Source organism: Phacochoerus africanus, chromosome 7, assembly GCF_016906955.1.
Source record: "Phacochoerus africanus isolate WHEZ1 chromosome 7, ROS_Pafr_v1, whole genome shotgun sequence".
NCBI classification, from domain to species: domain Eukaryota; kingdom Metazoa; phylum Chordata; class Mammalia; order Artiodactyla; family Suidae; genus Phacochoerus; species Phacochoerus africanus.
The window spans coordinates 7,420,096-7,492,184 of NC_062550.1; the positions used below are offsets into that span (position 1 = coordinate 7,420,096).

At 46.6% G+C, this 72,089-nt stretch overlaps 1 protein-coding gene across 1 annotated transcript; it reads right to left on the bottom strand.

Annotated features, from left to right (window-relative positions):
• Positions 1 to 39,721: 39,721 nt before the first annotated feature.
• On the bottom strand, positions 39,722 to 56,031 carry RBX1 (ring-box 1). The gene is made up of 5 exons (XM_047786166.1): positions 55,878 to 56,031; positions 53,858 to 53,936; positions 47,707 to 47,777; positions 44,790 to 44,875; positions 39,722 to 40,703 (listed from the first exon to the last, which is right to left on the bottom strand). The coding sequence occupies exons 1-5, from the start codon at positions 55,953 to 55,955 to the stop codon at positions 40,691 to 40,693; spliced, it is 327 nt and encodes a 108-aa protein (XP_047642122.1). The 5' UTR covers positions 55,956 to 56,031; the 3' UTR covers positions 39,722 to 40,690.
• Between the last annotated feature and the right edge of the window lie 16,058 nt (positions 56,032 to 72,089).

Here is a 72,089-nt window from a genome sequence, read left to right on the forward strand (position 1 = left end):
GGAATTCCCATAAAGGTCTTTTTTTCACCTGTGAAGTGAGAATACAAAATTGTGCGACCTCACAAGTTAGTTGTGGGAATTGAGTTTATGCTCCTATAACACAGTAATCACTCAGAGGTGTTGGGCGTTATTACTGTTCTTAAATGATTTGGGAAACCTTTGGCCGCGTAGACTCTGCAATCGTAGCAGTGGTTGGTAGCCCCGACATTATAAACAAGGCAATACTCACATGGGCTTGTAATTATAAGTTATGATAAATGCAAAGCAGAAAAGTGGACCTGAGGACAAGTGTGGGAGTCAAGGGGCGGGTGCAAGCTTTGGGGCCCCGGGTATTCAGTTCTCGGGAATTAAGGAAAATGAGACTTCACGCTGGAGGGAGAAAGGTTACTAAAAAGAGGCTGAGAAACAAAATTATTGGGTGGAGTCTTTGCTTCTTCAGAAACGAGCAAATGGAATATTCCCCCAAACACAAGCTGCATCGTGTACTTTCTTTTCTCTTTTTCTTTTTCGGGCCGCACCTGTGGCATATGGAGGTTCCCAGGCTAGGGGTCGAATCAGAGCTACAGCTGCTGGCCTATGCCACAGCCACAGCAATGAAGGGTCAGCAATGCGACCGACGTCACAGCTCATGGCAACGCCGGATTCTTAACCCACTGAGCATACCAGGGATCGAACCTGAATCCTCACGGGTGCTAGTCGGATTCGTTTCCACTGAGCCACAATAGGAACTCCCCGCGTAGTGTCCTTTCTAGGCTTAAAATGCCTTGGCGGCTCTCTGCCCTGGGGATAAAGATGAAATTCTACAACCAAATCAGACCTCACATCCGTCCTCTACGTCTCTGATGTCTGGCCTTGGCTGCCTTGCCTTTCCCACCCAAGAGTGGTCCAGGAATATTCCTTTGGCCCAGAAAGCTTGTCCTCAGTTGTTTTATTTTGTTTGCCCCTCCCCCCCGCGTCCCCCCCACCAGCCCCAGTGTCTCCAGGGCCTGGCACATAAGAGACCCTGGACAGACACCTGCTAGGGCTCCACGTCCCAGCCACCTGGACCATCCGGAGTGCCCCTTGAGTGACCTGCTCCCTCTCACCTGTTTCCTAAAAGCCTTTCTCCCTGACACGCCTCCATTCACCTCTCTACTACCTGAATAACCTTTGGCTCCAGATCTAGAGGCTGCCTCTTCCGAGAAGCCCTCCCTGACCAGCCCTGTGGGCTTTCACAAGGTGTTATTACTGGTCCCCTCCTGTTGTCACACTGCAGTACTTCTGCTTCCCCTGGAGCTTAGGTTCCGGTGGAAGAAGACAGAAAATTAAAAAAAACAAATAGGAAAAAATATGTAGTGCTGTGGGGAGAAGGAAGCAGGCAGTGTGGGAGGAGAGGAGGCAGTTTGCGTTAGGGTGGTGGCAGAAGTTCTGCTAAGACCTGCAGGAGGAAAGGGACTGGGGAGCCCAGGGGACATCTGGGGAAGAAGAGTCCAGGCAAGTGCAGAGTGAGAGGAAAAGAGGGCAGGGAGGGACTAGGGGACCCAGAAAAGGCAGGCTCAGAATTTTTTTTTTTTGTTTTGCTTTTTAGGGCCACACTCATGGTATATGGAGGTTCCCAGGCTAGGGGTCAAATTGGAGCTACAGCTTCTGGCCTACAGCACAGCCACAGCAACGCAGGATCTGAGCCGAGTCTGTGACCTATACCACAGGTCATGACAACTCCAGATCCTTAACCCACTGAGCGAGGCCAGGGATCGAACCCACAACCTCATGGTTCCTAGTTGGATTTGTTTCCACTGCGCCATGACGGGAACTCCGCAGACTCAGACATTTTTAAGCCTTGGGCTTTTACTCTGAGTGAGATGGAGAACGTTGCAGAGCTTGTAGGCTGAGGAGGGGCAGGATCTGACGTAAAGGAGCCCACATTCCCTGCACCTGCCCTGGCCAGGCTGAGTCCTGAAGACAGAGATAAATAGCCCCCCAGGGCAGTGGGGTACCCCCCCAAATCATGTCTGCATTGTAGAAAAGCCCCTCCCACCAGCACATGGGTAGATTGGACCACTTTGCCTGACTGTGGTGTGTTCTGAGAAAGATTGATTAAATATAAATGAATAAGACAAGTTCTCCATCAATTTCCTCTCCCTTTCTTTCTCCTTCTCTGCTTGCCTTGCTTTCTTCCAGAAACATTTAGTCAAAGCCTATTATACTAGCAGCAGTATGGGTTATACCCCATAGAAAAAAATATCCACAAATCTGTAGTGATATAAAGGAATGAATGAATAAATAAATAAGTAAACGCGGAGGAGGAAAAAACAGATTGCTTGCTTTCCTTTTCTTTTTAGGGCCACACCTGTGGCATATGGAGGTTCCCAGGCTCAGGGCTGAATCACAGCTGCAGCTGCCAGCCTATGCCACAGCCATAGCAATGCGAGATCCGAGCCCCATCTGCGACCTACACCACAAATCATGGCGACGCCAGGTCCTTAACCCACTGAGTGAGGCCAGGGATCGAACCTGCAACCTCGTGGATACTTAGTCGGATTTGTTACTGCTGAGCCACAAGAGGAACTCCTGGGAGACACCATCTTAACCCAGTGATTAAAGCTGCATGTGTCAGGAATTAGTCCTGTCAACATCACAGACCCCCTGATGTATTAGAAAGAGGGTGACTTCTGTGTCATGCTTCCCCAGAAGGTATAACATTCCTCAGATGATGAGAAAATGTGAGACAAATCCAAGGGAAGGACATTCTACCAGACACCTGACTAGTACCCTTCAAAATGTCAAGGTCATGAGAGATGCGGAGGAAAGACCGAAGGAGTGCTGGGGACGAGGGGAGACCAAGGTTATAGGTGAATAGGTTCAGTGTGGGCTCCTGCATGGGATCCTGGAGACGGGGTGGGGTGGGGGAACATTGGTAGGAACTGTGGTGAATTCTGGGTTGCATCTGTCCTTTAATTCATAGCATTGTGCCATGGGTATTTGCTTGGTTTGCGTCGTGGTACTGTGGTTATGTAAGATGCTAACCTGAGAGGAAGCTGGGTAAGAGGATATACGGCAACTCTCTGTGCTATTTTTGCAACTTTTCTGTAAGTCTAAAATTCTTTCTTTTTTTCCTTTGGCCGTGTCCACAGCATCCAGAAGTTCCTGGGCCAGGGATTAAACCTGGCCACTGTCCAGGCAGGGACCCAAGCCACAGCAGTGATAACACCGGATCCTTAACCTGCTGTGCCGAAAGGGAACTTCTCAAATTATTTCAAAATAAAAAGTAGAAAGAGAGGAAAAATTAAGAAGTCAGTCATAACCCTAGCACCCAGATTATGATCTCTAAATACCATTGTGGGAGTTCCCTGGTGGCCTAGGGGTTAAGGATTTGGCATTGTCACTGCTGTGGCTCAGGTCACTGCTGTGGCGTGGGTTCGATCCCTGGCCAGGGAACTTCTGCATGCCGTGGGTGCAAACAAACAAACAAACACCACCACTGCCCTCTAAAGGAACCAGGGCTCCTTCGAGAATGGCTGATTCTAGTCTGAGGCCAAACATAAGAGGAGTCTGGAAGGTTTGAAAAGTCAGCCGGCAAGGGGGTTACCGAGGCTTACAGGGTGTGTCCAAAGGAGCTGAGTTGAAGAGATTTCCACAGACCTTTGGGGGGTGCTGGAGAACAAACTCATTATTTTGAAAACAGATTAATAAAGGGTGAGAAAGAAGCATTTTTCTTCCCCTTCCTTTAAGATCCGTACCTCAGATGAATCTAATGGATGACGAGGCAAAGATTCTCTTCACAGAGGGATGCTGGCTGATAGTAGATGAGAGAATGATCCGATTAGATGGTTTCTCATCTTGCAACCTCATCAATTTGGGGATCTAAACACTGAGCACCAAGAGCACTTATCTCACATGAAAAAAAAGAACCAGACGTTATTTTGCCTCCTAATGAAATCAAACAACACCTCCCCTGAATTAGTCTTGTCAAAAACTCTCATCTGAATCGAATCAGGCTCTCGGTGAAACTGTCCATTCACGATAAATACAAGAGACAGAGAAACTGGTTAAATTATCCCACAGGGATGCAATCAGCAAAGTGTGGGCTATGGTAGGATAAATGATGTGTCTGCAAACAAGATAAAAAAAGAGGGAGGTGGGAGGGACTGGGAATTTGGGGTTAATAGATACAAACTATTGCCTTTGGAATGGAGAAGCAATGAGATCCTGCTGTGTAGCACTGGGAACTATATCTAGTCACTTATAATGGAACATGATAATGTGAGAAAAAAGAATGCATACATGTATGTGTGACTGGGTCACCTTGCTGTACAGTAGAAAATTGACAGTACACTGCAAACCAGCTATAATAGAAAAAATAAAAATCATTATAAAATTTAAAAAAAAGAGGGAGGGGGAAACTGTGGATATAAGATGCCAAAGGGAATATCAACTAATTACACAACATGGTCCTTATTTTTATCCTGATTTTGTTTTAAAGCAACTGTGAAATGGAAACACCTATACCTATGTGAGACTGCTGGAAATTTGAACACAGACTAGCCATTTGATAATATTAAGATATAATTGTATGCTTTCTTAGGTGTAATAGCATCGTAGTTACCTAGTCTATGCATTTTTTTTTTCAAGACTTTATTTGGAGAGACACACAGTGAAATATTTGGAGGAGAAATCGTCTGATTTGGAGGAGCTACTGCCATGGAAAACATTGCAGAAGGGCAGGGGGGCCATGATCAGGCAGGGATGCTGGGTTCCTGTACTGACTGAGGGTCACCAGCTTACTCTGCTTTTCGGTATATGTCCAATATTCTGCATAACGAAAAAAAATTTTTTTTTCTTTTTAGGGCTGCACCCACAGCCTATGGAGGTTCCCAGGCTAGGGGTTGAATTGGAGCTACAGCTGCCGGCCCACACCACAGTCACAGCCATTTGGGAATCCCAGCCGTGTCTTCAACCCTACACCACAGCTCACAGCAACACTGGACCTTTTTTTTTTTTTTTTTGTCTTTTTGCTATTTCTTGGGCAGCTCCCGCGGCACATGGAGGTTCCCAGGCTAGGGGTCGAATCGGAGCTGTAGCTACCTGCCTATGCCATAGACACAGCAACGTGGGATCCGAGCCGTGTCTGCAACCTACACTGCAAGCAGCTCACAGCAACGCGGGATCATTAACCCACTGAGCAAGGTCAGGGACCGAACCCGCAACCTCATGGCTCCTAGTCGGATTCGTTAACCACTGCGCCACGAAGGGAACTCCAACACCAGATCTTTAACCCACTGAGTGAGGTCAGGGATCAAACCTACAACCTCATGGTTCCTAGCTGGATTCATTTCTGCTGCACCCTGGTGGGAACTTGAACAAAAAGAATTTTAACAACTCCTGCAAGAGTTCTTGGCGTGACTCAGCGTTAACGAATCCCAATAGTATCATTAAGGATGCGGGTTCAATATCTGGCCTCACTCAGCGGGTTAAGGATCTGGCGTTGCCATGAGCTGAGGTGTAGGTGGAAGACGCAGCTCAGATCCCTTGTTGCTCTGGGTGTGGCATAGGCCGGCAGCTGTAGCTCCAGTTCGACCCCTAGCCTGGGAACCTCCATATGATACAGGTGCTGCCCTAAAAAAAAATCAGTAAATAAATAAAAAATAAAAAATAAAAACACCTGCAATCAGAGTTCCTTTGTGGCACAAGGGGTTAAGGATCTGGCATCGTCACTTCCACATGCTGCAGGTATGGCCAAAAAAGGAAAACAACAATACTACCTGAAAACTGCAACTTAGAGACAACAACTATTAGCATTTCTACCAGTGTCAAATTAAAAATTGTGTACGTGCCTGTGTGTTATTTTTTTTAGGGCCACACCCATGCCATATGGAAGTTCCCAGGCTAGGGGTCAAATCGGAGCTGCAGCTGCTGGCCTACACCACAGCCACAGCAACACAGGATCTGAGCTGCATTTGTGACCTGCACCACAGCTCATGGCAACACTGGATCCCTGACCCACTGAGCAAGGCCAGGGATCAAACCCACATCCTCATGGATACTAGTCAGGTTCGTTTCAACTGTGCCACTACAGGAACTCCCTATTTTATAAAATGCGGATCATACCACAAATATCCTTTGGGCAACCTGTTTCCGTACTGTATTGCCCTAACAGAAAATATCCTCCCAGCGGATAATTTTTAAGTTGTGTTATGCCCTGGGTGCTGCAGATGCAGAGTTAAGCCTGATTTCCTACCTCCAAGGCAGCCTGTGATCTAAGGGAGTGAGCAAACTCACCACTGTGACTCAGTGTGCCCCTCTCTATAATGGGAGTGCCCTGGCTACCTCTTAGCTATACAGTTTCAAGGACTGAATATTTCCCTGTGCTGCCCAGGCTGCCCTTCCACGGGAGACCTGGACTTGACTCTGGGCAGGAACAACTACCTGGCTCCATGCCAGGGGCCTCCAGGCGTCTGAAGGACAGTGCCCTGTGCATTAGGCACTTGAATGACACTCAGAGCTCACTTCACAGCCTGGGGCCTTATCTGGTTCTTCCTGTATTCCTCTGGGCAGGGTCCTGCCTTCCAGGCTGTGTTGGGGACTTCCCAGGGGCCCCAAAGCCACCCCCTCCTGCTTATGGGGTTTGCCATGTGGTTTGCAGTTGCCTTTCTAGCTTCTCAGGCAGGCCCTGAGCTCCTCAGGCCCCTGGTGCCAGGCCAAGGGTCTAGCACAGAGCAATTGTACATGAATGGGCAGCAAATAAATTAAACATGAAAGAAAATCCATCAGCGGGCATGACCAAGTGTGTGTGTGTTTTCGTGTTTACTCAAAGCCCAATACCAACTCCTTAGTGACTCTTTACAAAATAAAGTGCCAAGGAAGTTGAGGATTAGTTGGCTGAATTGCTTTCCCCTTTCCTGGGGAGGCCCGGGAGGAAGGCTAAGGGGCTGAGCTGCAGCAGGGCAGCCGCAGCCAGGAGCAGGGAGGGGTGCAGGTGGTGGGGCAGGAGCAGGAGCAGGAGCAAGAAGAAGGGCTCCTTGGTCCTCCACCACTGTGCTCGATGAGCCCCAGGGGTTGAGAAAAGGGGGAGGAAGCCCCGGGAGGGTGTCTGGGGCTGGCGTCTTCCCCGTGTGGCAATCGTGATTGCTCCAGACCCAGCACTCCGCCTCGCCCACACTTCCTCCCAATCTTCCCGCCTCTCAGCCTGCGGAGAGGTTGCCCTGAGCTGCACTCCCGCCCCTTGGGACTTGTTTACCTGGGGAGGTGCAGGGAGCTGTGGGCTGTGCTCCGAGGGCCTCCCTCAATCGGGGGACCAGGGATATACCAGGCGAGGCTGTTTGTTTCTGTTGTAAATGAGGGACATGGGTTCAGACAGACTGTTTCGTGGAGCTAAGGAGATGCTGGGGAGAGGGAGCCCCTTCGTTCAGTTTCCAAAGCCCTGAGGACCTGAGATCCTCCCTGCTGCCAGCAGGACCCAGACCCATGGATGGGATGGTCCCCAGACTGCAGTCAGGGCCTGGCCTGTCAGTGGGGGAGAAGTGGAGGAGACTTGGGAAATATTTACTGAATGAATGAGTGAGTAAACCAGGTTAAATATAGCTGCGGGGACCTCAGGGCCAAGCAGAAAAGAGCAAGAATTCCAGTGTAACTTGGGGCAGGTTGCTTAAAAAGTTCTGAGCCCCGGGTTCCTCAACTGTAAAATGGAAGCAAAAAATTCTGCCTTGTTTATGAGATTTATGTGGGTTCTTTGTAGAGTTTGTGGCACATAATAGGCGAATAAACGGTCACTGTTGTTGTTAGTGCTGTTTACTGATTCAGCAAATACGCATCAAGCACCGACTATGTGCTAGGTACTTTCTAGGTATTTGGACGAGACAACTGAACAAAACACACCAAGCTCCCTCTCCTCACAGGGTTTACATTCTCAGGCAGAGGAGAGAGAGAGAGAAACAATAAGCCAGTAAATGAAATCACATGTTGGAAAGTGATGAAATCCAAGCGGAAAAAAAAAGCAGAAAAGTTTGGGGAATGAGGAGTGCAGGCAGTGGGGCTGGATTGTCATTTTACTTAATTATTTACTATTATTATTATTTTGCTTTTAGGGCGACACCCAGGGCATATGGAGGTTCCCAGGCTAGGGGTCTAATTGGAGCTGTAGCTGCTGGCCTACACCAGAACCACAGCAACAGAGGATCTGAGCCATGTCTGCAAACTACATCACAGCTCAGGGCAATGCCAGATCCTTAACCCACTGAGCGAGGCCAGGGATTGAACCCGAAACCTTGTTGTTCTTAGATTTGTTTCTGCTGCACCACAACAGGAACTCCTATATTTTTTTTGGGGGGGGGGGGTCTTTTTGCCATTTCTTGGGCCGATCCCACGGCATATGGAGGCTCCCAGGCTAGGGGTTGAATCGGAGCTGTAGCCGCCGGCCTATGCCACAGCCGCAGCAACGCGGGATCTGAGCCGCATCTGCAACCTACACCACAGCTCACGGCAATGCCAGATCCTTAACCCACTGAGCAAGGCCAAGGATCGAACCCGCAACCTCATTGTTCCTAGTCGGATTCGTTAACCGCTGAGCCACGACGGGAACTCTGAGGGACTCCTATTATTTTTAATGGCTGCACTTATGGCATATGGAAGTTCTCAGGCTAGGGGTCGAATCGGATCCAGAGCCACCAGCCATAGCAACTCGGGATCCAAGTCATATCTGTGACCTACACCACAGCTCATGGCAATGCTGGATCCTAAACTCACTAGGCAAGGCCAGGGATCAAACCCACATCTTCATGGTTATTAGTTGGGTTTGTTACCACTGAACCACCACAGAAACTCCAAGGATTGTCATTTTAAATAGGGTGGCAGAGTAGTTCTCTTTGAGAAGGTGGCATTCGAGCAAAGACTGGAGGTGAGGGAGACAGACGTGCCAGTATCTCGAGGGAGAGGATTTGCACAGAAGGCACAAGCTGGGGGCTGTGTAGTGAGTGGGGGAGATGATATCAGAGGTTAGGCGGACGGACTGCATGGGGCAGTGCCGGCCATGGTGAGCTTGGCTTTTCCAGCAGGTGGAGAGGAGCCACTGCAGGGTTTTGAGCAGAAGAATTGCATGATCTAACTTACATTTAAAAGGATAACCTGGGAGTTCCCACTGTGGCTCAGGGGTTAACGAATCTGACTAGGAGCCATGAGGTTGAGGGTTCAATCCCCGGCCTTGCTCAGTGGGTTAAGATCCGGTGTTGCTGTGAGCTGTGGTGTAGGTTGCAGACGTGGCTCGGATCCGGAGTTGCTGTGGCTCTGGCGTAGGCCGGTGGCTACAGCTCTGATTGGACCCCTAGCCTGGGAACCTCCATATGCCACAGGAACGGCCCAAGAAATGGCAAAAAGACAGAAAAAAAAAAGGATAACCTTGGCAGCCAGGTTGCACACAGACTGTATAGGGTGTATTTTCCAGATGGAGCCAGCTTGGTTTCCTAAAGGTTTAGATCTGGAGTGTGAAAAAAGTGGATTCCAGGATGAGAGCAGGGCACTGACCCTGAACAAGCAGAAGGAACAGATTGTCACCAACTGAACTGGTTGAGGCTGCAGGTGAACCAAGTTTTGGGAAATCAAGACTTTGATTTGGGTGTATTAAGATCTATGTGTCAGTCAGACACATGCACAAAGCTATCTAACGGGAGGCGGATGCAAAATTGGCAGTTTCCTCCATTTTCACAGTTGACCCTCGCACCAGCCGGTGAGAAAAGCAGGCCAGGGATTACTCCCCCAGCTCGACAGAATGGAAATTCTACAGACTCTACACCCAAAAGAATTGAGAAGAGGTATTTAAACAAATACTGGGGCATGGTTGTTCATGCAGCACTATTCAAAATAGTCAAAAATAGTGATAACTCCCATGTCCATCGATGGTTGAATCAGTGTCTAAAATGTGGGCTACCCACACAATGGAATATTACTCAGTCATAAAAAGGAATAGATTGGAGTTCCTGTCGTGGTGCAGCGGAAACGAATCTGACTAGCATCCATGAGGATGCAGGTTCGATCCCTGGCCTCGCTCAGTTGGTTAAGGATCTGGTGTTGCCATGACCTGTGGTGTGGGTCACAGACACGGCTGGGATCCTGCATGGCCATGTCTGTGGCGTAGGCCGGCAGCTGTAGCTCCAATTGGACCCCTAGCCTGGGAACCTCCCTATGCCGTGAGTGTGACCCTCAAAAGCAATAAAATAAAATAAAATGATTACCTTTATGTTACGTTAATTTTATCTCAAGGAAAAGAACAAAGCAAAACCCTCTCTCTATAAGGGACCTCAGTGCCAGGCTTGTGGCATTTTGCACCACGTGGTAACTCCCACGGCAACCTTCCCCAAAGCCTGTGAAGGACGAGCACGGGTTTTCCATTCCTCTCTGAGCAGAGCAGCCCAGAGAAGCAAAGGGTTGTGTCCCCTGAACGGTTAGATGAAGGCAGCTGGATTTCCCCAGCCCCAAACCAGGAAATCTGGTCTGACAAGCATGGGATTCACATCTGATGTCAGCCCTGCCCTGAGAACCTGTGGCTGGGGGTTGCTGGTGTCCCAGAAACCGGTGCTTCCAGGTGTGCTCTGCTTGGGAAGGAAGGAGAAGGAGCAGCCAACCTGGCTTCTCAGAGCTGCCATCCTTAACCTCAGGGTCCAAGGCTCCTGGGCTGGAAGGGAATTTGCAGATCATCTATGAGGAAGTGGAAGCTCCAAAGAGATAAATATCTTCTCCCAACCCCACAGCTGAGCTGGGACGAGGAGGAAGGGAGCCCACACGGATACACACCTACTCTTTGTCCAGGAGCCTCCCAGATATTATCTCCTTTTTTTCTTTTTTTTTTTTTTTTTTTAATGTTTTTGTTGGTTTGTTTGTTTTTACTTTTTAAGGCCACAGGTGCGGCATGTGGACGTTCCCAAGCTAGGGCTGGAATGGGAGCTGCAGCTGCAGGCCTACGCCACAGCCACAGCAATTCAGGATCTGAGCAGCATCTGTGACCTACACCGCAGCTCATGACAACACTGGATTCCCCCACCCACTGAGCGAGGCCAGGGATCAAACCCGCATCCTCAAGGATGCTAGTCGGATTTGTTTCTGCTACACCGCAATAGGAACTCCCCCGAATCCTCTTGGATACTAGTCGGGTTCGTTTCCACTGAGCCACTCCTTTCTTTTTAGGGCTGCACCTGAGGCATATGGAAGTTCCCAGGCTAGGGGCTGAATTTGACCTGCAGCTGCTGGCCTAGGACACAGCCACGGCAATGCCAGATCCAAGCTGCACCTGTGATCTATGCTGCAGCTCTCAGCAACACCAGATCCTTAACCCATTAAGTGAGGCCAGGGATTGAACCCGAATCCTCATGGATACTAGTCAGATTCTCAACCCCCTGAGCCACATCGGGAACTCCTCGGATATTATTTCAGCCACACTGTAAAGCAGGTGCTCGTGGCTCCACCTGCAGATGAGATTCAGGGAGGTTTAGGGACCAGGCTGACATCACGTAGCTATTAAGAGGCAGGGCTGGCATTTGAAGGTGGGTCTACCTGACTCCTCAACAGTCTCTAGTTCTTGCTAGGCTCTTATCTGTCGTGTTGATGTGTGTATCCCCTACACCGAGGGAATGAATGAATGAACCAAGCTCTTTCCCTTGTACCACGCCTCTATCCAGATTCACCCTGATCAAAGTCAACAGAGCTCTGGGGCTTTCACATGGTTGCTATGGTAACAGAACTTTTTGAACTTTTAGAAATAATAGCTGCAGGCAATCCAGGACAAAACCAGTGAACCCTTCTCTTGCTAAACCAGTTAAGGCTTTTCTGTCCAAACTGACAAGGATTTATCCAAAGCTGCAAAGAGGAGAGATTTCCTCACATGCCTCCATTGTTCTTGATCACCCTTGTTGATCAAGGACCCTTTGTTTATTTGCCCTGCCACTGCCACCTTCACCACAGAGCCATGGTGTGTGGTAACTAAATTGTAATCCCACTCTTTTTGCATCGACAACCACAGAGATACCCCCAGAGCTTCAGGTCAGTGGGAGATAACTACCATCCGCCCAAGGGGTTGATAGCATTTTAGCCCAAAGTCAGAAACTTGACGGTTTTGCCAAGTAGTACATGCCTGTAGGGTCTGGACTTTTTGAAATACAGAAAATAGCTTCTTGGGGCTATTCCAAGAAAAATAAGAAATGGGGATGAGGCTATAACCACAGCTACACAGAAACTTAAAGGAATTGAGATTATTATGCAAGTAAATGAGAAAGCCTGAACTAAGTGGATGGTTTACCGGAGTTCCCTTGTGGCACAGTGGAAATACATCCAACTAGGAACCATGAGGTTGTGGGTTCGATCCCTGGCCTCGCTCAGTGGGTTAAGGATCCAGTGTTGCTGTGAGCTGTGGTGTAGTTTGCAGACATGGCTCAGATCCTCCATTGCTGTGGCTGTGGCTGTGACTGTGGCCGGCAGCAACAGCTCCAATTGACCCCTAGCTTGGGAACCTCCATATGCTGCAGGTGCCGCCCTAAAAAGACAAAAGACAGAAAAAAAAAGGTGCGTGGTTTTCTAGGAAACCATAAATTACCAAAATCAATCCTTAAAGACCATTAAATTCTAAATAGACCAAATATCACTTAGGAAAATGAAAATATTATTATTATTATTATTATTGCTTTTTAGGGCCAAACCCACAGCATATGGAGGTTCCCAGGCTAGGGGTCCAATTGGAGCTGTAGCCGATGGCCTACGCCACAGCCATAGCACGCCAGATCTGAGCTGAGTCTGCGATCTACACCACAGCTCATGGCAACGGCAGATCCTCAACCCACTGAGCCAGGCCAGGGATCAAACCCACAACCTCATCGTTCCTAGTCAGATTCGTTAACCACTGAGCCATTACAGGAACTCCAAGAAAATGAAAATATTATTAAAGAGTTATTCTTCCAGACACAAAAGGAGAAAAAAGTACCAAGTCCAAACAAGTCTTCAGGTGAGTTCAACCAAAAGTTTAAAAAGTGTTGGAAGTTCCATGAGGACTTGGGTTTGATCCCTGGTCTTTCTCAGTGGCTTAAGGATCCAGCATTGCTGTGGCTGTGGTGTAGGCTGGCAGCTACAGCTCTGATTGGACCCCTAGCCCGGGAACCTCCATATGCCATGCGTATGGCCCTAAAAAACAAACAAACAAATAAACAAAAAACCTTTAAAGAGTGTTGAATAAAAATGCCATTCAGGGAGTTCTCTTGTGGTTCAGTGGGTTAAAGATCTGGTGTTGTCACTGCAGCTGTTCCAGTTGCTGCTACTGTGTGGGTTTGATCCCTGGCCGGGGAACTTCCACATTCCCTGGGTATGAAAAAAAAACAAAATAAAACAGGAGTTCCTGCTGTGCCTGTAGGTTGCAGACAGGCTTGGATCTGGCATTGCTGCTGCTTAGGCTGGTAGCTGCAGCTCCAATTTGACCCCTAACCTGGGAACTTCCATATATTGTGGGTATGGCCCTAAAAAGAAAATGAAACAAAACCAAATGCCATTGAAATGGTTCAAGATCTGGAGTTCCTGTCTTGGCTCAGTGGTTGACGAATTCGACTAGGAACCATGAGGTTACAGGTTTGATCCCTGGCCTTGCTCAGTGGGTTAACGATCTGGCATTGCCGTGAGCTGTGGTGTAGGTTGCAGATGTGGCTCAGATCCCGAGTTGCTGTGGCTCTGGTGTAGGCCGGCGGCTACAGCTCTGATGGACCCCTAGCTTGGGAACCTCCATATGCCGCGGGAGCAGCCCAAGAAATGGCAAAAAGACAAAAACAAACAAAAATACAAATGGTTCAAGATCCTAGAAATAATAATAAGAAAGCTGCTCTAGGAGTTCCCGTCGAGGCACAGTGGTTAACAAATCCGTCTAGGAACCATGAGGTTGAGGGTTCGGTCCCTGGCCTTGCTCAGTGGGTTGAGGATCCGGCGTTGCCGTGAGCTGTGGTGTAGGTTGCAGACGCGGCTCGGATCCCGCGTTGCTGTGGCTCTGGCGTAGGCCGGTGGCTACAGCTCCGATTAGACCCCTAGCCTGGGAACCTCCATATGCCTTGAGAGAGGCCCTAGAAAATGCAAAGAGACAATGAAATAAAATAGACTAAAATAAAATAAATTCAAAAAAAAAAAGAAAGAAAGAAACCTGCTCTATTTGTTGAGTCCGCCCATGGCGGATGCAGTTCTGGGTGTTGTAGTCATTTAATTCTCACAATCATCCTGTCAAGAAGGTAAATTACTGGTTTGTTTTTTGTTTTTTGTTTTGCTTTTTAGGGCTGAACCCTTGACATATGGAAGTTCCCAGGCTAGGAGTCAAGTCAGAGCTTCAGCTGCTTGCCTACACCATGGCCACAGCAATGTCAGATCTGAGCCGAGTCTGTGACCTACACCATAGTTCACGGCAATGCTGGATCCTTAACCCACTGAATGAGGCCAGGGATTGAACATGCATCCTCATGGATACTAGTCAGGTTTGCTACTGCTGAGCCACAATGGGAGCTCCTGTTCTCATTTTATTTTATTTTTTATTTTTATTTTTTGGCTGCACCTGCAACATGAGGAAGTTCCTGGGCCAGAGAAGCTCCTGGTGAACCTGAGCTACACCAGTGACAAGGCCAGATCCTTCACCATTAGGCCACCAGGGAACTCCTCGTGCTTCTTTTAGAGATGAAAAAACTCAGGCAAAAGGAATAAATATGTAATTTGGGGCAACACCACTAGAAAGTGGCAGATCCAAATTTGAATCTGGTGAGTTTCGCACCAGTATTCACTCTCTTAACCACTATGCAAGGTCGAGTCTTCCAAATTCCTTTTATGGATATTACATATCAACACCCAAATCTGCCAAAGACAGCACAAGAGAAGGACACTACAGGCTAGTCTTATGTATGAATATAAGAGCAAAACTGTCAACCCAATACTAGCAAATAAAATCCAGCAGCACGTAAAAATAGTTATATACTACAAATGAGTAGGGACATAGCGGGAATACAGGCTGGTTCAATATTAGTAATATTATTAATACCAGTCACCATATTGACAGATCATTAGAGAAAAATTACATCGATGCTGAAAAAGCATTTGAAAATGTCCCAAAAATCAATGCCCGATTTCAAAAGAAAATCCTTTAACAATCAGAAGGGAAGAATGCATCCTAAAATACAGTTACGCGCCCCCGCCATATATATACTTCAAGCCAAAAAAGCCAATTTATAAGAATAAAATACTAAAAGATTTCTCATTAAAGTCAGGACAAAACAAGGTTATCCGCCACCATCACTTTTATTTATAATTGTTCTAGAGCACTTACCAATGCAATGAAACAATTTATAATTGTTCTAGAGGCGCTTACCAATGTAATAAACAGGAGTTCCCATTGTGGTTCAGTGGTAATGAACCCAGCTAGTATCCATGAGGACATGAGTATGATCCTTGGCCCTGCTCAGTGGGTTAAAGATAGGGCTATGCCTGCACTTGCGGTGTAGGTCACAGACACAGCTTGGAGCTGGTGTTGCTGTGGCTGTGGCGTAGGCCAGCAGCTGCAGCTGCGATTTGACCCTTAGCCTGGGAACTTCCATATGCTGCAAGCATGGCCCTAAAAAGATACATACATACATACGTACAGAGGCATAAAGATTGAAAAAGCAATATAATTATTTATGGGGGATATGATACAATGATATTTCAGAAAGCCTACAAAATTCAACTAAAACAACTGTAGCTCAAGGAGAATTCTTCTAGGCTTCTAGGTACAAGCATCATCCATGAAAAACCAATAACCTTATTAGATGTAAAAAAGATTGATTTAAAAATATAATGGAAGTTTTACATTTTGAACCAGTAGTCCAGGTTCTGGGAATGTATCTCATCAACATACTTGTGCATTCATTCATCCATCCATTTGTTCATTTAGCAATTATTACTGAATGCTTACTTATTCAGTATCAGATAACTTTCTGAGTGCCAAGAACGAAAATAAATAAACAAATTGGCAAGAAAAAATAACAAACAACAACCAAAAAAAAAAAAAAACCCTTTATAATCTGGAGGTAGGAAATAGATAATAAACATAATTTTATTTATTTATTTATTGTCTTTTTGCCTTTTCTAGGGCCACTCCTGCAGCATATGGAGGTTCCCAGGCTAGGGGTCCAATCGGAACTATAGCCGACAGCCTACGCCAGAGCCACAGCAACACGGGATCCGAGCCACACCTGCAATCTACACCACAGCTCACAGCAACACCAGATCCTTAACCCACTGAGCAAGGCCAGTGACCGAACCCACAAACTTATGGTTCCTGGTTGGATTCGTTAACCACTGAGCCACGACAGGAACTCCAGCATAATTTTAAAAGTACATGTTCCACTGTTAGAAGATGATGGTTGCTATCCGGATAGGGAGGATGGGAATGCTGGGTGGTCAGGATGGGCTTCCTGGAGGAAGGTGAGGGGGTGAGCCATGTGAATATGGGTTGGGGGGCAGGTGCAAAGTCCCTGGGGTGGGATTGAGTCTGGTGTGTGCACATAAAATGAGTCATGTGTGTAACAGCAAAAGAATCAAAGAATAAGTATTTATCTATAAGAAACCAGTTAAACAAAAGTATACCTAACAGTGGAATACTATGCAGCTATACAGAAGACTAAGGAAAGCATGACATGAGAGGAGAAGATCTCCATGATACATTGTTTGGTGGAAAAAAGCAGGGAGCAGAATAGTTTGTGTGATATGCTAGCTTTTGTACACAAAGGCGGTAAGTCAGCATTAGAAAGATATCAATTCTTTCTCAACTAATTTATAAGTTTAATACGAGCTCCCCCAAAGTACCAGAAAAGCTAGGTTTTTAAGAGCTAAGAGAATTCTTAAAAAGGAGAGTAAGGAGAGGGGCTAGCCCAACCAGATATTAAAACATACTGTAAAAATATGGTAATTAAAACACTTTTGTATAGGACATGAGTAGACATCAATAGAATAGAATGGAATATCCAGAAACAGACCCAAATATACACAGGAAATAATAGATTACGTAGTAAATCATCCTGGGAATATTGAGTAGTCATTTGGAAACAAATACATTTGTATTCTTCCTGCATTACTTAAAAGAAACTGCAATTGGCTGAAAGATATAAATCTAAAATATGAAGTCATAAAAGTACCGGTTTTAAAAAAAATTATAATCTTGCAGTGGGATGGGCTTACTTAAGCATGACTCAAAACTCAGAAGTCATCCACTTTGACCACAATAAAAGTTTTAAAATTTTCCATGGAAAAAAATAACAAAAGCAAAAGAGAACAATTTAGGCAACTCATGCAATGTAAAATCAACTCCTATTTATGAAAATGCAAAAGGCTAAGATCTTACAGAAAAACAGTCCCAGGATATGAACAAAGAGTTCACAGGAAGGGAAATCAACTTTTTTTTGTTTGTTTTTTGCTTTTTAGGGCTACACCTGTGGCATGTGGAGGTTCACAGGCCAGGGGTCAAATTGAAGCTACAGCTGCCAGCCTATGCCACAGCCACAGCCAAGCAGGACCCAAGCCGCATCTGTGACCTATACCACAGCTTACGGCAAGGCCAGATCCCCAACCCACTGAGCGAGGCCAGGGATTGAACACACAACCTCGTGGTTCCCAGTCACAATCGTTTCCACGGTGCCAGGATGGGAACCCCACCATCTCAAATATATTAAAGGATGCTGGAGTTCCCACTGTGGCGCAACAGGATAAGGATCTGGCATTGTCCCTATGACAGCAAGGGTTTGATCTCCAGCCTGGCACAGTGGGTTAAGGATCTGGCATTGCCACAGTTGTGGCGTAGATTGCAAGTGTGCCTCAGATTAGATATTACCTCCCTGACTGGGAACCTCCATATGCCGCAGGAGCGGCCCAAAGGAATAGCAAAAAAAAAGACAAAAAATAAAAAAATAAAAAAGTGCGAAATCAGCACGGCGACCTCGCCCTCTTCCGGGACGTGCAGAAGCCATCTCAAGATGAGTGGGGTAAAACCTAGGATGCTATGGAGAAGAACCTGAACCAGGCCCTTCTGGATCTGCATGTCCTGGTTCTGCCCGGGCAGATCCCCACTTCTGTGACTTCCTGGATGAGGGGGTGAAACTCATCAAGATAGGCGACCACCTGACCAACCTCGGCAGGCTGTCTGGTTCAGTCTGAGCTGGGTGAGTCCCTCTTTGAAAGGCTCATCCTCGGAGTTCCCGTCGTGACTCAGTGGTTAACGAATCCGACTAGGAACCAAGAGGTTGTGGGTTTGATCCCTGGCCTTGCTCAGTGGGTTAAGGATCTGGCGTTCCCGTGAGCTGTGGTGTAGGTCGCAGACGCAGCACGGATCCCACGTTGCTGTGGCCTTGGCTTAGGCCGGCGTCTACAGCTCTGATTAGACCCCTAGCCTGGGAACCTCCATATGCCACGGGAGCGGCCCTAGAAAAGGCAAAAAGACCAAAAAAAAAAAAAAGGCTCATCCTCAAGCATAACTAGGAGTCTCTGGAGCTCAGTGCCCTTTGAGGAGCTCCCCAGGTATCTAGGCTTCTGTTGGAAGACCCTCTCTGCAGCCACAAGGCACCTTTTAAACCTTTTGGACCAAATGAAAACAATACAGCTTTGAGTAGCAGGAAAAAAAAAAAAATCACAGTGAGATACCATTTAGACTCAATGATGGGCAAAGATAAAAATACAGTCCTTTCATAACATACATGGCTCATAAATCTATGTTTATTGGACAGCTGATCTAGACTGAGACAAAGTCGCTCTTCAGCTGCTACGTCCCTGAGCCACAGGGCCCGTAAACTGGTCCTTCTGTATCCATCAGGACCCCTGCGGGAGCTGCCTGGCCTCAGCATCTGAGGCCCAGGCCAGGATCCCCATCCCCCCCACACCTCTTTTCCTCTCAGAGCCCAAAATATCAGCTCCTCTACCCATCCCTTTTCTCCACCCTGCTCTGTGAATTCCCCTCTTGTTAAATGACCCTCTGCTCTCTGTCTTCTGAAACCTCTTACTCGCCCCTTTGGAAAGCTGACTCTTGGTCAAGAAAATTACCTCTACCCTCCCTCTTGCCCCGCACAGCCTCGGGTTTCCTCTGGTGCCCAGCAGGTAAGGGAAATGCATGAAATGTGAAGACCTTTGGGACATGCCCATGTCCGCGCTGAGCGGACTGGGTGGTGAGAACTGAGCCAGCGGGACTTCCTCTGCCCTAATCCAGCTGTTGGCACATGGGGGATGTGAACCCAGCAGGGCCAGACCTTCAGATGTTTCAAGAGAGACCAGAAACCCTCAAATACCACTGGTGGGAATGGAAAATGGTGCACCCCTGCGCCAACAGTTTGGAGGTTTCTTAGAAAGTTAAACATAGACTTACCCAGCGATTCGACTCCTGGGTTTACACCCGAGAGAACTGAAAACGGTTCACAGAAGAACTTGAACATGAATGTTCATTGCAGCAACATTCATCGTGTCCAAAAAGTGGAAACAACCAGAAAGTCCACCAACAGAGGTATGTGTGAACTGCCCAGGGTCTGTGCCTATGATGGCATATTATTCAGCTATAAAAAGGAATGAAGTGGAGTTCTCGTTGTGGCTCAGCGGTTAGCAAATCCGACTAGCACCCTTGAGGACGTGGGTTGGATCCCTGGCCTTGTTCAGTGGGTTAAGGATCTGGCGTTGCCATGAGCTGTGGTGTAGGTTGCAGATGCGGCTCAGATTCCGCGTGGCTGTGGCTCTGGTGTAGACTGGCGGCTACAGCTTCAATTGGACCCCTGGCCTGGGAACTTCCATATGCCGAAGGTGCGGCCCTAAAAAAAATGCAAAAAAACAAAAAAAAGGTGAATGAAGTACTGACATGTGCTACAACCTGGATGAACCCAGGAAACACGCTAAGTGAAAGCCAGATACAAAAGACCATTAACTGTATGATTCCATTCATATGAAATGTTCAGAATAGATAAGTCCCTAGAGACAGAAAAGAGATGAGGGGTGGCCAGGGGCTGGGGGAGGAGGGAAGGTGGGGAGTGATTTCTAACGGGTGCAGGCTTTCTTTTGGAGACGATGAAACTGTTGTAGAATTAAATAAAGGTGTTGATTGTACAAACTTACAAATATACTAAAGACCGCTTAACTGCTCAGATTAAGATGGTGACTATTATGGTATGGTGATGGTGTCTCAGAAATAAACAGAAAGAGGCCAGCAATCTGGATCTTCGTGAGACACTTAATTTTTTTTTTTTCATACTGACCTAATGTGTATGTGTGTCTTTTGTCTTTTTTGGGGGGCCACACCCCCAGCATATGGAAGTTCCCAGGCCAGGGGTCCAATCAGAGCTGCAGCTGCTGGCCTACACCACAGCCACAGCAACGGGGGATCCAAGGCGTGTCTGCCACCTGCACCACAGCTCACGGGAGCTTACCCCACTGAGTGAGGCCAGGGATCGAACCCACGTCCTCATGGATACGAGTTGGGTTCATTAACCACTGAGCCACGACAGGAACCCTGTGTACGGACCTAACTTTTGAGCAAGCAAAGCAAACTAGCGTTTGGCCCATAGGCTGCCTTTGGAACTCTGAGCAGAAATCACCCTCTCCTCTGAGGCCACCCCTTCCCGGCACCCCTCCCTGGCTCGGCTGTCCCTCTCCCCTTGTTTCCGGCTCCTCCCGCACCCACCACAAGGCTGTGTCTAGACCATCATCCTCTCCTGTCTCCAGGGAAGTCCTTGACTCTCAGCTGGGCTCCTTCACTGACGACTCACTCCCTGTCCTCCTCTCCCCACCCCGCCCCAGTCCCTCCTCTGACAGACAACCTGTCTGCGCGGCCCCTGCTTCCTTCCCACCCTGTCCTTTCACCATCTCAGCCGCCCATTCGCGGAGCCAAACCTTGGACCCACTCCTGTCTTCGCCTCCTTCCCCTCCACCGTGGATGCCACAGCGGCCCACCTTGACCCCCGCCTTGGCAACATCCCGACTTCTCTTCCCCTGTGTCTCTGCTGCACCTGTTCCTGGAACCCCCAACTCAGGGTCAGTCTGATTGTCCTTCCTCTCCTGGGAAACACCTGGGCCCTGAGCGCCACTGGAGAAAATCATGTCACCACAGAGTCGGGCACCATTACTCCACGGACAACGACTGCTCCCGGGCTGCCAAAGCCATGCACCAACGACTCTGCCTCCCCTATCAGCGCACCCTGCCATCCTCCACCATGACTTCTTATTTTATTTGTATTTATTTATTTTTGCTTTTTAGGGCTGCACCCACAGCATATGGAAGTTCCCAAGCTAGGGGAGAGCTACGGTCAGAGCTACAGCTGCTGGCCCGCACCACAGCCACAGCAACATCAGATCTGAGCCACATCTTCGACCCACGACACAGCTCACAGCAACGCCGGAGCCTTAACCCACTGAGTGAGGCCAGGGATTGAACCCGAGTCCTCATCGATCCTCGTCAGATTCATTAACTGCGGAGCCACGAAGCGAACTCCAAGGGCTTTTTGAAAAGTGGGAGGAACCCCCCCCAGTTTGTGAAACTGCTAGGAGGTCCATGTTCCTGAAGTTGCACCGGGAGACGGGTTATGAAGGAATCTGAGGGCCAGGTCAAAGAGTTTGCTGTTTGGATTTTATCCTAGAAGCAGTGGGGAGCCATTGAATGACCTGAAGGACAGGTCACTGAACTTTTTATGTAAAGGGCCACACGTAGGCTCTCGCAACTTCTCACCTCTGCGGTATAGCACAGAGGAAAGCCATAGATGACACATCTATGTATGTATGTATATAGAGATTAAAACTTTATCAACCCTGAAATTCGAATTTCATTTGATTTTCATATGTCGTGAAAGACTTCTTTTTTTGGCCATGCCCACAGCGCGCAGAAGTTTCCAGGCCAGGGACTGAACCCACGCGCCACAGCAGCAACTCGAGCCACAGCAGTGACAACACCGGAGAACTCCACGAGAGACGATTCTTTTGAATGATTTCCAACCACTTAAAAATGTAAAAAACTGTTCTTAGCTCATGGGCTATGCAAAAACAAGGGGCGGGCTGGGTTTGGCCCACTGGCTGAAGTTAGCCAACACTGGGGTGACGTAATTAGAGCTGGGGTTTTAGAATGAGGGAGCAGAGTGGAAGTGATTAAGCCAAAGAGGCTGATGAGCAATCTGGGAGAGAGAATAAACAGCTAGGCAAGAGACAAGGAGGCTGGAGTTAAGCAGGTGGATTAGGCAGGCACCGTGCTCCGTGAGGGCGTCGAAAGCTCCCCACCACACCCCACTCAGGGAGAGATTAAACAGGCTCGGCGCCTTTCCTCCTTACCTCACTCCCGGGAACAAAGCTGGGGTCGTGGGAGTCACATCGCCACTGCCTGCGTGAAGCGGGAATAACCCCAAGCGAGTTCTGGATAGATCCTCCCAGAACACGCGCTGGGGGCGTTCCACTCCCACGAGCCTCCCCGGGGTGGGGGCCCTCGCTGTCTGGGGAGGGCTTGCATGGGTCGTGGGCTGTGGCCGAGGCCTTCGTGCACTTGGCTGGATCGAGGGAGGCTTCGAGGCAGAAGGACTTCGCCAGCCAGGCCGCCTGTGGGCTGTGTGGTCACAAGAGGCTCTCCTCTGAGGGCCAGATGCACGGCTCCCAGTCTTCCTGGACACGGGCGAGAGGGGGCACGCTGTGCCCACTCAAGCAGGGGTGTTTCCGATGGTCCCCAGGAGTTGTTCGGGTTCCTGTGGAGTTGGGGCACCCAGAGAGGATCCCCACTTCTGCTCTTCTCCTGGGTCAGCAAGTCCGCACCGAACTCCACTCCTCTCTCTTTCCCCACCCCTCGCCCCAGACACAACCGTCTCCTCCCACCCCAGGTGAAGCCTCTTTTGTTTTTTTGGCCGTACCGTCTCATGTGGAAGTTCCCAGGCCAGGGATCAAACCTACGCCACAGTAGCGACCTGGGCTGCTGCAGTGACTCTACCGGATCCTTGCCCCACTGCCCTGCAAGAGGACGGCAAGCTTAATTCTTTATGTCTTCTCGTTCCCAGCTACTGTTGATGGAGAAAGACATTGTCCTTCCCCTTCTAAGGGGTTACCGCGCTGGTCTCCAAACCCAGCTGGTGCCACTCGAACTCCGGCTCTGCCTCGGCTCTTCCCGAGCAGGACAGGAGAGAGAAGGAGGCGGTGTGTAGTGCTGATGACTTCTCGACTCCGAGACTCTGAGACGCGAGAGAGAAGAGACCAGCCTCTGGGGTGGGGTGGTTGCCCGGCAGCATGGAGGCCCTCCTTGAGTTTTGGGTGATAACGTCCAAGTAAGGCTGGCTGCTTTTCCCGGCGGTTCTGCAAGGCGTGGACTACAGCGACGGGCCGTGGCGGTGACCTGGGTAACAAGGGACGTGAGGATGGGAAAGGCGGTGAAGACCCGTTAAAAGACGGAGGGCCAGTGGCTTAGGGGCACCACACAGGGGGGCAGTTGTCTCATCAGGAGACTAGAACGGAGGAGGCATAGCTGGAGGTGGAAGTCCAAGACAGGTTGGTTTGTTTGTTTTTCTGTCGTATCAATTTTTTTTATTAAAGCATAGTTGATTTACAGTTTCTGCCAATTTCTGCTGTCCAGCAAAGACATACACATACATTCTTTTTCTCATATTATCTTCCATCATGTCCTATCACAGTGGTGGGATATAGTTCCCTGTGTTGCACAGCGGCACCTCATTACTTATCCATTCTTTCTTTCTGTCTGTCTGTCTTCCTGTCTTCCTGTCTTTTTAGGGCCGCACCTGTAGCATATGGAGGTTCCCAGGCTAGGGGTCAAATTGGAGCTATACCACAGCCACAGCCACGCCAGATCCAAGCTACATCTGCAGCCTATGCCACAGCTCACAGCAATGCCGGATCCTTAACCCACTGAGGGAGGCCAGGGATCAAACCAGCATCTTCAAGGATACTAGTCAGGTTTGTTACCACTGAGCCACAACAGGAACTCCTACTTATCCATTCTAAATGTAATAGTTTTTGGGGGGTGCACATTGTGGCTCAGGGGAAATACATCTGACAAGTATCCATGAGGATTTGTGTTTGATCCTTGGCCTCGCTCAGTGGGTTAAGGATCTGGCATTACGGTGAGCTGTGGTGTAGGTCGCAGATGCGGCTGGGATCCCATGTTGCTGTAGCTGTAGCTTAGGCCAGCAACTGTAGATCCGATTTGACCCCCAGTCTGGGAACTTCCGTGTGTCATGGGTGTGGCTCTAAATAGCAAAAAAATAAGTAAATGAATAAATAAAAGAAAACATAAAAAAAAATGTAGTAGTTTGCATCTACCAACCCCAACCCCAAACTCCCAGTCCGTCCCCCTCCATGCCCCTCCCCCTTGGCAACCACAAGTCTGCTCTCCAATAAGACGGAGTGTTTAATGTAGAAGGTCCGGAGGTGCTGTTGTTCTCGCAAGGGACAAAGTCCAGGGCATAACAAGGGCAGCAAGTAGCCCAAGAACACATCCTTGGCAGCACGGGAGTCAGGGAACCGAGTGCCCAGGGGTTGGACGGATTGTCTACGTGGATGTAGGATTCATAAAATGGAAGGCAGGAAGGAGGCGAGGAGGAGAGAGAGTGAGCCCTGGGGACAAGGTGGAGCCCCTGGGAGGAAGGCAGGTGACTTGCAAGCAGGGACATCACCCAAGGGCCTGTGCAAAGGGGTCTGAGGAAGGAGAGAGGGACGGTGGCTAGGAGAGGCAGTGAGTAGCGTGGAGAAGTCCCATCCCACCTCCAGCCCTTTGGTACAGGGAGTTTGGAAGAAAACACCGTCCCCATTTCAGGGCTGAGAGGAAGCAGTGTCCTCAGGGGAGAGTCAGGCTAGCAGAGAAGAGGCGGCAGATAGAGACGATCTCGAGGACGGCAGGCTGCAGGTCCCACGGCACGGTGGGAGCGCTTGGCAGATTAGCAAGTGTGTGAGGCTGGGGATCCAAGCAACGTGGGTGGCCTGGGAGATGTGGGCTTGGGGCAGTGTGGAGCCTGACAGCTCCTGTCCTCTGTGTGCTCCTGGGGCCCCTTCTCTTCTCTATTGAAACTCACTTCATAGGTGATCTGACCTAACCCCATGCTGGGAACTCTGCCGATGAACCCCCAATTATATCTTCACCTCCAGACTCTTTGGGTTTTTTTGTTTGTTTGTTTTTGGCTTTTATAGGGCCACACTCACGGCATACGGATGTTCCCAGGCTAGGAGTCTAATTGGAGCTGTACCCACCAGCCTATGCCACAGCCACAGCAACACGGGATCTGAGCTGCATCTGCAACCCACACCACAGCTCACGGCAACGCCAGATCCTTAACCCACAACCTCATAGTTCTTAGTCGGATTTGTTAACCACTGAGCCATGAAGGGAACTCCACCTCCAGCCTTTTTGCAGAGCTCCTGGTGTGCACACATAATTGTCTGCTGGACGCCTCCACTCAGGTGTTTAAAAGACCTTTCAACATGGAAGGGTGAATCCACAGAGCCTCTCTTCCTTAGTAAACGGCACTACTGTTCACCCTGTGCCTTAGGACACAAGCCTGGAAGTCACCCTAGGAACCTCTATTTGCTTTACGTCCCTCTCTCCAACCCTTCACCAAGTGCCAAAAGCACTCGTTTCAAAATCCACCCAGCACCCAGCACCGCTCCCGGCATTCCCCACTGTTGTCCTGGTCCCCCGACAGCTGCCACATCTGCCCCCCTACAGTGTATTTTCATGGATCAGAGAGAGGCCGTCTTCCAAAACATATATCAGAGCAGGTGACTCCCCTCTTTTGGCTTCCCAGAGCCCTTGGAATAGACTCCCCAGTCCACGACTGTAGTCCTGCCAGATCTGGCTGCTCTCGGCCTTTACTTCCCACGGGGCTCACCCTTGCTGGCGCCGCCCCAGCCACTCTGGCCTCCTTGCTCCGCTCAGACACCCAGGTCCGTTCCCGGCTCCGGCCTGTGCCTGGAAAGCTCGCTCCTCACCTTCAGCGCTCAGCTCCAAAGGCCCTTCTCTGCGAGGCCCTCCCTGAGGGTCCTGCCCCAAATAGTCCCCTCTCCACCTGCCCTCACTCCACTTTGGTTTCCTTTTCTTCTTTCCTTCCTTCCTTTTGACGGCTGAACCTGTGGCGTATAGACGTTAGGCTAGCCATAGAATAGGATCTACGCCTGCGGCCTATGCCACAGTTTAGGGATCCTTAATCCACTGAGTGAGGCCAGGAATCGAACCCACATCCTCATGGAGACTATGTTGGGTTCTTAACCTGCCGAGCCACCATAGGAAATCTGCTTTGGTTTTCTTCATCTACATCTTTTCATCAATATACTTAATGTCAATCAATACCATGCTTATTTGTCCTTTTTTTTTTTTTTTTTTTGGCTGTGCCCTTGGCATGTGTAAATTCCTGGACTAGGAATCGAACCCTCGCTGCGGCAGTGACCATGCTGAATCCTTAACCTACCGAGCCACCAGGGAACTCTGCTTATTTGTCCATTTGATGACTCTCCCCTGGAACAGGTTCTTGGAGGCGATCGCAAAACTTCACCTTTTCCACAGCTGCATCGCCAGCTTCAAACCGTCCTCAGATCAAAGCAGAGTCTCAGTAAGTATTTGTGGAATAAACAAAGAAACTAAAGAAGGCCATTTTATCTGATATGGGCTTCAATAGCTCATTTTGAAAACCAGAAGCCCGGAGTTCCCTTCATGGCCAACAAACCTGACCAGGATCCATGAGGATGTGGGTTCCATCCCTGGCCTTGATCAATGGGTTAAGGATCTGGCATTGCTGTGAGCTGTGGTGTAGGTCACAGATGCGGCTCAGATCCCAGGTTTCGGTGACTGTGGCGTAGGCTGGCAGCTGCAGCTCCGATTTGACCCCTAGCCAGGGAACCTCCATATGCCATGGGTGCGGCCCTAAAAAGCAATAAAATAAAACAAAAAGATAAAAGTTATGGGCTGAATTGTGTCTACCCTCCCCCCTCACCTGCCCCAAGTATGTTGATGTCCTAACCCCCAGGCTTCAAAATGTGAACTTACTTGGAAATAAGCTTATTGCAGACATAATTAAGATGAGGTTATACTAGAGGGGGGTAGGCCCCTAATCCAACATAACTAGTGTCCTCCTTGTAAGAAGAAGGCCTTGTGACAACAGAGACAGAGGGAGAATGCCACGTGAGGAAAGAGAACCAGAGTGATACACCAAACATTGACAACCCCCACCAGGAGTTAGGAAGAAGCCAGAAAGCATCGTCCCCTATGGGTTTCAGAGGATGTATGGCCTGCAGACCCCTTGATTTCAGATTTCTAGCCTTCATAACTAAGAAACAATAAATTTCTAGGGTTTTTTTTTTTTTTTAAAGCTACAGCATTTCTGGTACTTGGTTACAATAGCCCTATAAATTAATAGGTACATTAAAATAACATTTGGAAGTTTGGGGTTAGTAGATAAGCAATGAGGTCCCACTGTACAGCACAGGGAACTATATTCAATCACTCGTGATAGAACATGATGGAAGATAATATGAGAAAAAATGCATATATATATTTTTTTAGATGTGTGTGTGTATATATATATGACTGGGTCACTTCGCTATGCAATGGAAATTGACAGAACACTGTAAATCAACTATACTTTAATTAAAAATTAAAATAAAAAATAACATTGAAGTGCTTTCTTATTTTTCCCATCAGTTTGGGAAAAACACCCAAAAAAGATCCAGTACTGGGAAGGATGTGAGACAATCCCACGCAACTGCCAGTTGGAGCGGATTTAGCAACACTTATTTGGAGGGCGTTTGGCGGGACATCATCAAATAGAAATGACAAGACCCCATGACCTAGAACTTGGAGATTCTTGTTCTTTCTTTCTGTCCTGGAGAAATACATGTGTTCACGAGAGGGTTGCATGGATGTTCTTTTGCAGTCCTGGTGAAGTGGCGAATCCATCCTGACCACTGGCAGAGGATGCTTGCATAAACTCCCTTGTCTCTTCTCATAGAGGATTAGCTGTGAGGTTAAGGAAGCTTAAGCTTCGGGGCTCTCACTTGCGCAGCTCCTTCAAATGTGCAGGAGGGGAGCTACTAATTTCTCAATGTAACTTGAATCATTTTTTTGGCCATGCCCATGGCATGTGGAAGTTCCTGGGACAGGGGTGGAACCCATGCCACAGCAGTGACCCAAATCACAGCAGTGACAATGCTAGATCCTTAACCACTAGGCCACCAGGGAATTCCTGTACCATTTTTCATAGAGAGTTTCCTCCCAAATATGTAGGCTTTAGGACCTATGAAACTTGAATCTGCCCCATCATACTGTAAAATGCATGGTGACCACCGAAAAGAGATGAGGCCGACAACTTGAGTGGAGAGTTTCACCAAGTGCAGGTCTGGATTCCTACAGAGAAGGACTGAGAATGACAAGTTGGTTTGTCATTTGGGAGTTCCTGGTGACCTGGGTGGGCAGTTGCAGTGGAGAGGTGGGTAAGAAACGGCAGACTGCTGGGAGGGATGGTGGCAAAGTGGGACCATGAATTCGGACAGTCCTTTCAAGAAACCTGGCTGTGTGGAGAGATGAGCTGCAGGAAGAAGTCTCATGAGGGAGGAAGAGGCTCAAGCCATCACACCGAGGAAGAAGAACCAGGTTGTGCTGAGCATTGAGGCTGAGTAACAGCAATTCTGAAAACATTGCTCATTTGGTTGCCCAGCCTCCAGACACTCTTCTAATTTGGGGCATTATCTCAAGATGGCAGAAGCAGAAATGCATCAGAAATTACCCTCTTCACCCTCTTCCACCCACCCAGAGCAGCCAGCGAAATTTTTCTGTACCTTTGATGTCTATTATCACTCACTTCAACTAGAACTTCATTAAAAGTAGTGTTTGGGAGTTTCCTTGTGGTGCAATGGGTTAAGGATCTGACATTGTCACTGCAGCAGTTCGGGTTGCTGCTGTGGTGCAGTTTCGATCCCTGGCCCAGGAATTTCACATGCTGTAGGTGCAGCCAGAAAAAAAAAAAAGTAGCATTTGATCTGACACAGTTTTGTTTGGCGTGCTTGTACGGGCTTATTTATTGAGGGTTTAGTACTAATCCCCAACTTGTGCTCTGCCATCCAGAAACCAAGTTCTGAAAGTCTGAGGATTCCTGGGCAGATCCCTCTCCATTGTGAGATAATCCACCAAATAAGAAGATTCTCATAACACTCAACACTTTGAGATTTTGTTCCCTCTGTAAAAGGTGAACAGATTGAGAGTGCGTGCAAGTCCAAGCTCGCCTTTGACACGCTGTGTGCCCTTAGGCAACCCCCTTATCACTCTGAGCCCCAATTTCCTCATTCGTAAAGGGGGACAATTGTCCTCCTATTGACAAGCAATCTGGAGGGACCTGGGACTGAAGAAAGATTCAGACAAGGTTCTTGTGAGCAAGTTGTTCTGTTTTATTCCTTGGAGCTCCCAAATGGGGACCAAGAGACGATCTGGGCCTGTGGCAAAGGTGGTCAGCTTTGAAGGCCAGCACCTGATGAGCTGGTCTGGTGTGAAGGCCCCGACTCAGTCAAGGTGGTGACTTGACCCACCAGCCAAGCTTCTCTGGAGGATACCTTAAATGCAAGACCACTGCAGAGACTTGGTCAGCAGAGCGACACAGAAACCTGGGGATACACAGAGACCAAAGCCAAATGTAGAAGTCAGGCAGTGCCAGCTGTGAGCCCACAGGAGTCACGAAGTAGCAAAAGGACAGAGACGCTGCTGGTGCCCTGCCCCCCAGCGCCCTCATTCTTCTTGGTTTACCTGAAGGTGCAGGAGATTGCTGTTCGTGTGCACTTTCACCTCTGGTGCCCCTGGCGCCCTGCTTCTCCGCCTAAGGGGTTTTTCTGGAGCTGTGGCGACTTGCCCGGCCCTTTGTACCAGGCCGCCCAGAAGGGCCAGAGATTTAAAGCCTCTAGGGCGGTTGGGAGCCAGTAGATGCATCCCCCGGGGGCACGGTACTGCCCTGTGCTTGCTCGGTTCCTCCCGGCCACCCGCAGAGGTTTCCCCTCTTCCTTCTCCCTTTCACCTTCTGTCTCACTTTCCCTTTCCTGTGCTGTGCTTCCGGGAATCACCTCAAAATCAGCTATCAGGTCCTTATCTCTGGGTCTGCTTCGGGGGAAACTGAATTTAGACAGTCGCGCTAGAGGACAGGACCAGAAACGGAAGGTCTACTTCAGATGCTGCGAAGCCGTGGACACTTGCTCAGGGGCAGCCAGATGAGGGCCTGCGGAGACAGTCCCGTCTCCCCAGGCCGATCGTGCCGATGGGGATGCTTTCCCATTAGACCAAACTCCCCGTGGCTCTGAGGAAACCTGAGCAGGTCTCTGGTCCTTCCAGCCTGCAGGCACCTAACCAGCCTTCCCCTGAAAATAGCTGCCATTCAGTAAGCACCTGCTATGTGCCAAGCCCTGTGCCAGGCACTTCACTTACCTTATGCTCATTCTCATGACAACTTGCAGGGAAGATAATATCCTCTTTTAACAAACAGCAGTATGGGAGTGCTATAAAGACAGATGTGTAGACCAACAGATCAGAATAGAGAGCCCAGAAAGAAATCTTCAGACGTAAGATCAAAAGGTTTTTTTGGAGTTCCTGTTGTGGCTCAGTGGGTTAAGAACCCGACTAGTATCCATGGGATGAGGGATCCAGCAGTACCACAAGCTATGGTGTAGGTTGCCAATGCAGCTCAGATCTGGCGTGGCTGTGGCTGTGGCTGTGGCATGGGCCAGCAGCTGCAGCTCCGATTTGACCCCTAGCCTGGGAAATTCCATATGGTGCAGGTCGGTGTGGCCCTAAAAAGACACACACACAAAATTGTTTGACAAGGGTACCAAGACTATTCAATGGGGAAAGGACAGGCTCTTTAACAAATGGTGTTAGGAAAACCCGATATCCACAAAGAATGCAGTTGTGCCTCCTTATACCATATACAGTTATTAACTCAACATTGCTCAAAGAATTAGATTGAAGCGCTTAAACTATAGGAGAAAACATTTGTGACCTTAGATTTGAGAATGATTTCTTAAATATGACACCAAAAGTATAGGCAACAATATTTTTTAAAACAGTAAATTAGACTTTATCAAAATTAAAAAAAAAAACATTTACGCATTAAGGGACATTACCAAAAGAGAGCAAAAATCCACAGAATGGGAACAAGATTTTGCAAATCATATAACTCATAAGCATTTAATATCTAGTTTATATAAAGAACTCCTAGAACTGATCACCAAACAATGCAATTTAAAAAACCTGTAAAGAATTGTACAACTATACATAAAAAAAGAAAAAGCAGGAGTTCCCGTTGTGGCGCAGTGGTTAACGAATCATGAGGCTGCGGGTTCAGTCCCTGCCCTTGCTCAGTGGGTTAACGATCCGGTGTTGCCGTGAGCTGTGGTGTAGATTGCAGATGCGGCTCGGATCCTGCGTTGCTGTGGCTCTGGCATAGGCTGGTGGCTGCAGCTCCAATTCGACCCCTAACCTGGGAACCTCCATATGCCGTGGGAGTGGCCCAAGAAATAGCAAAAAAAAAAATCAAAACAAAAACCCCCCACAATTTTCACTGCATTGCAGGAACCACAGAAAAATAAAACCCCTAGAGGGGCAATCAGAGAAGAAAAAACAGAATGAAACAAAGAAGTCAACTATGATCTGGAACTAAAATCAACTGTGATGGGCAAGGGCTCTTCTCCTTAGGACATGTGGGTGACACCGGAGCTTGGTTTGAACAAGATGGGGGGACCTAAACCTGAGAAGCCTCACTAATAAGGAAACGAACTTGGAAGTGCGCTGGAGAGATCCCAGGGTCTGTCTCTGGGTCCTGGCAGAGGGAATTAAAAAAAAAAAAAAAAAAAAGAATTGTACAACTATGAATGCAATAAATTCATTAAGTAATTAAAAAAAAAAAAACCTGTAAAGATCTTAAATAGAAGTCCTCATTGTGGCCCAGTGTAAACGAATCTGACCAGTACCCATGAGGATGCAGGTTTGATCCCTGGCCTCACTCAGTGGGTTAAGGATCCGGTGTTGCCTCGCCTGTGGTGTAGGCCAGCAGCTGCAACTCCGATTTGACCCCCAGCCTGGGAATGTCTATATGCCACAGGTGCGGCCTCAAAAAAGAAAACAAAAAACAAAATCAAAAAGACAAAACAAAGCAAAAAAAGTTAGTTAGAAGATGCAAATATTTAAAGTTATCAGGCTAAGATCTCCAAACCGAGGTTAGCTTTGCAGTAACGGGCTGTTATTGGTCTAAGTCTATTGGCTGAGGCTGCTCCCTCTGCAGAGAGCAGGGGCGGGCACTGCCTACTTTTGCCCCAGGGAGTCTCCAGTTTTAGGTGTCCAAGATTAATCCCATTTAGAGGTCAACTGTACTCTTTATTTGGGTATATTAATGCTCTCAATCTCATTATAGCCCAATCTTGACTGCCTGGGATTCACTGTTTCTGTCTGCCCCTCTGTAATCCTAGCTCTGATCTCTTTGCTGTTAATTTCAGCAGGTAATCTAATTTACTCTACTTCTCACTTTTCATAGTATCCCTAGGTATACCATTTTTATCCTTATGCCTATTTTAAAGATAAGGACCCCAGTCTCAGAATATTTGTCAGAGTCACCTCATGTATTGGGAGCAAAGCCAGGATTTTAACCTAACCTCATTTGATCCCCTCACCATGGGAAGATCCTGGGGATCAAGAAGACCGGAGGGAGAAATCTGAGGAGGATGGAAATACACAGACAAAGCTGTGTGCTCAGGAGGATGAGGATATAACGAAGTAAGATGTAATGACAGCAGCAGCGGTATTGGGAACTCGGGTAAAGCTGGGAGAGAAGGCTCCAGAGCCTTATAGCATCTGCCATCTTTACAGTATCTTTACAGTGGAGATGTAAGGAACAGTGAGGTGGACAGTGTGACACAAGGAGGTAAATACAGCCTCAGATGTCTCCAAGGTAATCCGGGATGGGAGTGGAGCCCAGGAGCCCAGCCACTGACTTTGTTTAAAAGCAAAGATCTGATGGAAGAAGCAACTAGGAAGAGCAGATGAGACTGAGTCTATGAGAACACTGGGGAAGCAGTAAATTGTGAGGATAATCCTTCAACAGGCTGAGTCACTGATCTCGGGAAGTGGAGCCTTACCAGAGTCTGAAGACAATTTAGCATCTTAAGGAGGGGATTCCTGTCTTCCTTATTTTATTTTATTATTACATTTTTTTTGGCAGGGTCCATGGGATGCAGAAATTCCCAGGCCAAGGACTGAATCTGCACACAGCAGTGACCCGAACCATAGCAGTGACAATGCCAGATCCTTTAACCGCTAGGCCACCAGGGAACTCCCTTTTTTCCTTATTTTATTTTTGCTTTTTAGGGCCACACCTGCCGCATACGGAATCCCCAGGCTAGGGGTAGAATTGGAGCTGTAATCTCCAGCCTACACCACAACCACAGCAACACAGGATCGGAGCCACCATCTACGAACTACACTACAGCTCACGGCAATGCCAGATCCTTAATCCACTGAGCGAGGCCAGGGATCAAACCCATATCCTCGCGATCCTAGTTGGGTCCTTATGGCTGAGCCAGAAGGGAACTCCCATCCTTATTTTAAATGCAAGAGAAAACAAAGCAAGAATAAATGAAACATGGTTACAAATGACCCACAATTTAACCTGATAATTGCAACCTCATTTTCACACAAATCTCATTTGTGTATGGCTGTACCTGTAGCATGTGGAAGTTTTGGGGCCTGGAATTGAACCTATGCCACAGTAGTAACCTGGGCCATAGCAGGAACAACGCCAGATCCTTAACACACTGAGCCACCAGGGAGTTCCTATTTTTAAAATTTTTAATGAAGTATATTGCATATTTCTCCTATGTTGCAATCACAATGTCCATGATAACCCTATTTCCTTTTGGCATCATATAGTAAATGCTTCTCCTGTGTGTCTTACATTGTCACAATTAAAGAATCTATTCCTCCCTATTGAAATACTATCATATAATCATAATTCCATGTGATTTGTGTTCCAGCATTTCTCTAAGTTTGTACCTTTGAGGCAGTTGTACTTTTTTTTTTTTCTTTTTTGGCTGCTTGGGCCAGAGATAGATCCAAGTGGCACACTGGATTCCTAACCCACTGTGCTGGGCCAGGGATCGAACCTGTGTCCCAGCGCTTCGAAGAAGCTGCCGATTCCATTGCACCACATTGGGAAACCCACCCTTCTGCAGAGTCTTGAGAATATAGCTCAAAAGAGTTGGGGAATGTGAGTTGTTGTTGAAGGGGCAGAACCTTTAGACACTACAGAACTGAGCCTTCTGGATTATTCTTTTTTGTTGTTGTTGTTGTTGTTGTTGTTGTTGTTGCTATTTCTTGGGCCGCTCCTGCGGCATATGGAGGTTCCCAGGCTAGGGGTTGAATCGGAGCTGTAGCCACCGGCCTACGCCAGAGCCACAGCAACGCGGGATCCGAGCCGCGTCTGCAACCTACACCACAGCTCACAGCAACGCTGGATCGTTAACCCACTGAGCAAGGGCAGGGACCAAACCCGCAACCTCATGGTTCCTAGTTGGATTCGTTAACCACTGCGCCACGACGGGAACTCCCTGGATTATTCTTTTATGATCCTTTTCTATTGTTAGGGCTCCTAAATCTTGCTGGTGAGGGGAGTGATGAACCCATCTCAACAATTCAGATGATGACAGAGGCCTGAATCGGGGAGGTAGAGTAGGGGAAGGGTGGATTTGAGTGATGGAAAATTGAAGTATAACAGCTAAAACATGGTAACCCATGGATATCGGGGCTGAGTGTCAAGAGGCATTAAAGGTGACGCTAAGGTTTTTAGACTGACTGGATGTTAGTGTCTTTAAATAAGAGAGAGGCTATCAGTTACAGGAAGAAGAGTTTGTTTGGCAGGAAATAGAATATTTAATTATCAAGGCATCTGAAAATAGTTTAATTCACCGATAAGTATAGGCTGATGGGTTCTGCTTTCGTGTAATGGATAGTTTCACGTCTCTGAAGGCAAAGTGCAGACACCATTGGTTTGAAAAATTGCTACTCTGAGGTTGCTCTGACTAGAGCCAAAGAAAGGGGACTCTTTGGTGAAAGAGACCACGCTGTGTCAGACCTCATCAGATCCTGGGTTTAGCTAGAAATGTGGCCTCACTTTGGGGGTGACTGCAGAAGTTTCAGAGACAAGAGGACGCTCTGACGTCAGGGGCTGTAATGGGAGGCAGACGCCAGCCTCTGCTCAGAGGTGGCTGGGAGCGAACCAGCCTCACAGGTAGCTCACCACTGAGGCAAGGGAGCCGCGAGCTTGGCTGGATTGGGCAGGAGATGGTCTTGGAGGGACAGAGGTTTCAGCAAATTCAGCCCTGGCCTGGCTCAGAGGAGCTCGTGCCAGGCTGGAACGAGATAAGAATGTGTCGCAAAGTTGCAGGCCTGTGAGGCTCTGTACGCCGTGGGGTGAAGGCCCAGTTAAGAGGGCGGGGCAGCGGGCTCCGCTGGGGCAAGAGGTCCCCCAGAGGTGTCCCAACAGCAGGCTGAAACGTGGTCCAGATAGGAAGGAAATAAAGGGCATCTAAAGAACAGACTGTCACTACACAGGGAATCGGCTCTGCTGTGAGCTCTTTGAAAAGAACCGGATCAAATACGGAACAAAAACAAAGGAGAGAAAAGCCAGGCCAAGGACGCAGAAGAGTGTTCTCCAGGCTGAGGAAATGAGTGGAAAATGTTAGCCGAGGTTATCGTAAAATGATGGGCTTTCTAGGAATGTTGAGAATAAATGAGGAAAAGGTGTGGCCCACCTGGCTGGGACTCAAAGGGACAATGGCAAGAACTGAGAACCAAGGAGCTGGCCGACTGTTGTAGCACAGTGGCTGTTAGCAGAGCAGATACATAGCCGCACACATGTAACAGCAGAGCCGATATGTAGCAGCACATATGTAACAAGAGAGTGGATATGTAGCAGACCTCATAGCAGCAGCACTGGCAGTGCTGGTGAGTCCGGCCCAGAAAATGGGCAGCAACTGGGACCGCAGCCAAAAGGATGCCACAAAACTAGTCTGGGAAGGTGTTGGCCATTGAGGCTATTAAGCACCGGATGTTGTCACCCATTTTGCCATTTGCACTGGGCCTTGGATGCTGCAGTGCTGCTACCCGCAGCTGTAAGAGATGGCAGCTTGAGTGTGTCTGATGGAGATTATGTAACCTACCTTGGTCCCTCTGCAAGGAAGTCAGGGAGCGAGGATTCCGTATGCTCAGAGTCTACAATGGGAAATGAACTCTGCGTCCACCAAGGTGGGGATTTCTCTGCTAGTGGAGGGGGCATCAGACCAAACTGAAGACTCTTTCAGGGAGTTCCCTTGTGGCTCAGTGGGTTAAGGAGACAGCATTGTCACTGCTGTGGCTCTGGTTACAACTGTGATGCAGGTTCGATTCCTGCCATGGGTATGAAAAAAAAAAAAAAAAAAAGACCCACTTCAGGTTGTAGCAAGGAGACTAATGACAACATGACCAGTCAAAGAGGGCCTGGGCTTGGTCAGTGGCAGTGGGAGCGGAGAAGAGCAGATAGTTTCTACTGAGAGCACAACAGTAGAATGAATAGAATTTAATGACTGCTTAGATATAGAGGCGAAGGAGAGGAGAATATGTAAAATGACTTTTGGGGAGTTCCTTCCCGAGCACAGTAGGTTAAGAATCTGATTGCAGCAGCTCCTGTTGCTGAAGAGGCATAGGTTCAATCCCTGGCTTGGTTGCAGTGGGTCAAAGATCTGGTGTTGGAGTTCCCATTGTAGCACAGTGTGTTAATGATCTGGCTTGTCTCTGTGGTGTTGCTGGTTTGATTCCTGACCCAGCACAGTGGGTTAAGGGTCCTGCATTGCTGTAGCTGTGGCACAGATCACAGATGTGGATCTGGTTCAATCCCTGGCTCAGGAACTTCCACATGCTTTGTATGCAGCCAAAATAAATAATAAATAAAATGACTTTTGAATGCTGTGGCTTCAGGAGTTGGATGCGTTTCAGTGCCATTAATCAGGCTAGGTCATCCGGGGGGGAGGTATGTTTTGAGAAAATGACAGGTCAGTCTTTTTTTGAGGGGAGTGGGGCCGTACCTGAGGCATATGAAGTTCCCAGGCTAGGGGTGGAAGCCGAGCTACACCTTCCGGCCTACACCACAGCCACAGCAACACCAGATCTGAGCCTCATCTGTGACCTACACCACAGCTCATGGCAATGCTGGATCCTTAACCCACTGAGTGAGCCCAGGGATCGAGCCTGTGTCCTCATGGATACTAGTCGATTCGCTTCCACTGAGCCATATTGGGAACTCCCCCTTTTTCTTTTCTCTTTTTTTAAGGGCGCAGTCTAGAGGTGGAATCGGACTTCACCACAGCCACAGCAATGTGGGATCCTTAACCCACTGAGCAAGGCCAGGGATCGAACCCGCAACCTCACAGTTCCCTAGTCGGATTCGCTAACCACTGAGCCACGACGGGAACTCCAGGTGGGTCATTTTTGACAGGCTGAGACCGAGGTGTCTGAGAGACACAGCCAGGGAGAGAGAGGACACATCTGGATGCCGTTTGCCTAACGACAGTCACTGTGCAGGGGTGTGCGGGCAAGTGACGGATAACAGGCTCTCCAGAGAAAAGAAATGGGGAACTGTGGACTTTCTCAACTTCTGTGATGTACGTATAATCACTCCGGCCAATTTCAAGGCACCCGCATGAGGGAACGAAAGTGGGGAAGATTTGGGACGAGACGAACACAGGCAGCCCGCCTCAGGGTCCCGCACCCTGTAGCGACTATGAGGCTGAGGCCTCCCAGGCAGAGCACAACCCTGAGAAGACTCTTCAGGGGTGGACTGAAGAGGAGGAGCTGTGAGAGGACTCTAAGGGAGGGCGGGCACCTTCCAGACGAAGTTCAAGTCTGGGCCCTGCCAAGCTCTCCAGGACTAGCTTCCACCAGTCGTTCATTTTAAGGAGGTCTCAGGGACTGCCTATTGTGGCTCAACCCATTAAGCATCCATGAGGATGTGGATTCCATCCCTGGCCTTGCTCAGTCGGTTAGAGGATCTAGCGCTGCCACGAGCCTAAAAAGGAAGGAAGGAAATCTCAGAGTTCCTGTTGTGGCTCCTGGAGGATACACAGTCGGTCCCTGGCCTCGCTCACTGGGTTGAGGATCTGGTGTGGCTGTGGCTATGGTACAGGCCCGGCAGCTGCAGCTCCGATTCACTCCCCAGCCTGGGAACCTCCACATGCCGCAGGTGTGGCTGAAAAGAGAAAAAAAGAAAGTCTTGGGTTCTCTTGTGGCACAGTGGGTGTTGTCACTGCAGCAGCCTAGGTCGCTGCTGTGGCGCAGGTTCCATCCCCGGCCCATGAACTTCCATGTGCCATGGGTATGGCCAAAAAAAAGTCTCTGACTAGACTGTGAGCTGTTTGAGGGGAAAGGCTTCATCTAACTCAGCTGTGTCCCCGTATAGCACACAGCAGGCATTCATTCAGCCAGTAATTCCACCAAGATCTCAGGGAAGATTCGCCAGTTTCACGAGACAACAGAATAACAGGATATGTTACAAGGGGACAGTTTGGGCTCAACCTAAGAAAGACTTCCTAGACACCTTCCGTTTAGTCTGCCCACCACTTCCTCTGTTCTGGGAACTGTACCCATCCAGCCCAAGGCTGAGCTTCTCAAGGCCATCACTATTTTCCATGGGAATCTACCAGTTAGTCCAGGGATGGGCCCCTGACACAGTTTGGGGTCAGGACTAGGAGACAGCCCCTCTCACGCGCCAGAAGAGGCATCGGCAACCAGGGTTTTCCGGCCACAGATGAAGCTGCTCTCTGTGAACAAGCGGCAGGGAGAACCCCCAGAAGCGAGGCCTGGTTCCCTTCACTCATTATTACATTCAGCTATTTCTCTTTTTTTTTGGCCACATCCACGGCATGTGCAAGTTGCCAGGCTGGGGATCAAACCCATGTGGTCTGGCCCTCTCTTCCACGACAGGATATAGCCCCACCGCTCTCTCAGAATCTGCCTGTCTGGCTCTCGGGACTCTACGAACAAGCGCAGATGCAGGGCCAAGCAGAAGGCCCGGATACGCCACCCGTGCAGCGAGCTGTGCTCTCCACCGCCCCAGTGTCCCCGCAGTCCGCACGACCACTGGAAAGGGGTTTAACAGAGGGGATTTCTGCCAGGGCGGGTAGCCCCGAAGTACCACCCACGACAGCAGCCACCTCCCGGCAGCAAGTGTTTGCTCCTTGTGGTGGCCGAGTGCGGAATGGGTTTGACTGGGCTGCGGCCTCAAAGTTCTTCACCACGAAGCTAAGGGGGCTCAGACGTTTTGGTCTCAGGATCCCTTTGCAATCTTAAAAATTGAAGACCCCATGGAGTTCTTGTCGTGGCGCAGTGGTTAACGAACCCGACTAGGAACCATGAGGTTAAGGATTCGATTCCTGGCCTCGCTCAGTGGGTTAAAGATCTGGCCTTGCTGTGAGCTGTGGTGTGGGTCGCAGACGCGGCTCAGATCTGGCGTGGATGTGGCTCTGGCATAGGCCAGGGGCTACAGCTCCGATTAGACCCCTAGCCTGGGAACCTCCGTATGCCACGGGAGCAGCCCCAGAAAAGGCAAAAAGACAAAAGAAAAAAGAAGACCCCAAAGAGTTTTTGTGTTGGTTCTACAGATAGATGTTTACCATGATGGAAATTGAACCAAGAAATTAAAAAGATTTTAAAAGAACCAAACCCCATCACATGTTAACATAAATATTTTTATTAAAAGTAACTTTCTCAAACAAAAAATTAGAGGAGTGGCACCGTTTTACATTTTTAAAATCTCTTCTATATCTGACTTAATAGGACACAGCTGGATTCCCACCGCTGCTGCTTCTTTCAGTACGTTGCTTTGGTTGAAGGACAAAAAGAAGAGCTGGCCTTGCTAGTCATGCAACTGGAAAAGGGATTTTATAAACCTCCTCAAAGGGCTTCTGGCATCCCCAGAAGTCCTCAGACCATACTTTGAGAACCAATGCAGTAAAAGACCCTGCCTCTCAGTTAAAGACTATACAGCCACTGAATTAATATTAGAACTGGCAGTTCCCTCTACAGCCAAGGCATTTTAAACAAATCGAAAAGGGAAGGAAACTTGCATTCTCCTGTTAACTCAATTTTAAATGACATCAATTTCCAACTTTAGTTCATAGATCACTCTTTTGCCAGCTAAGATTATTTCAAGATGACTTTTCTAAACTAAGAAGAAACACATTATACACAAAGTTAACATTTATATAGTGTTATAAAGCCTCTTTAGGTACCCAAATGATAACATTTAATCCTCAGCAGCCACTTTACAGAGGAAAGCCTAGAGCAGAGCGGTGACTTGCCCAGAACTGCCACCAGGAACCAGGCTGTGGACCAGGCTTCCTTGTGACCAAGCGACGTGCTTGCACGACAGTTCTACTCCGGCTTTAGTGAACAAACACCTTGCTTTCCAAAGCTGGAAGAGAGGACCCCTTTGTTTTTTTTTACATACACAAGAGACAGCATCTGCTCTAGCATCCAACTGGATTTTATTTGACACAGAATACAATATGGCTAAGGGAACAGCAAACTGAAAAGACAAAGCAGAAAAGACATGGTTCTATCTAATTTATAATTAAGTAACACGAGGGCAAGTCATTACATGAATAACAAAACAGTTGAGCTTGCTGGAAGAATTCTCTTTTTCTAATGCCCATATCTGAAAAACAAAGTAAATTATTTAATTAATTCCTTAGTAGTTTCCTGTTTGAGGCTATAAAAGTTGCTTAAATAATCAGCAAACCTGGTTAAAACTTGGAAGAGAAGTGTGTGACTGCAAGTGTGCCCCAAGACTGGGAGACCTGACCTCTGCCTCTTTCATCTTAGCAACCTTGGTGACATCTTACCCCCTTCTGAGTGACGGTCCCCCTCTGAGACTCAACCCCACCCACCCGAGCCTCCTTCCAGTTACCAGACAGACACTGGGCACTAACAGGGAGGCGAGAGGGAGACGTCAGAGCTGGTGGTGGTGAGAGGGAGCCCCACGGTTGGCCCAGTCAGCAGCTCAGGAAGCTTGTTGAACTCTCAGCCTCTCCTACCGGTAGCAGCCTGGTGTCACCTCAAAGCCCGTACTCAGGCAAATACAGAGAACAGTAACTGAACAGCCTTCCATTTCAAAATCTATCACCAGTTCCAATTACAGCCCTGAACATTCAGCACTGTTGTGAGAGAACTACGGAGACTGGCTTGGATCTCAGGTCCTTTCTGACTTCCCCAGAAGCCGAAATTTGGCTCTAACAAGATTACAAGCAAGGCCAGGAAATTTTTTCCATATAAATGGATTTTTTTTTTTTTTTTTTTGCTGCTCCCATGATATACATAAGTTCCCAGGCCAGGGATCAGATCTGCAACACAGCAGCAACCAAGCTATAGTGACAACCCTGGATCCTTAACATGCTATGCCATCAGGGAACTCCCTAACTGGATTTCTTGAACACAAAACCCTTCATTATTATCCTAATCTTTTGCCATGGTTCTTTTTGGGGCAGTTAGCCTCTGATTAAAATACTCTGTGGAGTTCTTGTTGTGGCTCAGTGGTAATGAACCTGACTAGTATCCATGAGGATTCAAGTTTGATCTCTGGCCCTGCTCAGTGGGTTAAGAATCTGGCATTGTACAGCACTATTCACAATAGCCAGGACATGGAAACAACCCAAATGTCCATCGACAGATGATTGGATTCGGAAGATGTGGTATATATACACAATGGAATACTACTCAGCCATAAAAAAGAATGACATAATGCCATTTGCAGCAACATGGATGGAACTAGAGAATCTCATACTGAGTGAAATGAGCCAGAAAGACAAAGACAAATACCCATATGATATCACTTATAACTGGAATCTAATATCCAGCACAAATGAACATCTCCTCAGAAAAGAAAATCATGGACTTGGAGAAAAGACTTGTGGCTGCCTGATGGGAGGGGGAGGGAGTGGGAGGGATCGGGAGCTTGGGCTTATCAGACACAACTTAGAATAGATTTACAAGGAGATCCTGCTGAATAGCATTGAGAACTTTGTCTAGATACTCATGTTGCAACAAAAGAAAGGGTGGGGGAAAAAATGTAATTGTAATGTATACATGTAAGGATAACCTGACCCCCTTGCTGTACAGTGGGAAAATAAAAAAAATTATTAAAAAAAAAAAAAAAAAGAATCTGGCATTGCTGTGAGCTGTGGTACAGGTTGCAGACATGGCTCAGATCCGGTGTTGCTGTGGCTGTGGCGAAGGCCAGCAGCTGCAGGTCTGAATGGACCCCTAGCCTGGGAACTTCCATATGCTGCCGCTGTGGCTCTAGAAAAGGAAAATAATAAATAAAATAAAATAAAACACTTTGTTATATGGATGGGAACCAGGGCACTAGAACTCTGGTTCACTGCTTCCATCATCCTGAAGGGCTGTTAGGTCTTTAAGCCGTTCTCATAAAAAATCCACTTAAATATTGTCTAAAAAAAGTTCTCACAGGGTAGAGCTCCAGCGTTATGTTAGTGGGCTGAAGAATAATCCAGAAGTGGTCTATCAAATATTATAATTTGTTTCTTATGAATTTGTTTTCCCAATGCACTGGTAACCATGGCTGGGAAAAGTCACCAGGTAGATAAAGTGACAGTGTCAAAGCTGGAATTCTTCATACCATCTTCTTCTTAGGCACAGCCCTGGGCATGTGTAACAAGCTATGTGAGACAGTTTTGGTCCAAAATGGAGCCTTGAGTCGGCTCTAGGGCAGAGCCAATTATAAAGGCATCTTGAGAACTAAGAAAAGTTCTGCTTCTGCCTTGACATGCATTACATATCACGGTTCCACAGAGAACGCAAGCTCCTCAAGGACACGGAATGGCTGTCTCCCAAAGTTTGTATCTTACAGATTACTTAGCATACACGTTGCTGAATGGAGTGTGATGGTGTGAAGATACTGAGTGTTTGGCAGATTTCCTAAAGGATGAACATGCATTTGACAAGATTTCCAAAATTCTTTACCAAAATAAATAATCAAGTCTAAAAACAACAACAAAAAAAACTGTAGCAATAAGGGATTTCTAAACATTTCACAAACTAAAAAATCCCTATATATATTTTACTCTTTTTCTTTTCTTTTTTTTTCTTGCCACACTTGTAGTACATGGACGTTCTCAGGCCAGGGATCAAATCCAAGCCAAAGCTGCAACCTACACCAATAGATGAAGCAATGCCGGATCCTTAACCCACTGCACCAGCCCAAGGATCCAACTGGCGCCTCCACAGAGACAAGCTGGATTATTAACCCATTGCACCACAGAGGGAACCCCTATTTCATTCTTTTTAAACATAAGAATATCCTACTATTCCAAACTCTATTTAAATAAAAATTCCTCTTTCCACTGAAAATCTGATAAAGAAAATGACCAAAAATTCAAGATTGGCATTCCCTGGTGTCCTAGCAGGTTAAGGATCCAGTGTTGTCACTGCTACGGCACGCATTCAATCCCTGACCAAGAACTTGTGCATGCTGTGGGCATAGCCAAAAAAAAATTCAACAGATAAAACAGCATTTCACAGAGAAATATGAGAGGCGTAAAAATTAATGAAAAGTAATACAAAATCACTAAAAATTTTTTAAAAATGCAACTGAATAAAATTTTCACCTATAATATCAGATGAGATGGAAAAGTTTTTTTTTTTCTGCTTTTGAAGGGCCACACCTGTAGCATATGGAAGTTCCCAGGCTAGGGGTCGAGCTGGAGCTGGAGCTGCCGCCTATGCCACAGCCACAGCAATGCCAGATCTGAGGTGAGTGTGCAACCTACACCACAGCTCACAGCAATGCTGGATCCTTAACCCAATGAGCAAGGCCAGGGATCAAACCCAAAACCTTGTGGTTCCTAGTCAGATTCGTTTTCACTGTGCCATGGTGGGAACTTCTTTTTTTTTTTTTTTGCTTTTTAGGGCTGCACCTGCAGCATATGGGTGTTCCCAGGCTAGGGGTTGAATCAGGAAGCCAGGGGATCGAACCCACATGCTAACAGATACTAGTCGGATCCATTTCTGCTGTGCCACAAGGGAAACTCCCCAACACATACATACTCTTTAACCAGCAATTCCTCTTCTAGGAATTACTATTACAGATACATATAAAAAAGTCTCTATGTATGTCCACCCGTATACATGGAAGCACACATGTGCGGACACTCAGGAAAGCTGCTGAAAAGCTCCTGCTGATAGTCACCTCTGGGAGAGAGATGGGAATAAGGTACACCCTGCGACTATTTGATTTTTTGAAAATTTACATGTCATGCTTTATTTACATAATAGAAAAAGCACCAATAATAATAATTTAGTTGAGATAGCCATAAACGCCACATCAGAATTAATCAGCGGAGATAATGCAATGAAACCTGACAGGTGGATATACTTCTAGCCCAAAGCAAAGGTACCTGACATTGGTTAGCTCCTGGAGCCTTATTGCAGATGTGATTTTGGAAATAGTTAACAGTTTGTGAATTATCGTATTTTCTACTTTCACGGACCCTAGACGGTTAGGAAACTCTAGGCTGCAGGCTTCTAACTCTGGTCTCACCTTCTATGTCTATCTTCCACATAGATGAGTCCTTGTCTAAGAAACCAAGAGCTAGTTTATGAAACAAGGCAAGTTTCACGTGTCCATCTTTTAAGACCACGCGCCCTCCAAGCTTGAAGTGAGTCAAAAAATGGCACCAACCACAACACCCCCCCTTACAATGTCAAAACAGCCAGAGACACCTACTTTTGGAATTCCCACTCTCTGTTGTCCAACGGACACACCTGCCGTGTTTTGAGCCAGCGGGAGATGCAGTGGAAGTGAAAAGCATGCTGGAAAAAAAGACAAATTTTATTAAAAATAATCCTGTGCAGGCTCAGCTATCTACTGACGATCGATCCATCTCATCCCCAGGGCAGTGGGGTGGTTACACACGGGGCTGGAGAACAACGGGCGGTGACAAACAACAGGAGACAAAAAAGCCCCAACTGGCTACACCTTGGTTAGGTACAAGGCCATGTCCAATGAAACATCTGTTAGAAATGTCATTACTAGAAAGCATGGCGGATGTTCCAGCAGGGAGCTCTTCTCTTCTTTGTGTTTTTTTTTTGCTTTTTAGGGCAGCACTTGCAGCCATATGGAAGTTCCCAGGCTAGGGGTCCAATCAGAGCTGTAGCTGCTGGCCTACGCCACAGCCACAGCAAATCGGGGTCCAAACCACGTCTGTGACCTACACCACAGCTCACAGCAACGCCAGATCCTTAACCCACTGAATGAGGTCAGAGATCAAACTGGAATCCTCGTGGATGCTAGTCAGACTTGTTACGTGAGCCACAATAGGGACTCCTAATAACAGTCTTGAGATCTGGTCAGTGTGTCTCTTAAAACATGCATGGATCTTAAAGAATCATAATGTGGTTTATCACCTATGAACTGTCCTTTGACAAAAACAGAAGCAGAGTTCAGTAGGGAACCCTGGAGTCCACAGCCAGTACCCGGGCCATCAACAGGACAAATACTCTCCCAGAGCTGACAGCCTTTTGCAAGATCCCTCTCCTCCTGATGACCATACAGTACAAAAAAGAGGAAACAACAAAACTTCCCAAAGGCAGAAAGCAGAGGCATTCTTCTCAGTCCCCAGGTGGCAGGGACAGGCGCACTCAGGCCACCCAGCCCCGGCTCCCCGCCGTGCACCCCGCCGCCGCCGCACTCTCCCAGCCACCTCGGGAGACGGAGGCAGAGAGGGGCTGCAGGCCGGTGACAACATCCCTCAGCGTCCCGGATCCCAGCTTCCTGCCCGTTAACAATCGAAGACCTAGTGACGGGTGCACGGAGCCGTCTCAAAATACACTGCCTAGCGCTTCACAGGAGACCTGTAAACATCTATGACCTCATTTGAGCCTCTGGCAACCCTGGCGAACAAGCACAACAGGTATTATTATCTTCATTTTACAGACAGAAAACTGAACCCCAGACAAGTTAAGTAACTTGCCTCATTCACAGAGCTGGTCAGTAGAAGACCCAGAACTAGAACCTGGGACTAGTCCAGATGTTTCAAGCACACCTAGCAGCTCTTATTGGCAGGCTCTTCCCTTCCCGCACAAAGTGCCACGCTTCTTAGTAAACGCCTGGATGCCATGGAGAACACAGACCCTGAGAGACTTTATTTCTTGGTCCCCATAAATGACAGACATTGTCCCTTGGCCAACAGGGGCTAATGTGAAGCTGCCAAGGGGCCCTGCCGGCACTAAGAAGGTGCCCACGGGGTGTGGGCAGGGCTTCCACCTGAGGGAGAAAAGGACTGACAGGGACTCTCTCCTCAGGATCACCACCCCAACTTTAAGCTTATTAACAAGTATGCTCGCGACATGCACGAGGTGTTCTACGCACCTCTTCTTTTTTTTCCTTTTTACGGCACCTGCAGCATATGGAAGTTCCCAGGCTAAGGGATCCAATCGGAGCTGCAGCTGAAGGACTACACCACAGCCATAGCAACATGGGATCCGAGCCATGTCTGCGACCTGCACCACAGATCACAGCAGTGCCGGATTCTTTAACCCACTGAACGAGGCCCGGGATCAAACCCGCAACCTCATGGACAGTAGTCGGGTTCTTAACCCGCTGAGCCACAAGGGGAACTCCCTCCAAGCACTTCTTAAGAATCAGTTCATCCTGATGCCGACCCTCAGCTCCATTTCACACGAGGCTTAATGAGGCCAATACCTCGCCTGAAGCAGCAGAGACAGGAAGTGGGGGGTCTGTCTTCTTAGCCCTATGACAGGCGGGGAGCCCTCTGTCCCCTGGGCACAGGATGCCCGGACAGGACAAATTTAGCTTCTATGACTGGGACTACGTGGCTATAAGAATGAATTTTTTCACACTTGCTGGAAATAACATACTTGGTGTTAGCTGTCATTCACAGCTGTCACACCCTGGAAGGCTATGCCTTCAGTCCAACGATGTTGCACAAACATTTCTGGCATGAGCCACATTGAAAATAACCCCAATCCCAACTTAGTACATTTGCCAAACTTAAAATACACACATAAACATGAACAATTTATTCACCTTAGTTCCACAAGACATCTAGCCTTTTAAAAATCTCAAGAAATTAAAGATCTCAGAGTTCCCTTCGTGGCTCAGCAATTAAGCAATTAACAAACCCGACTAGGATCCATCGGGATGCAGGTTCGATCCCTGGCCTCGATTAGTGGGTTAAGAATCCGGTGTTGCCGTGAGCTGTGGTGTAGGTCACAGACATGGCTCGGATCCCGAGTTGCTGTGGCTGTGGTGGAGGCCGGCGGCTGCATCTCCAAGTCAACCCCTAGCCTGGGAACCTCCATATGCCTCAGGTGCTGTCCTAAAAAGCAAAAAAAAAAAAGCAAAAAAAAAGGAAATTAAAGACCTCCACTAACAGGAGAATGTTGCTGACAAACGTGGGTGCCCTTTAGAATGAATACTGACTCTGCAATAACTAGTAATTTTTACCTTGTAACAAGTGAAAGTACAGTGATTTAAAGTCTTTTTTATTATTTAACCATTTGTGTACCTTTTGGGAGAGAGGTGGACTAATCATTTTATTTTTCTTATTTTAAAGACTGGCAAAGCAGGGAAAGTGGTACTATGTTTACAAGCCATGCTGATAGGAAAGATGTTTCCTTACGTTACAGACTCCCCATGCAACGGTGCACTCTTCAGAAGTAGCCGACGCCTGGTTGGCTTGACACTCTATGCCTGTGGGAACAAGAGCAACAAGATCACTGGACCCAGGCGCAACCACCTTGTCATCTACAGCTGCCCTCTCTGCACAATTGCACAACAACACGACTGGGGTGGCGGCGGTGGTGATGGCGGAAACATGAACAAAATCTCAAGTGGCTAATTAGTCATAATTGTTTTTTAATGAATGTGGAAAGGAGCAAAGACTAGAAAAGGCAGAGATCCGACTTAGCAGTGTGCTTTGCAACAACTTCCTACCCTCGTTCGCACGTAGAGTAACAAAGGAAAAGGCACTTTTTAATTGTGAACATAACCTGACTTGTCCAAATGCAAGTGATTCCTCCTAATTTGGCAAATTTAGTAATTCTTAAAGCCACCTCATCTGTTTTACTGAGAACTGACATCTTCTCCCTGATCTTGGTGAATGCTTCCTCTCAGGCCCTTCCAACACCCAGGTTTGCCCACAGGAAAGCCTAGCTGGTGACAAACTCCAGTCCCTAAAGGAATCAGGCAGACACATGTGAGCTGGGACAGAGCAAGTGAAACGGGGTAAAGAGGCCAGCGGCAAACGGCAGCATGTGCTCTGCATGAGGACATCAAAACTCGAGCCCTTAAAACACCGTCAGCACAGGAGTTCCCCTCGTGGCTCAGTGGTTAACGAATCCGACTAGGAACCATGAGTTTGCGGTTTGATCCCTGGCCTCGCTCAGTGGGTTAAGGATCCGGCATTGCTGTGAGCTGTGGTGTAGGTCGCAGACATGGCTCGGATTCCGTGTTGCTGTGGCTCTGGCGTAGGCCAGCAGCTACAGCTCCAATTCGACCCCTAGCCTGGGAACCTCCATATGCTGCGGGTGTGGCCCTAGAAATGACAAAAACAAAAACAAAACCACCACCAGCACAGCAAATCTGTGAGGTCACTGGTTGAGAGACTTGGGGCCCCCATTCAGTGATGCTTACTGCCCCTGAGGCGACTCTGCCTGGTGAATGGAGCAAGTTTCTGCAAATGTATCCAAATATCAATTTCACAGAGGGGGAGAGAAGGGAATTTAAATGGAGTAAAAATCTGACTGAGATCAAGAAAGGCTGAGTAAAGCTCTACTGGGGATAAATACTCAAAGAACAAGAATTACTAATGTGTAATTTGCTTTCTCTGAAGGTGGTAACTAAATGGAGTCTCCCTTCTGAGGAATAAAAAGCTTCAGGAAAGACTATTTAATAGAAGCCAATTACTTCAAACTTCCATAGGTGGCAAATAGTGAAATTGTAAGAAAGTAATGCGGAGATGTTAATGGGTAATTGGTCTTCGGGGAAGAGATAGACCATAACAGTCTTTCCCCACCCTTCAAAAATACGAAAGGCAAAGGTTCTGAAATCACAGAACTTGCTTTTGCTCCCCAGGTTCACACTACAAAAAGAATGACTGGTTTTCCTTCTGATAAAAGTGCAGAATCTAGGCTCTCTGCAGTATATTCAAGAATGTACCAGGATTCCGAATGCATCATATTCAAAGAGATGGTAGAGGTTCCTGTTGTGGCGCAGAAACGAATCCGACTAGGAACCATGAGGTTCCGGGTTCAATCCCTGGTCTTGCTCAGTGGGTTAAAGATCTGGTGTTGCCGTGAGCTGTGGCAGAGGTCGAAGGTGTGGCTGGATCCTGCATGGCTGTGGCTATGGCGTAGGCTGGCAGCTATAGCTCTGATTAGACCCCCAGCCTGGGAACTTCCATATGATGTGGGTGCCGCCCTAAAATACAAAAGACAAAAAAAAAAAAAAACAAAAGAAATTAAGTTAGCTAAGGTGTGCCCGTTGTGGCTCAGCAGGAACGAACCCAACTGGCATCTATGAGGATGCAGTTCAATCCCTGGTCTCACTCTTGGGCTAAGGATCCAGTGTTGCCATGAGCTGTGGTGTAGGTGGCACATACAGCTTGGATCCTGCATTGCTGTGGCTGTGTATAGGCTGGCAGCTATAGCTCTGATTCGATCCCTAGCCTGGGAACTTCCATATACCAAGAGTGTGGCCCTAAACTGACAAAAAAATTTAAAAAAAAGAGAAACATAAGAGGGATAGGATTGCCATCCAGAATATCAGATTAAAAAAGGATAAGGCATGAAAAGAAAAATCACAAGTGTAAAATAAATACAAGCGTAAAATGTTCTCAAAGATAAAATGTTTTCAAGCTTTGGGTGCAGGGAGTAAGGACAGGGGTTTAATCATTAGTTTAAACAGGGGAAGGATTGTTCACTGTCAGCCCAGAGCAGACAAACAAGCTGCTCATAGCAGGTTCCTGTCAGACTCCTGCAAAGGCAGAAGTTTATGTGATTTATAAAGCTTGAGGGCTGGTATGCTTCAATACAAAAGCTTTACAACCAGAGGACTGGTAAGGAAGCAATGACAGCTTCTCAGAAGCGAACAGACTTCACACTTTGAAAACAGTGATGGGAGTTCCTGTCATGGCACAGCGGAAATGAATCTGACTAGGAACCATGAGGTTGTGGGTTTGACCCTGGCCTTGCTCGGTGGGTTAAGGATCTGGCATTGCCGTGAGCTGTGGTGTAGGTCGCAGACGCGGCTCGGATCTGGTGATGCTGTGGCTGTGGCATAGGCCAGCAGCTGTAGCTCTGATTAGACTCCTAGCCTGGGAACCTCCATATGCCACAGGTGCAGCCCTAAAAAGCAAAAAAAAAGAAAAAAAGAAAGAAAAAAGAAAACATTGATGGATCTGTGGTTTTAGGAAAAGACTAACTTTTTTAGGGGCAAAGTCTGGGTCTAAGCACTCTGGATGCCCCTTTCACCTGAGGAACAAGATTACCTGAGGCAGTGGAGGAAATTACACCCAGAAGACCATGTATTTCAGCAACTCGAAAACAGCCAAGAAACGGGGCGATGCACAGTAAGTACAAAGCGAGAGCAGGACATGCAGTATCAATCTGGATTCCAAAGAGGAAGTCTTCAGACCAAGAATGCTTTGTAGGTGAGTTCAACCAGAACAGAGCCAGAACCACTCTTAAGTATTTACAGCTTTGTATGTAACTATTCATTTAATGGCAGACTAGAACTTACTAGAAAATGGCCATTGTTAAATCAAGATTCTTATTTTCATCTTTAACAAAAAGTCTTTTTACAAGAATCATAATTCATCTATTTTCGTCTTTTTTTTTTGCCATTTCTTGGGCCGCTCCCGCGGCACTTGGAGATTCCCAGGCTAGGGGTCTAATCAGAGCTGTAGCCACCGGCCTACCCCAGAACCCCAGCAACGCAGGATCTGAGCCACGTCTGCAACCTACGCCATAGCTCACGGCTACGCCAGATCCTTAACCCACTGAGCAAGACCAGGGATCAAACCCACAACCTCATGGTTCCTAGTTGGCTTCGTTAACCACTGAGCCACGACGGGAACTCCAATTCATCTATTTTTGAAAGGAAGACAAGCCCAGTAATGGCAACCAGATTCCTCTTTAGTGCGTATATGTTTCTTAAGGGTAAAGCCCTGATTCAGTCCTTGTTTTATCCTAGAGCCTTGCAAAAGGTCCAGAATATAAATATCCATCAGATGAATAAAAGATATGACTTGAAAATACTTTCATAATTGTTACAGGAGTTCAATCTTCTACTTCTTCGCCTGACATTTAAAATATATAGTAAAGCAGGTGCCTAACTAAAAGCCCACATCAACCCCTCAATCATTCAACACTAAGACAGAATATCAACGGCCTTTGTCTGCTACCATCTTCCCAAGAAGTGCATTCTCTTGCATGCAGAAAGAAACACAGTGACTTAAATACAGATGTTAAAAAAAGTCTGGATTATATAAAATTATTAACTAGTTACAAAAGAGAGCCCTGAGAAAGTAGAATTTTCTCTGGGTGAAACTCCTTGTGAAAAAGCACAGCAAAAAAAAATTGGCAAGCATGTAATCAAAACCCCCACCCAAGCACATTTAAAACTGGGTGTGTGTTTTTCTGTGATAGGTGCCTTCTCTTTATACTAAACATCATGGTAGCTGCTGATCTGCTTGGACTGTCCTATGAAAAGGTAAACAGGGTCAAAACTCAGAGAAACCAAGGGCCACAAACTACCAACACAAAATAGCTGATTTGTGCTTTCCAAGTTGCAATGGTCACAGACGAGTCCCCTATTTTGTTTTTATTATTAACTGAGCAAATATCGAGGGAAAACCTATTATGTACTGGACACTAGGCTAGATGCTGGAAACACAGGAGTAAATAACATGGACTTATAAATAACCAACCAAATCAAATAACTGCTATAAAGGACACTACAGGATGTCTTCGAAATATTTAACAGAACTGTCATAGCTTGTGTTTGTGTGTATGGACATAGGGTCACAGAAAACACCTTTGAGTGAATTCAAGGTAGGATCCCAAGACCAATCATGGGTTAGTTCTACACTGCCTAATAAAGCAGACACTGGCCAAGTGTGGTTACTGAGCATGTGAAATGTGGCTAGTCTGAACTGAGATGCGCTGAAGAGTAAAATACACTGTGACGACCTAGTACCAAAAAAAAAAAAAAAAAATTTCACTTTAAAATACTGATTACAGAGAGTTCCTATATGTGGCCCTATAATAAATAAATAAATAAAAAGAAAATACTGATTACAAAAAGGGGGAGGGGGAGTTTCCTAGTGGCCTAGCAGTTAGGGATTTGGCATTGTCACTGATGTGGCCTGGGTTCAATCCCTGCCCTGGAAATTTCTGCATGACACAGGGATAGCCCCCCCCCAATTAATTAATTCACTAATTAAATACTGATTACATTCTCAAATAAAAATATTTTGGAAATAATAGGATAAATACAATACAAATCACTTGTTCTTTTAACTTCATTAATGTGAGTACTAGAAAACTTTAAATTACATATGTGCTCATATTTGTGGCTTACACTTAGATTGAATAGTGCTGGGTTTGAAAAAGATAAGGGGGAGAAGAGGCAGTGAATAGTCCAGTATGGGGAACAAGATATGTAAGAGCTCTATACAAGACCACGGATAGTTCCAGAATGGAAGGAAAGCCAGGGTACTATCAGGGTAAGGAGAGTGGCTCGAGATAAAGCTGAGGAGGCACGTACGTGGTTTTCAAAATAAGTTAAAATTTCAATTCTAGAACGTTGAAATTTCTTTGCCCTATTTCTTTCTCTTGTGTGTGTGTGTGTGTGTGTGTGTGTGTTTTTAGAGCCATACCTGTGGCATATGTAAGTTCCCAGGCTAGGGGTCGAACCAGAGCTGTAGCTGCCAGCGCACGCCATAGCCACAGCCACACCAGATCTGAGACACTTCTGTGACCTACACAACTCACAGCAGTGCCAAATCTTTAACCCATTGATCAAGGACAGAGATCAAACCCCGGTCCTCATGGATACTAGTCGGGTTTGTTGACCACTAAGCCACGACAGGAACTCTTCTCTGTCCTCTTTCTGATCTCAGTAACAAACCATTTTAGTAACTGAATAAAAAGTAACCTCAGCTGCTCTTGGTGTGATCAATAATTCTTGCCCCTAGTACTACAGAGATACTAAGTCCATTAACAGCTATAATTAAACCTACTGTGTGCTGACCACTATGTGTAATGGACTATATAGAAATTTAAATGAAATTTTCTTAGAGCAATTAACTACGTATTTAGATGTTGGCAGTGATGTTAACTACATTTGGGGCTAACACTGAAAATGCATACTCCTTAGACCTCTTCATAAATCTTCCCCAGCGAACATTTGCTCTGCTAGGATATTTTAGCTCAAAGTTAATTTTCTTTCTTTCACTATTTTTGCCTTTAAGTCTGGGTGCAGATGGGAAATGGAGAAGAAATAATCAACAGTACCTCTGTGCCCGCAATTCATTCTAAATGTGGCCTTATCTTTAGAATGAATAGCTTTATTCTGAGAGATGGATATGCCTTCAGGACACCCTAAAAAATTACTTTATTTCAAACATACCAATACACCAAATGCAGAAGTCCCCAAGTGCTAAGAATATACTTTATCTTTCCTCGTGAAGAAGAAAATTGGTCACATCAGGATAGCTGCAATCTCTGTAACCTTCTCAAACTTCCTCCCATCCTCCTCCAATTACTTACAAAGATCCATAATGTGGTTCCTGCAGATGGCACAGTTATCAACCACAATATCCCAGGCCCAGAGGGCTACTGCATTCCACTGCAAAGAGAAAAAGGGGGAACAATGCATGCTACTCTTTTAACACAAGCTCGCGTGCGCGCGCGCACGCGCGCACACACACACACACACACACACACACACACACACACTCCAGGATTTCATCCTGTAGTTATCACCTTTTTGGCCACAAAGACCACCAAACAAGAGTTTCTGGATGTTACATGACTCTTTTTTTTTTTAAATTATATCAGAGAGCATCAGTAGGCTACACGTATGCTTACCCATTCTCTAAACTGTCAACTATATAAACACAAATGAATATCATCTTTTATTTTTTCCTACAGTTTAATTTAGTCAGCCATATCAATATAAATAAATCAGGAATAATTTATAAGTGTCGGTTTTAGGTCTAATAATCACAAACTTGAATTACTGTGCAGGTTCTCCTGGCAGTTGCAAAAGAGCTCAATTTCTGCATAAATACCTGCTCTTCAAGGCAGCTTTTACGCAGGAATGGACAGGTGAAGGCTAGGAAGAGAATGAACTAAGATGCTGATTGGATCATAAAACGGGTAATCGTAGGATAAGCTGGATAACTACCCAGTGTGAGTCCATAGAACAAGGTCATCGCTTAAATCTTATAAGATTATTTCACAACTCTAAAATTCACTGGAATTTCATATAGTTCCTATCATCAAATAAGCTGATGTTCTCAACTTTTATATGCTCAGACTGTTATATTTAGCTAGGATAATTTCCTTAAAAGTTTATCTAAAAGTGGTATTTCAATAATTCAACCTCTGGCTTCTGCAATAAATATTCCCAAACTCCCTTTCACCCCCTAATTTGGTGACACGTCCCAAACCTTCATCTCCTTCAAACCTAATTTTCAATGTCTAGCAACTTCTTCAACACTTTTCACCGACAGCTTCAACTTGGAGGAAAGAAAAAAAAAAAAATCTTACTTCTATTCTTCAATATGGCTGCTGGCTGTAACTGAGCATGCAGTGCCCACAATGAAACGCCAAAACGCATTAGAAGGGGGAATACCGTCAGGGTTTAGCTAGATGTTCCAGGGATAAAATCTTCCCTATTTGGAATCTTCATTTTGGACAGATTTGTTTTATCTAATGTGGGATGGGCACTTCTCTCCCAAACTGCTGGCAAATCACTGTAAGGCATTTCATGCAAAAAGACACGTTCCACATTTCTTCTTTCCCACTTTACCAGGTTGTTCGCAACTTGTATTCAACCCTCCCTACTTGACACAATACTTGGGCTCGCGTTTTCTTTTTAACAAATTCCACCATGTCTTTTTTTTTTTTTTTTTTTTCGGATGGGGATTCTGGATATGACCGCAGGACTGGGGCGGCTGTGTAACAAATCAACAGACCTTTCAGAAGAGCCAAGAGTTACACTCGAGAAACTAACTCGGCAGGGGCGAGGGCCAGAGAGGGCTAATGGAGGCCTCGATTAGGCGAGGACCAGGTCGAGGTTCCTCAGAGGGACCCCAAGCTTTGGATAGGGGCGGGGCACGGAGATCACCAGCCCGGTCCTCAGAAGCCTCCAATGCAGTAGGACCTCAGGTTCCCGGCTTGGGCCGTACTGTCCCATCCTCCACCCACCGCAGCCCTCGATTCCCCCTTCCACCCGCCCCACCCTCTCCTTCCCCACCCCTCCACCACTCCAGTGACAGCTCAGGCGCTTGGCTCCTGCATCCAAGTCGCAACCCCGCGCGTCTCAATAAGCACCTCCGTGATTGGCCCCTCAGCCTCCGAGCGAAACCAACACTGCCACTGACAGTGGGCCGCAGTCACGCCGATCAACCCTAAGACCCGCCTCCCGGCTTCCTTTGGTGGTACCCGGTCCCCGGAACGCCCTAAAATGAAGCCCTTTCCTCCGCGCCTTGGTCATCCTGGGCCTGCCAGCCAGATCCGCGCCTCTCTAGTTTCCCTGAGGAAGGCGCTGGCGAGACCCAACCTTTTTCACTTCAAAGCGCTTCTTGCCCGCGCCGCTGTTGGTGCCGCTCGGGGTATCCACATCCATCGCTGCCGCCATTTTGGAAACACACGATCTGTCGTCTCGTTACTGCGCCTGCGCGCCAGCGCACGTCTCACTCCCCCTCCCGTCCGGACGCCTCCTCCCGCACCCCACCCCTCACTGGCGCGCGAGGGGCAAGTGGGGGCGGAGCGTGTGGCCACGCCTCTTAAAGGCGCTGGTGCTGGCTCCCCCCGCCCCCCACTCTACCCCGCGTTGGCTGGGAGGAGGCGGTTGCCGGAGCTGCTGGGGCGGGGCCGGGCGGGGTCGGGCCGACGCGAGAGAGCCGGGTGGAAACGTTCGAAAGGACTCGCTCTCATCGCCCTTCCTCGGGAAGCCCCCGGCCTCACTCCCTCCGCAGGGGCGGCGGCTGTTTCCTCCGCCTCGGCCGCGACCTGCAGCCCCCGCACAGCTTATCCTTCCCCGGCGCCGCGCAGCTCCAGTGCCCGCGGGTCCTCGTCGCGTTCTTCCGGGGCAAGGGCGAGGGTGGGCGTCCCGCCTCCTGCTGCGGAAACCCAAGACCTCACTCTTAGTGGTCTTTCTCAGATCCTGACCCACTTGCGAGCCCGGCCTGAGGTCCTAGCCTCCTTGGGCCATAGCACCTTTCCAGCCAAAGCACCTGTGCTTTCTATCACCTTCCCATTTGTAGACCACCTCTCCACCTTTTTTTCATCTCTAATCTTGCAGAGGTATGACTTTGCTAGATCACTCTTAAATCTTGTATTGGCTTATTTGAAATCTCATATCTTCTCGTAAAAGAAAGCTGAAGAGTAATGGATAGTCTTGACTCCACTGTTAAACCAGAAGTAGGGTTTGTTTCCTTGTCTTAATTTTAAACAGGAAAACAAATCTGTGAAAACGCCGCAGCTTTAACCAGAGTAAGAGAGAGAAGACTTGTGAGAGACCTTAAAGTTTTAATAGGAACACTACCAAGTTTTTCTAAGACCAAGTTTTGTTAAATGAATGATTCCATATCAAGAGTTCTGTCATCTAATTTATTGTGTTCCCGCAGGAATACTAGAAACCCATAGTAAATTAAGGTATCGAGGGCATATTTATCCTTCATTCAACACTTTCACTGAATGTAACTATATATATAATATGTATTCATTAACTATTATATATATATATATATGAAATAGGACCTGGGGTCCTATGTATATAGGTCTTATAATGTATATATACCCCAGGTACTATTAGAGATGGGAGAGACAGTGATGAAGGAGTGAAACTTCTGGTAGGGAAGTAACACACAAGTCAACAAATAAATGCTTCAAAAAATCTCAGTAAAGGAATTCCCATTGTGGTTCAGTGGAAGCAAATCTGACCAGCATCCATTAGGACACAGGTTAAATCCCTGGCCTCGCTCAGTGGGTTAAGGATCCGATGCTGCCGTGAGCTGTGGCGTAGGTCACAGACCAGCTCGGATCCCCCGTTGCTGTGGCTCTGGCGTAGGCCAGTGGCTACAGCTCTGATTTGACCCCTAGCCCGGGAACCTCCATGTGCCTCGGGTGCGGCCCTAGAAAAGGCAAAAAAGACATAACAATAATGATGATAAATTGTGTCATTAGGTCAGGCCCTTATGAGGAGTAACATTTCAGCAAGTCCTTTCAAGGGCCTAAAAGGCCCTGTATGATTTGCTACCCATTCATTTTACTGTGCTCTTCTTTTCTTTAATGGCACATGTACCTTCTAACATATATATTTCATTTACTCGTTAGTTTTATTGTTTTAGGGTGTATCCCACTAAGAAAAGGAATTTTTTAAAATTGTTTTCTTTATTGGTAACAAATACTCCTAGAAAAGTGCCTGGTAAGTTGTAGGTGCTCAGTATATGCTGAATGAATAAATGTGTAGCTTAATGAGCAAGGGGAATGAAATAAGAGACATCAGACAGGCAGGCAAGGGCCAGATCAGGTAGGGATTTTATCGTAGATATTATGGGAAGGCATTGGAGGTAGGGGAGGGGATTAACAGTGATGTAACCTTAAAGTCTTTAAAAGGGTTTTTTAAGTTGAAGTGTAGTTGATTTACAATGTTTCAGGTATACAGCAAAGTAATTCCTACATATGGGTATATACATACATATATATTCTTTCTCAGATTCTTTTCCATTATAGGCTATTATAAGACATCGAATATAGTTCCCTGTGCTATACAGTAGGTTGTTGTTTATCTACCTTAAATATAGTGGTGTGTATCTATTAATCTTAAATTTCTAATTTGTACCCTGTTCTTTTCCCTTTGATAATCATAAGTTTGTTTTCTAAGTCTCTGAGTCTATTTTTGTTTTGTAAATAAGTTCACTTGGGTAATTTTTTAAGATTCCTCATATAAGTAATATCATATGATATTTGTATGATTTACCTCACTTAGCATGATCTTCTCTAGGTTCATCCATGTTGCTGCAAATGGCATTATTTCATTCTCTTTTATGGCTGAGTAATATTCCGTCATATGTATACACCACATCTCCTTTATCTGTTCTATGTTGATGGACATTTGGGTTGCTTCCATGGATTGACTGTTGTAAATAGTCTTGTTGTGAAAGTTGGGGTGCATGTATCTTTTCAAATTAGCTTTCGTCTTTTACAAATATGTGCCCAGGAGTAGGATTGCTGGATCATATCGTTACTCTACTTTTAGTTTTTTGTTTGTTTTTGGCCACATGTGGACGTTCCCAGGCCAGGGCTTGAACCCGTGCCACAGCAGTGAGCTGAGCCACTACAGTGACAGCACTGGATCTTTAACCTGCTGCACCACAAGAGAGCTTTTTTTTTTTGTCTTTTGTCCTATTAGGGCCACACCTGTGGCATATGGAGGTTCCCAGGCTAGGGGTATAATCAGAGCTGTTGCTGCCTCGGCCAGAGCCACAGCAATACCAAGCCGTATCTGGAACCTCCGCCATAGCTCAGGGCAACACCGGATCCTTAACCCACTGAGCAAGACCAGGGATTGAACCCACAACCTCATGGATCCTAGTCGGATTCATTTCCACTGTGCCACGACGGGAATTCCCGAGAACTCCTATTTTTAAGGAGTAAGCGGCATATGTAAGTTCCCAGGCTAGGAGTGGAATTGGAGCTGCAGCTGCTGCTCTATATCATGGCCACAGCAACACCAGAACCCAGCCATGTCTGCAATCTACACCACAGCTTCATGGCAACTCTGGATCCTTAACCCACTGAACGAGGCCAGGGATTGAACCTGCATCCACGTGGATGCTAGTCAGGTCCACCGAGCCACAACAGGAATCTCTTTAAGGAGTTTTTTGTTTTTAGGTTTTTAAGCCATGTGGGAGGACAATATTGTAGGGATACATGAGAGGAAGCAGCACCAATTTGCAAGCTGTTTGCTTTGTAAAGAGCTACAATGGGGAGGTTTCTTTAAACTATGAAAACCTCATGTACTGATCTCTCCCTTGGCGATTTACCTTGCTGTAATGATTGGCCATGGTGTTCTGTGTGCTAGATCTTGCTGCATAAACCTAGAAAGTTTTTGTAGACTCTATAGATCCCTAGCCTTCATAATTTTACTTAGTTATGCTAAGTAACCTGCTGTGTGTCACTTACACCATGCTGATCTAGATAAAAAGGCATCTGATATTTTAAGTACTTGCAAAAGTCCGCTTTCATCATTGGATTTATGGTGTGTAGCAAGAGCGGCATGGTCAGTTAATGATAATTCCAATGCATTTTAGGAAAGGGGAAGTACAGCATGCTTTGAAGCAGAAAGACAGTCTGGAGAGAAGGGGAGTCCTCTTAGAGGAAATGGTTTGAGATTGTAGGAGTAGATGAGGTGGTGTGCTGGTAAATGTTAAAAATAAATAAAACAGCTCTGAAAGAATGAAAGAAGGGAAGGAGGGAGGAAGGAAGGAAGGAGGCCCTGATTTGTAGCTTTAGCATCCAGATTGCAAATTTCCTGAAAGTTTAACAGTTGCTCCTGTAAAGCTGATGCAAGCTGGCTCCAGCACTTGCCCACACTGAGGGATGTGGAGGAAGGTGGCACTCCAGGTAGAGCCAACAGCATGCAGAAGGGGCTGGAAGCTGGAGAATGCACAGTGCCTTCATAAAGAAGCCTGGAATGGCTGGAACATGAAGAGAAACTGATATAAAATGAATCTGGGAGTTCCCGTCATGGCTCAGTGGTTAACAAATCCGACTAGGTTGTGGGTTCGATCCCTGGCCTTGCTCAGTGGGTTAAGGACCTGGCGTTACCTTGAGCTGTGGTGTAGGTCGCAGACGCGGCTCGGATCCCATGTTGCTGTGGCTGTGACGCAGGCTGGCGGCTACAGCTCCGATTCGACCCCTACCTAGCCTGGGAACCTCTATATGCCACGGGAGCGGCCCAAGAAAGTAGCAAAAATACAAAAATACAAAAAAAAAAAGAATCTGTAATGATGTACAAGAATCAATTGTTAGCATCTCTTGCCAGTTCCATATGTAGCAATGGCATGTTGGTGGCTTGAAACTGGCCGTAATCATAGTATTTACACCATGGAAATCAGTAAACACTACCAACCAGGAGTCCCCTTACTCTCCTAGAATCAGTTGTTAAACATTTGCCACTGGTAGGGGCAAGGTCTTGCAAGAGTGTTCAGTAGAGCCCCTCCAAGGGTTTTGGTCTTTATTCTCACTGATGAGAAGCCATTGAAGGATTTTAACCAGCCAGTCACATGGTCAGATATGCCTTTTTCAAAAGTGTTAGGAAGGACTTCCACTTCCGGGAACATGGAGTAGGCATATTTTTTCCTATTCTTCTAGTTCCAACTGAAATCCCTGGATAAGATATATATATTCTAAAAAACATTAAGAAGACTGGGAGTTTTCGTCATGGCTCAGTGGTTAATGAATCCGCCTAGGAACCATGAGGTTATGGGTTCGATCTCCAGCCTCGCTCAGTGGGTTAAGGATCTGGCGTGGCCGGGAGCTGTGGTGTTGGTCGCAGAGGCAGCTCAGATCCCGAGTTGCTGTGGCTGTGGCATAAGCTCATGGCTACAGCGCTGATTCGAGCCCTAACCTGGGAACCTCCCTATGCCGTGGGTGTGGCCCTAGAAAAGACAAAAAAAAAAAAAGAAGATGACTCTGAATGATGGAGAGAAGCATGCAGACATGGGTCAGGGACCTCAGGACTTGAGTAATGACATGGTAATGGGTTCCCTAGGTTTTTTGGGGATTTTTTTATTTTTATTTTTTAAATCTCACATCTTGGAGCTGAAGAAGATGGCAACCTAGAAATGCCAGTGAGTGCAGGGAATACAACAACAATAAAAGGCTGTTTTTGTTAGGTCGGCCACCATCACCCAGCAATAAGGAGCCTCAACCCCTACTGCAGTGTCAGTAAAGACCACGTGGGGAGATGGACCTTCTACCTCTGCCCAGCAAGGTGGGCTCCCCACCCTTGGGTGTTAATGGGGACTAAGTGGATTTCTACCACTACCCTCTTCTGCTGGAGCAGTGTAAAAAAAAAATTTTTTTTTTTTAAAGTTTTAGGGGAGTTCCTATTGTGGCTCAGCAGGTTAAGAATCCGACTAGTATCCCTGGCCTCACTCGGTGGGTTAGGATCCAGCGTTGCCACAAGGTCACAGATGGGGCTCAGATCTGGCATTGCCATGGCTGTGCTACGTGCCAGCCGCTGCAGCTCCAATTTGACCCTTAGCCCAGGAACTTTCATATGCCACAGGGCCAACCCTAAAAAGAAAAAAAAAAAAAAGTTTTAGGGAGTTCCCTGGTGGTTTAATGGTTAAGAACACAGTATTGTCATTGCTGTGGCCCAGATTACTGCTGTGGAGCAGGTTTGATCCCTGCCTGGGAATTTCTGCATGGTGCAGGCCCAGCCGGAAAAAAAAAAAAAAAAAAAATTTAAATAAGATCCAGAGTCTCATAATGTAATATTAACATGTTCAGTTTTAGTTGAAAATCACTTAACTTACCAAGAACTGTGAGATATAAAAGTGAGTGAAAAAAGACTATCAGTAGATGACTGAGATGTTAGAATTATCCAACAAAGATTTCGAATGATCAGTGGTAATTTTTCAACAAGCTTGAAATAAATGAGAAAATAGAAAACCTCAGAAAAGAAAAAGAAGACCCAAATGGAAAATTTAGGCATAAAAACCCAATAACTGAAATAAATATCTCACTGATGGGCTCAACAGCAGCATAGAAGTGACAGAGAAGGAAAAAAGTCACCGAACTGAAAGAACAATAGAAACTACTCAATCTGGACAAGAGAGAGGAAACAGACTGAAAAAAACAAACCCCCCAAACTTCCAGAGCCTCAGGGACATGTGGGAAAATAATAAAAGATCTTAAATTTGGGTCATTAAGAGTCCCAGAATGGAGTTCCCGTCATGGCTCAGTAGTTAACGAATCAGACTAGAAACCATGAAGTTGCAGGTTTGATCCCTGGCCTCGCTCAGTGGGTTAAGGATCCGGTGTTGCGGTGTTGCCATGAGCTGTGGTGTAGGTTGCAGACGCACCTGAGATCCCGTGTTGCTGTGGCTGTGGTGTAGGCCGGCGGCTACAGCTCCAATTCGACCCCTAGCCTGGGAACCTCCATATGCTTCGGGAGCAGCCCAAGAAATGGCAAACACATACACACACACACAAAAGAGTCCCAGAATGGAAGGACAAAGAGGGCCAGGCGTGGGCCAGGCTGAAAAGGTAATTGGTAAAGTAAGTGCTGAAATACTTCTCAAATTTGGCAAGAAACATAAACCTATAGATTTAAGAAACTGAGTAAAAATTGATATGCCAAGACACATCACCATTAAACTTCTAAAAAAAACTAAAGACAAAAAAAAACCTTGAAAGCAGCCAGAGAAAATAACACTACTGAGGAAAATTGATTTGAATGAGAGTGATTTCTCATCACAAATAATGGAGGCCCAGAAAGAAGTGGCAAAATATTTTTTCAGGATGGAAAAAACAAAATAAACTGTCAACCCAGCTCCTATACCCAATTAAAATATTCTTCAGGAGTTCCCGTTGTGGCTCAGCAGTAATGAACCTGACTAGTATCCATGAAGATACAGGTTCAATCGCTGGCTTTACTCAGTGGGTTAAGTATCCCGCATTGCCATGAGCTGTGGTGTAGGCCAGTAGCTACAGCTCCAATTCGACCCTTAGCCTGGGTTCTTCCATATGCTATGGATGAGGCCCTTTAAAGACAAATACAATAAAATAAAATATTCTTCAGCAATGAAGGGACAATCAAAAAAGTTTCAAAGCAACTGTAATGGAACAAATAAAAATTGTTACCAAAAAAACCCCACAAGTTTCAGATGGGCGTTCCCTTGTGTTGCAGCAGGTTAAGGATCTGGCATTGCCACTGATGCAGCTTGGGTAACTGCTGTGGTGCGGGTTTGATCCTTGGCTTGGGAACTTCTGCTTGCCAAGGGCACAACCAAAAAGGAAAAAAAAAAAAAAGTCTCAGGTGAAGGAAAATGAAGAGAGTACTTGTTACTAGCAGAACCATACAAAATATGGCTAAAGGAAGTTCTCTAAAACAGGAAGGATGGAGTTCCCGTTATGGTGCAGCAGAAACAAATCTGACTAGTATCCATGAGGATATAGGTTCGATCCCTGGCCTCGCTCAGTGGGTTGGGGATCCGGCATTGCCATGAGCTGTGGTGTAGTTCGCAGGATGCAGCTCGGATCCTGCTTTGCTGTGGTGGTGGCGTAGGCTGGCAACTGTAGCTCTGATTGGATCCCTAGCCTGGGACCTTCCATATGCTGAGGGTGCAGCCCTAAAATAAATAAATAAATAAATAAAATTAAATAAAACAGGAAGGAAACAATAAAACAAGGAAGCTTGGAACAACAGGAAGAAGAAAGAAAACAGTAAAAAAAAAAACAAAACAGTTAAATTTGACAGGCTTCCCTTCTCCACTTGAGTTTTCAAAATCATGTTTAACAGTTGAAGTAAATCTTATAGCACTGTCTTATGTGGTTTTAAATATATATGGAGGAAATATTTAAGAAAATTATAAACTGTGGAGGGTAAAGGGACATAGAGGAAAGTAAGTTATCTATTCTTCCCTGGTAAAATTATGACACCAGAGTTCCAGTTTTTGCTCAGCAGTAATGACCTGACTAGTATCCATGAGGAAATCTGTTAAATCCCTGGCTTCACTCAGTGGGTTAAGGATCCAGTGTTGCTGTGGCTGTGGCATAGGCCAGCAGCTGCAACTCCGATTGACCCCTAGTTTGGGAACTTCCATATGCTGTGGGTTTGGGCCTTACAAAAAAAAAAAAAAAAAGACACTAGTATACTGTCATGAGTTATTATGTATAGATAATGTAATAACTAGAACAACCATTTTAAAAATATAAAAGAGATACACTCAAAAATATAGACCAATCAAGATGGAATTCTAAAACAGGTTTATGTAACTCAAAGGAAAGCAAGAAAACAAAAAGCAAGATATGAAAAACAAAGAGAACAAAACAAAAAATGAAGCAATAGACTTAATTCTTATATCAATAATTACATTAAATGTAAATGGTCTAAATATACCAATTAAGAGACAGAGATTGGCAGAGGAGATTAAAAAAGCCTGACCCAATATATGCTGTCTCACTTCAAAAATTATGATATAGGGGAGTTCCTGTCATGGTGCAGTGGTTAACGAATCCGACTAGGAACCATAAGGTTGCGGGTTCGGTCCCTGCCCTTGCTCAGTGGGTTAACGATCTGGTGTTGCCGTGAGCTGTGGTGTAGGTTGCAGACGTGGCTCGGATCCCACGTTGCTGTGGCTCTGGTGTAGGCTGGCGGCTACAGCTCCGATTCGACCCCTAGCCTGGGAACCTCCATATGCCTCGGGAGCGGCCCTAGAAATGGCAAAAAGACAAATAAATAAATAACACATTTCTAAATAACCTATGGATAAAAAATGAAGTCTTAAGGGAAATTAAAAAACGTATATTGAACTGAATGAAAATAAAAACAGGACATCCAAATGTATGGCACACTGCTAAAGTAGTGCTGAGGAAAATTTTTAGCACTAAATGTAGACACGAGAAGAGAGGAAGCAGAGAGTTCCTGTCGTGGCTCAGTGGTAACAAACCCAACTAGTATCCATGAGGACTCGGTTTGATGCCTGGCCTTGCTCAGTGAGTTAAGGATCCAGCACTGCCATGAGCTGAGGTGTAGGCTGCAGATGTGGCTTGGATTCCTTGTTGCTGTGGCTGTGGTATAGGCTGGTAGCCGTAGTTCTGATTTGACCCCCTAGCCTGGGAATATCTATATGCCCCACATGCAGCCCTAAAAAGCAAAAAAAAAAAAAAAAAAAAAAAAGAGAGAGAGGGAACAATCTAATTTTCCATTTCAAGAACATAGAAAAAGAAGAGCAAAACAAACTCCAAGCAGATTGAAAGAAATATTGAAAGAAATAATAAAGAGCAGAAATCATTGAAGTTGAAAACAGAAAAACGATAAAGAAAATTAAGGAAAAAAATAGGTTATTTGAGTAGTTTGATAAAATTGACATACTTTTAGAAAGACTGACGAAGGAAAAAGGGAGAAGGTGCAAATTACCAATACCAGGATTGAAACGGGAGATAGTGTTACCTACTCTGCTGACGTAAGGAAAAACCACAAGCTCTACACACATACATTTATCAACTTAGACAAAACGGACTACGTCCTCAAAAAACACAAACACCACAACTCATGCAATATGAAATAAACAATCTGAATACCCCTGTAACTATTAAGGAAATTGAATTTGTAATAACTTCCCCAAAAGAAATCTCCAGGCCCAGATGGTTTCACTAGAGAATTCCACCAAATGGTTAAAGAAGAATTAAACCAATTCGACACGATCTCTTCCAGAAAATAGAAGCGCACTTTCCAATTCATTGCATGAAGCTAGTTTGAACCTGATAACCAAACTGAACAAAAAAGAGAGTACCAAAAAAGAAAACCACAGGCGTTCCCTGGTGGCCTAATGGTTAAAGGATTCAGTGTTGTCCCTGCTGTGGCCCAGGCTTTAGCCTGGAAACTTCCACATGCCATGGATATGGCAAAAAAAAAAAAAAAAAAAAGAATCAATGGGTTCCACCATATTAACAGGTTCAAGAAGAAAAATCATAAGATCATATCAGTAGATACAGAAATAAAATTGTCAAAATTCAACATCCACTTATGATTAAAAAAAAAAACAACTCTCAGAGAGGTAGGAATACAGAACTTCCTGAACTTAATAAAGGGCACCTACAAACCCTGCAGCTAACATCATACTTAATGATGAAACACTGAATGCTTTCCCCTACAACTTGGAACAAGGTCGGGATGGCTTCTCCTAGCACTTTTATTCAGCATAGCACTAGAACTTCTAGCCACTCCAGTGAGGGGGAAAAAGATGTAAAAGGCATACGGATCAGAAATCAAACCGTCCTATTTTTAGATGACACATAGTTTGTGTTAAAAAATCTCAAGGAATTAAAAAAAATTCTTAGGAGCTGTAAGATTGGCAAGGTCACAGGATACAAGACACACATGTAAAGATTAATTGGGTTTGTAAGTAGAAACTATGGACGTGACATAGAAATTTAAAACTATGCCACTTTATACTCATCAAAAAATTAAAGCTATAGATTTAATGAAGCATGTATAGGTCTTATATGCTTAAAAATAAACCACACTGATGAGAGAAATTTAAAAAACTTTTATAATATATGGAGAGATAGACTGTGTTCAGGAAGTGAAAGAATGAACACAGTAAAGATGTCACCTGTCACCAAATTGATGCACAGTATCATGCAACTCCTATCAAGATCCCTGCCATTTTTAATAGCAAAATTTCGTTTTATTTTATTTTTTTGTCTTTTTGTCTTTTTTGGGCCACACCCACAGCATATGGAGGTTCCCAGGCTAGGGGTCGAATTGGAGCTACAGCTGCTGGCCTCCACGACAGCCACAGCAACGAGGGATCCAAGTCGCATCTGCAACCTACAGCACAGCTCATGGCAACTCCAGATCCTTAGCCCACTGAGTGAGGCCGGGAATCGAACCTGTACCTTCATGGATACCAGTCGGGTTGTTAACCACTGACGAGCCATGATGGGAACGCCAGTTAAATTAAAGTACAGTTGATTTATGATGTTGTGCCAGCCAGCCTTTTTTTTTTTTTTTTAGTTACAGAAAAAATTATTCTAAAATTTATATGGAAAGGCAAGGAAACTAGAATAGCTCAAACAATTTGGACAAGGGAAGAATGGGAGGAGGGTGGGAATAACATATACACACTACAGTATAAAGTAGATGATTAAAGAGAACCTACTTTATAGCACAGGAAAGTCTATTCCACAGTTTGTAATAACCAATATGGGAAAAAAGAGTGGATTATATACATATGAGATTCACTTTGCTGTACACCTGAAACGAATACAACATTGAAAGTCACCTATACTCCAATAAAATGTTAAAAAAGAAAAAAGGGAGTTCCCGTCGTGGCACAGTGGTTAATGAATCCGACTAGGAACCATGAAGTTGTGAGTTCGATTTCCGGCCTCCATCAGTAGGTTAAGGATCCGGCATTGCCATGAGCTGTGGTGTAGGTCGCAGGTGTGGCTTGGATTTGCCATTGCTGGGGCTCTGGTGTACACTGGCAGCTACAACTCCAATTAGACCCCTAGCCTGGGAACCTCCATTTGCCACAGGTGCAGCCCTAGAAAAGACAAAAATAAATAAATAAATAATTTTTGAAAAAAGAAAAGAAAAGGAAGAATAAAGTGAGAGAAACAAGCTGCTTTTAAGACTCGGAGTTCTCTTACGGCGCAGCATGTTAAGGATCTGGAGTCGCTGCAGTGGCTTAGACCGTTCCTGTGGCATGGGTTCTATCCCTGGCCAGGGAATTTCTGCATGCCCTGGGCACAGCCAAAACCAAACAACCAACCAAAAAGCTAAAGTAAGCAAAACTGGGTGGTACTGGTTGAGAAATAGACTTACAGATCAATGGACTAGAGCAGAAAACCTAGAAAAAGACATCAAATGCCCAACTAAATTTTGACTGATGTGCAAAAGCAATTCAGTGGAAAAAAGAGCAGTTTTTAAACAAATGGTGGTGGAGCAACTGGACATCCATAGACAACAAAACCAACCCAAATCCTTGACCTTATACAAAAATTAACATGTATGGTGAACTTAAATATAAAACATAAAACTCTAAAACTTTTGGAATAAAACATGGAGGAAACATGCAGGATCTAGGGCCAGAGTTCTTAGGCTTGACATCAAAAACATGAGCCATAAAAGCAACAACTGGTAAACTGAACTTCGTTGGAATTAAAAACTTTTGCTGTGCAAGACTGTTGAGAGGATGAAAAGGTACAGAGTGGGAGAAAGTATTTGCAAAGCAAGTATAGGACAAAGCACCAGTGTAGGGAATATGGAAGGAAATCTTAAAACTCAGCAGCCAAAAGCCAAACCCATTAGAAAATGAGCAAAAGACAGATATTTCATTGATGAGTGTGTACAAATGGCAGATAAGCACATGAAGAGAAGCTCAGCATCATTAGTCATTAGAGAAATGCAAATTAGACCACAGTGAGATATCACTACACACTTGTCAGAGGGGCCAAAGGAAAAAGCTGTGACAACAACAAATGCTGCTGAGAATGTGGAGAAACTGGATCACTCAAACACTGCAGGTGCGGAGTTCCCTTATGGCACAGCAGGTTGGGGTTCTGGCATTGTCACTACAGCAGCCGGGTCACTGCTGTGGCGCAGGTTCTATCCCTGGCCTGGGAACTTCCACATGCTGCGGGCACAGTCAAAAAACAATACAAAACAAACAGAGGGAAAAAAAAAACGAACAACAACAAAAGAAAACAAACAAAAACATTGTAGGTGGGAACACGAAGTGGTTTGGCAGAATCTTGAAAAGGCACACACGCAACTCCTATACCACACAGCAGTGCACTCCGGAGATTTAACTCAGAGAATTGAAGGTGTCTGTTAACTCTAAAGTCCATAAACAGGTTTCAGCAGCTTTACTGACCACAGCCCCAAGCTGGAAGCATCCAGATGTCCTCCACTGGGTGAATGGACTGTGGTGCATCTAGGAAGTTCCTCTGTGGCACAGCAGGTTAAGGGTCTGGCACTGCCACAGCTGTGGTGCAGGCTGCAATTGTGGCATGGGTTCCATCCCCGGCTCAGGAATTTTCACATGCCACGTGTTTGGCAAAAACAACCCCCCCCCCGCCCCCGCAAACTGCGGGGCATCTATACCACTGAAGAAGAAAAAGGAAAGAATGATTGATACATGTGACCGCTGAATGACTCTCCAGAGAGCTATGCTGAGTGAAAAAAGCCAGTCCCACAAGGTTATATACTGAATGATTCTATTTATTGAACATTCTTGAAATGACAAAATTATGAAAACAGAGAAGAGATTGCTGCTTGCTAGGGGTTAAGGTGGGAGGGAAGGGGTTGTGGCCATAAAGGGCAACATGAGAAATCCTTGTGGTGATGGAAGTGTCGGGTACCTGGACCACATGCTCTCCATCAATATCCCGGTTACGATGCCGTACTAGAGTTTTGCAAGATGTTCACATGGGAGAAAACTGAGTAAAGGCTACTGGATCGCCTCGTATTATTTCTTACCACCTGCAAGTAGAATCTACAATTATCTCAAAATAATCAGCTTAATTAAAAGAAAATGCTAGGCACCACTTTAAGCAACAGGCCAGACTGAATGAGGTATTGTCCCTGCCTTCAAGGAGCTTGTAGTCTGTCTCGTGAGGAACTGCATACAGAGCTCCACGGCTCAGGACAGATGCACACGGTGTCCACAGATCTGGACTTTGAGAATCCCCCACCCTCATTTTGGTAGCAACATGGCCTCCTGTTCCCCTTTCTCTGCCCTCACCCCCCATTTATAGAATTTCTGTCAGAACCAACTGCAAAGTTTGCAGTGCCCTGGGCAAAATGAAAATGCAAAGAGGTTCCCATTGTGGCTCAGTGGGTTAAGAATCCGACATAATGTCCCTGAGGATGTGGGTTCAATCCGTGGCCTCACTCAGTGGGTTACGGATCCACAAGCTGTGGTATGGTTTGCGGATGTGGCTCAGATCTGGCAAAGGCTGGCAGCTGCAGCTCTCATTCAACCCCTAGTATGGTAACTTCCTTATGCCGCAGGTACAGCACGAAAAAGAAAGGAAGGAAAGGAAAAAGAGAGAGAAAGAAGAAAATGCAAGGGAGTTCCCTGCTTGCCTTGTGGGTTATGGATCTGGCATTGTCACTGCTGTGGCTCAGGTCGCTGCTGTGGTGTAGGTTCGATCCTTGGCTCAGGAACCTCTGCATGCTGTGGGTGTGGATTTATACTCTGATGTTTCACATTAAATAAAAAATCTGGATTTTTTGGAAGAGGGTTTATACACTGTGTCTTATTTGTACACTCCTAAAATCACAAACTCTCTTTGCTTTCAGGTCTGTTCCTTGCCCTTTCCCTGTGCTGCTTCATGTCATGAGGTGGGGGCAGTGCTTGCCTAGGGGTCAGTGTCAGCTTGGCTTGGCCACTGGGCTGCTCTGGCTGGAGAGGAGAGGCTGGCGTAAAGGGGCAGTCGGGGGTTTCACTCCTTGTCTTTGCCTCATGCAGCATCCTTGGAAGCAGCTGAGTCTGAGCTCTCAGCTCCTGCCAGCAGGCAGGCTGGCCCTCTGTGGCCCAGCTTCTGCAGTTGACCTGGCTCCTATTCTTTTCTTTTTTCTTGTTTTCCTTTTTAGGGCTGCAGCTGCAGCATATGGAAGTTCCTGGGTAGAGTTAAATCCCAGCTGCAGCTTGCAGCAACGTCGAATCCTTAATCCACTGAGCAAGGAGAACCCACATCCTCATGGATACTGGTCAGGTTCTTAACCCACTGTGCTACAACTGCAACTCCTTGGCTCCTGTTCGTGAGAAACTCCACTTCCTTCTTTCATCCTCCAGCCTGGAGGTAGAGTCTGTCTGCAGTTGCTAATCTTTAGGATGACTTACCAGCCCATTCTGCTGCTCCTTCAATTCCTGTGAAACCAATTCCTGATACTATATTTTCTGTTTAAATATTTAAAGTAGGAGTTCCCATTATGGGTCAGTGGTAACAAGCCTGACTACTATCCATGAGGCTGCAGGGTCATCCCTGGCCTCACTCAGTGGGTTAAGTATCTGGCGTTGCCTTGAGCTGTTGTGTAGGTCGCAAAGGCTGCTCAGATTCCAAGTTGCTGTGGCTGTGGTGTAGACCGGCCGCTAGCGCTTGGGTTCGACCCATAGCCCGGGAACCACCATATGGTGTGGGTACAAACCTAAAAAGACAAAAAAAGGAGTTCCCTTCGTGGCGCAGTGGTTAACGAATCGGACTAGGAACCATGAGGTTGTGGGTTCGGTCCCTGCCCTTGCTCAGTGGGTTAACGACCCGGCGTTGGCGTGAGCTGTGGTGTAGGTTGCAGACGCGACTCGGATCCCGCGTTGCTGTGGCTCTGGCGTAGGCCGGTGGCTACAGCTCCGATTCGACCCCTAGCCTGGGAACCTCCATGTGCCACGGGAGCGGCCCAAGAAATAGCAAAAAAAAAAAAAGACAAAGAAAGAAAGGCAAAAAAAAAGAAAGAAAGAAAGAAAAGAAAGGTGACTACAAAAGGGAGCGACAAGATGACACAGAGTCTAGAGGTTGAGTGAAACCGCAGAATAATCCATCTGTGGGGTTCGGTGGGCTGAGGAAGCGGTCTCTGGGGAAGGAAGGAGGAGTGTCATAGAGGGGGTGGAGTCACAGAGACAGAGAGTGAGGGGACCAAGGGACAGGCAGAAGAGGGACAACCGAAACAGGAGGAAACGGCCGCCTGAAGGAGTGGGGTCCACCAAGAGCTGATGTTTGCCTTGGAAATGGAAAGGAACACAGTGAGCCAAGCGCGAGGAGGTAACACCCTGAAATCTCGGAGAGAGTGGGCGTGGTTTGGAGTGGGCCCTGGGCATCCGCGAGCTGCTGGGAGAGGCACCGTGATCCTGGAGCTGGGAACCCCCTCTAAACCCGACAGTGTGATTTCAGGCAAGTCACTGCCCCTGTAAGGAGGCTGGGCAAAGTCGCCGACATCCGTTTTACCTCTAAAATTCTGAATCTGTGGAGTTCCTGTGTGGCTCAGCTGTTAGCAGACCGGACTAGCATCCATGAGGATGAGGGT

Excerpts from the sequence above, each read along its gene's own strand:
- RBX1 (XM_047786166.1), bottom strand. The coding sequence starts at position 55,955 with ATGGCGGCAGCGATGGATGTGGATACCCCGAGCGGCACCAACAGCGGC. Across the intron at positions 53,937-55,877 it reads AGCGCTTTGAAGTGAAAAAG|TGGAATGCAGTAGCCCTCTG; the intron begins GTTGGGTCTCGC and ends TTCTCTTTGCAG. Across the intron at positions 44,876-47,706 it reads TTGCATGGGGAGTCTGTAAC|CATGCTTTTCACTTCCACTG; the intron begins GTAAGGAAACAT and ends CTTTTTTTCCAG.